The sequence below is a fragment of the Ixodes scapularis genome, unplaced genomic scaffold (genome assembly GCF_016920785.2).
Source record: "Ixodes scapularis isolate PalLabHiFi unplaced genomic scaffold, ASM1692078v2 PGA_scaffold1__304_contigs__length_218370807, whole genome shotgun sequence".
Taxonomy (NCBI): Eukaryota; Metazoa; Arthropoda; class Arachnida; order Ixodida; family Ixodidae; genus Ixodes; species Ixodes scapularis.
This window is the reverse complement of record NW_024609846.1, coordinates 39,814,837-39,886,925: the sequence shown is the minus strand read 5'-3', so window position 1 is coordinate 39,886,925 and position 72,089 is coordinate 39,814,837. Positions and strand designations below refer to the sequence as shown.

At 43.7% G+C, this 72,089-nt stretch overlaps 1 protein-coding gene across 1 annotated transcript; it reads left to right on the top strand.

The window, feature by feature from the left end:
* The first annotated feature begins 35,601 nt into the window (after window positions 1-35,601).
* On the top strand, window positions 35,602-53,764 carry LOC120843189. Its single transcript, XM_040214445.1, has 7 exons — window positions 35,602-35,644; window positions 35,718-35,782; window positions 42,503-42,601; window positions 45,012-45,090; window positions 50,408-50,481; window positions 51,427-51,516; window positions 53,669-53,764. The coding sequence occupies exons 1-7, from the start codon at window positions 35,602-35,604 to the stop codon at window positions 53,762-53,764; spliced, it is 546 nt and encodes a 181-aa protein (XP_040070379.1).
* Window positions 53,765-72,089: the final 18,325 nt, after the last annotated feature.

Genomic DNA, 72,089 nt, shown 5'->3' with positions numbered 1-72,089 from the left:
CACCCCGTGCTGCCGCCGCTGCCAAGAAACACAGCCGTCTTCCGGACGTCCTTTTCTTCGATGCTTGTGGTGACGTCGTAGGCGTGTACCCAATCAGGATGCAGAGGGTCTTGAACTTGATAGTAGTACCAAACAGTCGGCTACTGGGATGACCCAGCAACGATGTTAGCAGCGAGACCCTTGGGGCCGGCCCGTTGAAAATCTGTGTAGTACGAAGAACGGTTAGATGCGGTGTACACCCCGTGCTGCCGCCGCTGCCAGGAAACACAGCCGTCTTCCGGACGTCCTTTTCTTCGATGCTTGTGGTGACGTCGTAGGCGTGTACCCAATCAGGATGCAGAGGGTCTTGAACTTGATAGTAGTACCAAACAGTCGGCTACTGGGATGACCCAGCAACGATGTTAGCAGCGAGACCCTTGAGGCCGGCCCGTTGAAAATCTGTGTAGTACGAAGAACGGTTAGATGCGGTGTACACCCCGTGCTGCCGCCGCTGCCAGGAAACACAGCCGTCTTCCGGACGTCCTTTTCTTCGATGCTTGTGGTGACGTCGTAGGCGTGTACCCAATCAGGATGCAGAGGGTCTTGAACTTGATAGTAGTACCAAACAGTCGGCTACTGGGATGACCCAGCAACGATGTTAGCAGCGAGACCCTTGGGGCCGGCCCGTTGAAAATCTGTGTAGTACGAAGAACGGTTAGATGCGGTGTACACCCCGTGCTGCCGCCGCTGCCAAGAAACACAGCCGTCTTCCGGACGTCCTTTTCTTCGATGCTTGTGGTGACGTCGTAGGCGTGTACCCAATCAGGATGCAGAGGGTCTTGAACTTGATAGTAGTACCAAACAGTCGGCTACTGGGATGACCCAGCAACGATGTTAGCAGCGAGACCCTTGGGGCCGGCCCGTTGAAAATCTGTGTAGTACGAAGAACGGTTAGATGCGGTGTACACCCCGTGCTGCCGCCGCTGCCAGGAAACACAGCCGTCTTCCGGACGTCCTTTTCTTCGATGCTTGTGGTGACGTCGTAGGCGTGTACCCAATCAGGATGCAGAGGGTCTTGAACTTGATAGTAGTACCAAACAGTCGGCTACTGGGATGACCCAGCAACGATGTTAGCAGCGAGACCCTTGAGGCCGGCCCGTTGAAAATCTGTGTAGTACGAAGAACGGTTAGATGCGGTGTACACCCCGTGCTGCCGCCGCTGCCAGGAAACACAGCCGTCTTCCGGACGTCCTTTTCTTCGATGCTTGTGGTGACGTCGTAGGCGTGTACCCAATCAGGATGCAGAGGGTCTTGAACTTGATAGTAGTACCAAACAGTCGGCTACTGGGATGACCCAGCAACGATGTTAGCAGCGAGACCCTTGGGGCCGGCCCGTTGAAAATCTGTGTAGTACGAAGAACGGTTAGATGCGGTGTACACCCGGTGCTGCCGCCGCTGCCAAGAAACACAGCCGTCTTCCGGACGTCCTTTTCTTCGATGCTTGTGGTGACGTCGTAGGCGTGTACCCAATCAGGATGCAGAGGGTCTTGAACTTGATAGTAGTACCAAACAGTCGGCTACTGGGATGACCCAGCAACGATGTTAGCAGCGAGACCCTTGGGGCCGGCCCGTTGAAAATCTGTGTAGTACGAAGAACGGTTAGATGCGGTGTACACCCCGTGCTGCCGCCGCTGCCAGGAAACACAGCCGTCTTCCGGACGTCCTTTTCTTCGATGCTTGTGGTGACGTCGTAGGCGTGTACCCAATCAGGATGCAGAGGGTCTTGAACTTGATAGTAGTACCAAACAGTCGGCTACTGGGATGACCCAGCAACGATGTTAGCAGCGAGACCCTTGGGGCCGGCCCGTTGAAAATCTGTGTAGTACGAAGAACGGTTAGATGCGGTGTACACCCCGTGCTGCCGCCGCTGCCAAGAAACACAGCCGTCTTCCGGACGTCCTTTTCTTCGATGCTTGTGGTGACGTCGTAGGCGTGTACCCAATCAGGATGCGGAGGGTCTTGAACTTGATAGTAGTACCAAACAGTCGGCTACTGGGATGACCCAGCAACGATGTTAGCAGCGAGACCCTTGGGGCCGGCCCGTTGAAAATCTGTGTAGTACGAAGAACAGTTAGATGCGGTGTACACCCCGTGCTGCCGCCGCTGCCAAGAAACACAGCCGTCTTCCGGACGTCCTTTTCTTCGATGCTTGTGGTGACGTCGTAGGCGTGTACCCAATCAGGATGCAGAGGGTCTTGAACTTGATAGTAGTACCAAACAGTCGGCTACTGGGATGACCCAGCAACGATGTTAGCAGCGAGACCCTTGGGGCCGGCCCGTTGAAAATCTGTGTAGTACGAAGAACGGTTAGATGCGGTGTACACCCCGTGCTGCCGCCGCTGCCAGGAAACACAGCCGTCTTCCGGACGTCCTTTTCTTCGATGCTTGTGGTGACGTCGTAGGCGTGTACCCAATCAGGATGCAGAGGGTCTTGAACTTGATAGTAGTACCAAACAGTCGGCTACTGGGATGACCCAGCAACGATGTTAGCAGCGAGACCCTTGGGGCCGGCCCGTTGAAAATCTGTGTAGTACGAAGAACGGTTAGATGCGGTGTACACCCCGTGCTGCCGCCGCTGCCAGGAAACACAGCCGTCTTCCGGACGTCCTTTTCTTCGATGCTTGTGGTGACGTCGTAGGCGTGTACCCAATCAGGATGCAGAGGGTCTTGAACTTGATAGTAGTACCAAACAGTCGGCTACTGGGATGACCCAGCAACGATGTTAGCAGCGAGACCCTTGGGGCCGGCCCGTTGAAAATCTGTGTAGTACGAAGAACGGTTAGATGCGGTGTACACCCCGTGCTGCCGCCGCTGCCAGGAAACACAGCCGTCTTCCGGACGTCCTTTTCTTCGATGCTTGTGGTGACGTCGTAGGCGTGTACCCAATCAGGATGCAGAGGGTCTTGAACTTGATAGTAGTACCAAACAGTCGGCTACTGGGATGACCCAGCAACGATGTTAGCAGCGAGACCCTTGGGGCCGGCCCGTTGAAAATCTGTGTAGTACGAAGAACGGTTAGATGCGGTGTTTCTTGGCAGCGGCTGCCGCCGCTGCCAAGAAACACAGCCGTCTTCCGGACGTCCTTTTCTTCGATGCTTGTGGTGACGTCGTAGGCGTGTACCCAATCAGGATGCAGAGGGTCTTGAACTTGATAGTAGTACCAAACAGTCGGCTACTGGGATGACCCAGCAACGATGTTAGCAGCGAGACCCTTGGGGCCGGCCCGTTGAAAATCTGTGTAGTACGAAGAACGGTTAGATGCGGTGTACACCCCGTGCTGCCGCCGCTGCCAAGAAACACAGCCGTCTTCCGGACGTCCTTTTCTTCGATGCTTGTGGTGACGTCGTAGGCGTGTACCCAATCAGGATGCAGAGGGTCTTGAACTTGATAGTAGTACCAAACAGTCGGCTACTGGGATGACCCAGCAACGATGTTAGCAGCGAGACCCTTGGGGCCGGCCCGTTGAAAATCTGTGTAGTACGAAGAACGGTTAGATGCGGTGTACACCCCGTGCTGCCGCCGCTGCCAAGAAAAAATCAGATCAAAATAAACGGTTGCAACTTTAGAAATATCTAATTTTAAAATTTCAGTCACGGCATGATTCCCACAGGTTCTGAAAATTTGGTTAAATAGCCAACCAGTTATTGTGACTTCTTCAATATTAACCGGTCCCTGCTAGTTTTTAGCCTCCAGTGAATACGATCTCCATCCCCTAGTAAAGTTATCATTCATTCTATCAACTATATCTTCGGGGGAACATCGCGTAAAAACTCGTGGCTCTTTTTAATGGAGCTGATTCTTTTTATTTCGATGAATATCCGGTAATTGGGTATGGAATCAAGAAGGGAGATCCTCGAAGAAGCTACTATGGGGAAGGGGGGGGGGGGGGGTTGTAACACCCGGATTTGCCTCTGCCCTGGCCACGGGGCTTTTATCTGTTTTCCAGGGGCGAGGTCCACGAGCCAAGAGAGAGAATTGACACTTTAATCCACTTGTCGGCTTTGTGATAAAGAAGATATCCGAGACAAGATTTTTCACTTATTTCTAGTATTTCCTGCTGCAAGATTTATAGAAGAAGAATAGCTGAATGCATTCTTTTATTTAGCCACACTTTCCACAGCTGCGATTAGCGGCTCAGTTTATAGTAGATTAACCGGTGACAAACTTCACATAAATACAACGTCCACTTCTGCAATAACCTATAATCCTGGTCATGGAGAGCGGAAGAAAAAACACTGGTTAAGGAAAAGCATATCTCGTCTAAACGTGAGCATTACAACTGAATAATATATTGCCATTTATATTTAAGACTTTATTCAATACAGAGTAGGAAATAACTTAGGTATACCTTCTGAATTAATCATTTTTAAGCTCTGAATAGCGATAGAAAAAGTGAAGGAAAATCTACTAAGCCATTTAAAAAATAGATCGAATCGAACTACTTAGCTTTTTTTTTCGTTATATCTCCAATGGTTTGTGTGTGTGCGTGTTTTTTTTTTGAATCCACCATAAAATAATATTACATAAATAAAATTCATATTTAATAAATTGTAGGTTTATTGCATTTGAATTATTTTTAAAAATTGATGCATAGGACAATATAGGAGGATTAAAAATGTATCTCTGTTACTTGCTACACCTAGAAGTTCTCAGCTGCTTGGTATCATGCAGCCTTCGCGCCCTTGAAAATTACATATATTGCATAGAAAGAATAAAAACATTTATACCTCGTTTCATGCAAGTAAGCCCAGAAAAGTGTTAATGTCGGAAAGTTTTGTTTTGATATATTTATATGCTCTGAATTGTGTTGAGACGAAGTGTAATTCAGAATCACATTACATTTTAAGATAATAAAATACATTACCGTCATAATAACAGCGGACACTCGTAGGGAGCAGAAACGTACTGTTCCCGAGTGCGGGAACGCATAACCTTGCCGGTGAAAAAAAAAAAAACTACTTGTTTTAAACTAATTCATAAAAACATTAAGTGTATATACGGGGTCTTTCTTAAAACATGGGCCGAATCGTTCTTGCGAAGAGTACCTATGCACACAAAAAAATTTTCATCCCTTATTTTTCTCTGCCCAAACGATCCATTCGGAAAAATTGATAGCGTTCGATATAAAAGGTTCATAGATAACTTTAGAATTATTAACTTTTAAATTAGACAATATATAAATATAATTTTAACTAGAAATGAAGCTTCATAAAGTGGATGCTTGGGCTAGTTGATATTTCATGCTTGGATGGAAGAGCGCGGATATGCAGTCACACTCACAGGCACACAAAAAGAACAGACTTGCAACCCTGCTTTACAACAAACCAATCACCAAAAGCTAAAGCAAAAGGATCACCGAAAATTAATGAATCAGCTTATTACAAACACAGTTAGCAAATCCACCAAATCGGGTCTAGTATTTTAGAGCGCAGCTCTTAGGCGCCAGTTTCCGGGTTGAGCAGCGTCGGCGTCGACGTCGGCGTGACCGCGCGAGTTGCATTATGGGGCGTTTCCCCGCTAAAGCTAGCGGGAAAATTTTCCCGCTAAATTTAGCGGGGAAAGTGACGTCATGTGACCTCAACACCAATGCAGTCTCGCCGGTAAATTTAGCGGGGAAAACGACGTCACAACCTTATAACACATGAACCGATTGAGCGGCAGGAACAGAGGTGGAGGAGGACGGGAGGAGGGGGAAAGATGAGGAGAGGAGAAGGGAAGGATGAGAGGAGGAGGGGAGGAGGAGGGAAGGAGGGGACGGCGCGGAGTAGGAGGAAAGGCAGACCCTCCCCTCCGTACCCTCCCCTCCTCCTCCACAAGAGCTGCGCTCTAGTGTCGCATTCAGAGATTTGTAAACGTGTTTCATTTTTGTCTCTTAAAGTTTTTGTGCTTACAACGGTTAGCGAGCAACCTCATTGCCCCTTAACTACCGTATATAAATGTTTTCGATGGTACTGCGTGACGCTCTGTTATTATTTTTTTTTTTTACGTTTACATCGGACCGGAACTTTAGACGTGAGTTCTAGTGTGCTGTTGTTTCCTGGCGTTGCCACTGGACATTAGTTTTCTCTAAAGAGAAGTGAAAACAGTCACTTCATTATGTGAGAAGCGAAAGTATACACCAGAGCTGGTTCGGAAACATCATAATCTAAGCCCTGAGACAAGAAAGGGTGTAGAATATGATTATGATGTTATTATGTGAATTATGTTTGAAACTGCTAACATACTTGAGAGTGTCTTGTAGGTTGAACTGATAACAAATCCCTGATGTTAAATTTGCTTGAAACTCGGGTGCAGCTATATTTTAATAAAGAAGAGGCTCTTAAAAGGCTGTACAACAATGTCGGCTAGGAATGTTTTCCACTTTCCTCGGGTTTACTGATAATAGGGAGACCCAAGTTCGCTCTTATGCAACGCCACTGACGAAGAAGTGTTTTGTCGAGATAAGATTGACTGAGCTGCGTAGGTTTATTCTGGCATAGCACTACAGGTAGGTGTGAGTCGTGCTGTGTCTGGTCGCGATCTGGTGGAGAGAGGTTCCGCGCGCGGAAGCGGCGGGCAGTGTTCAGGGTCACCCGGCGGCGGTGGCGATGATGGTGATTTTCTGACACCTCCCCCACTTTGGAAGAACAACACTCACACTTCCCCAAAGCGGTCAGAAGAACGACTCACACGTCCACTCTTTGTGACGGTAGGTGCCACGGCCGGTTGCAGGTGTCCTCTTGCTCGCCGTGCAGTGCCGGACGTCGTCTGCACCACGTAGGAACGGGGTTGAGGCGCTGTCCCCAGAATGTGGCCGTAAGACGCTGCTCCCGTCAGAATTCAGACCGCAGTTCCAGGTGGAAGGGTGTCGAGCTCACATGTTCTGCGGAGCTCGTCATAGTGTTGGCGCACCTTCCCCTTGAATAAGGCATGTCTGGAGTGAAAGTCAGTGGTGTCCCAGCGAGGTTGGAGAGATTCTGGCTTTACTGGCACGTTTGTGCGCAGTCTTCGTAACATGAATAGCTCCGCTGGCGCGTAAACTTTGATTCCCGGGGTCGCACGCTGGGCCAGCAAAGCACCATGGATGTCTGTCGATTTCCAAAGGAGTTGCTCAGCTGTTTTGACTGTCATGTTGCGAGTCAAAGAAAAAAATATGAAAGTTTAAATGCGTAATGATGTGACAGTATCAAACATCTTCCAGTAATTTACTACATATAGATGTCAGTGAAATCGGTCTGTACTTCGCAATTTCTTTGTTGGCCCCTTTTTCGTGCACAGGCCACTTTCCAGTCGTCTGGCAATGAACCATCATTTAACGATTTGTCATATATTACAAAAAGGTATGGAGCGATCGCATCTGCACAACGTTCTAAAATTGTTGGAGAGATCCCATCTGGGGCTACTGCGTTAGCTTCATTCATATGTTTTAGAAGTTCCAACACACCTCCTATAGCAAGTTCAACTGGTGGCATTCCACTGAACGTGCTCTGGCATCTATCGTAGTCGTTGCTCTCAGGAGGCAAAAAAACTGACTGAAAATATTCATTGAAGGCTTTGGCTTTTTGCCAATCATCAGTAATTATTTCGTTATTGATCCTCAAGTCCCCTATCCCAATCTGATCATTACCACATCGCCTCATGTACTTCCAGAACTGTTTGTTGTTTGCTTTCATCCCGTCTCCCAGCCGTTGTAGATAATTTTCGTTGGCTTTCTTCATCTTTATTTTTTACAATGACATAAGTTATTGTAGCTTAATAAGATTTCGTACCAATCTCTTCTTTTTTTTTTACCGTGCATACACACGCTTGCGCCTCTTTATCAGTCGCAGTAGGCTACCGGTAATCCATGGTTTTTCTCTCTTTTTTAACTTCGACGAGTCTATGTTTGGAACGTATTTTCCGTTAAACTGATAGTTCTCCGTTTAAAGATTACCCATATGTCATGAACACTCATCTCCTCAGCAAGGTATTCGAAGGAAAGGAAATTGTTCGAAAGTTCAGAACTGATCCCTTCATATTCACCTTTTTCATATGACAGCACCTTTTTACCCGCACTCACGTTTCTGCGCGAAACCCGAAAGTCAAGATTTGAGACAACAGCACTGTGGTCACTGATACCGGGTATGACATAAGTTTGTTTAACAGCGGTAGCGTAGTTGCAGAGAAACAAGTCAAGTGTGTTTTGATTCCGTGGAGGTACAAGAACATGCTGTTTAAGTGCTAAGCTGTCTAAAATGCATTTGAGATCAAGATTCGACTGACTCATGGTTCCACATGCACAAAGTTTCTCGCCCTTTATCATATCTGGTAGATTAAAATCACCTCCAAGCACTACGCAGTCATTCGAAAGACGTCCGTGAATAAAGATGAACTTTCGGTTTTAACTTGGTGACTCCAACAGTCCTGCTATCAAGAAAGGGCGTTATCATATTCTCAATGTCTGACACAGATGCGTTAGGATCTAACCTAGATACAAAAAGCGCCTTCATCCGGGGTTGGTGGGGCACAGGCTGTAGCTTCTCAGACTTTGCAGTCCCCACTGATGTGGGAGAACGTCGTTCCCGCACTTGTATGAATCCTTCGGCATTGGGCTCTGCAGGTGCCCGACGAGCATCTCGATGAAGAGAGGGAACTTGAAAAGTAACGGCGGGCACAACACCATCCGTCGAGCTGATGCTATGCCGGTTATGCTCCAGACCCGCACCCCTGCCCAGGGTTGACCGCATAACCGCTACCGTACTCGAAGTAGGTCTTGCAGCCGAAGATGCTGATGAACGCAAGGCCGCCGCGAAGGGCGCTTCAGGTCTTGCAGCCAGAGGCAGTCGCTCACAAACCCGTTTGTGCAACAAGGTTATTTCTGTGCGGAAAATCTTGTTTTCGTCCTTGAGACTCCTTGCCTCGGCAGTAAGGACGTCCAATTTCGCAGACATGTTGTGCAGCAGGCGAAAACGAAGTCGACGGAGCCGACCCCGAAACAGCGCTCTCTTCAGTGTCACACAGATTCGAAACCTTCGCCTGGTTATTCCTGTCATCATCGGTGTCCTGCTTGTCATCCGACGAAGTTCGGGGACGCCTTGTACACTCGGTGCATTGGTAAGCACTCTTACCGCTTTTCATCAGGAGATCGTATTCTTTTTGGCCTACGCAATACATATGCAATGATATCGTCGATTGCGTGAACCTGATAAGCAGAGAACTGCTGCTTTCCAAAAAATGCAAACGGAGCACTCACCGCACACGTCCCGAACTAGGAGTTTAGTACTACACATCCTATTTCTGGGAGTGGGCCTGTATGACAAGGAATGTCGCAAACTCGTCGTGGCGTATACGCTTCTTTGCAGTGGCGTGACAATGCTGCAGTCACACCACTATCGATGCGGTACGCTGCGTGAAATACACGAGTGATGCCATCTCCGTGCTGCCTCATCGGACCCCGTCTGCTTCCCTGCTCGCTTTAATAAATTTAGAATTGAAAAGCAGTCGGTTACAAGTAACATATTACTTCTAATTAGTTACTTTTTAGAGTATGATCAGCCTTGCCACCATTGTGAAAAGGCACTATGACAAAATTTTTCCAAAGCTCAGGAAAAATAAAGTTTGAGAAAGACAAGTTAAAAACTTTTTTAATGACGGCGTACAAATGGAGGAGCAACCTTTAAAATAAAATTTAGAATGGCATCAAATGCATTAATAGCTTGGGCTTTAATCTCCTGATTGCAGTTTCAAATACAGCGCTTTGAAAAGATGTTATCGAAAGGGTCTTATAAAAACAGGTACTGTCATAAGCTGCAAGCGTTATAACTAATTCATAGTGCCTGCTTTGAATGCCTTTCAATTGATCGTTAAATAATTGGAAATGTAGATCCCTTGGAATGTCCACATATTACAGTAAAGAACGAATCAGACATGTCTGTCACGAACTTATATTCAGAAGTACGATGACGCATTTTCCTGCGTAAAGATTATAGCTTACGGGACGCAATAACTATAATGTTTTCAATATGAACGAACAAGCTTAAATTGGACGTAATTCTAACCCAAATATAATAATACGAAGTGTTTATTTGGTTACAAAGTTGGTAGATTAAAAAAGAAGTCATAGTTTCAGCGTTACTGTTGTTTCCACATATTTCTTGACATTTACATTAATTTGCTACTCTTGACACGAGGCAACTACAGTATGAAGGCTATCACCTAAACATTTATCATCAGTACAGCATCAGTCAAACATGATACATTTAAAAACAAACATGATGGTCAGCGAATGTTCACGATTGTACTGAGCGCTTCTCAATCTGTAGATCAATAATGGACACAAAAAATGCAAAGGAACGAGTACTGAGTTCTGGGGTACTCCTGAAAGAACCGGCAATAATATATAGTTCGGCGTACCAACACTAGCATACTGCTTTGACGATTTGTAAGGTAAGAATCAATTCATGGTGAAAAATAATCATGTTTCAGTAAATTTATTATAATATATAATATAATTATAATTATAATGTTATTATAAATTATAATACTATTATAATACATGTGTATATCAGATACCTCAGACATCTAAATGTATTATGTAGTAGATAGAACAAATGTGTTAATATGTGAGAAACAAAAACTGATAACTAATTTTGTATTTTTTTTAAATAAACCTTTAAATATTGTAGAGGTGTTTGCTCGAACGCAGCTGCAATTTTGAGCATTGACCTTTGCAGTGCCTTGGTTGCAAAAGCAAATGCTACGTGTTTGCTAGGCTAAAAATGATTGCTACGCAAAAGGAGCAAACTTTAAGAAAAGAAAAAGGTCGAAGGATTCTAAGGCGAGGTTAGCCCCCCCAAGAAACACAAAGTTGGTTGTTTTTATGCTGCATGAGTTCATATCAAGCATAAGACGTCACGAAAATATGAATTTTCCTTATGACAATGAGCGAACAGGTGGGTTCCACACAGATGATTTGGCACGGCAAAACTGCTTAAACTGCAACAAAGATTAGTTCAAAATTTTCAAAAATCTCCCGAGCTCTATGCTATGTAAAACTGCAAAGCACAAAACTTCAAAAGCATTCCGGAAGCTGACGATTGATATATTTTTGTAATTCTGATGTCGTTTTATGATATTTTTAGCTATCAAAACTTATATGACAGTATCTTGCAGATCTCGTAATTTTTATTGCATTTTTATTTGTTCTTTAACCTGAGTTCAATAAAAAGTATTACCTTGTGGATGTGTAAATCTTGTGTGTAAAAGTAGTTTCAACGGTATATGTAATCTGCAACATCTGTGGGTCGGCCTCCTGCCGAACCATGTATAAGAACCTTTGAAGCTTTAGTCCTCAATACTGTACCTTGTATGAACATCTATTTAACAAATAAAATTACTTTCTTAAAAAAGCGAATGTGGGCATGCAAGCTGGTTAGGAAACATAATCTAAACCCCGAAACACGGAGGAAATAAATATATGTTTGGGTGATTAGATATCTGTTTCGATTGACGAAACGAACGAGCCGGTTCCGGAAAGAATAAGAAGACGTTTGTCTATTCAGTTATCTTATTTGTAGGGTGTTATGGAAAGAAGGTAAGGAAGAGGGAAAGGATGAAGTTGCTACAGAGCGTGCGTCACGATAACAGAGTGTGATGCTGATACCAAGTTCGGCGCGTGTCTCGTGACACAGCAAACACGATACATATTCCTTTTTTTAAAGGAATGAAAAAACAAAAGAAAGCACAGCATGTCGACGGCGTAGCAGCTTGACACTCGGTGCGGGAACACTTGTTATGAGCCTTGAACAAAGTTCTCGCCCTAGCCTAGCCGCTCTGGTGGTCTTCTATAGCGCGTGGACCTTCTCAGCACTGGTGCTGTCGTGGCCACGCTGCCTGCGGGTCGTTGACGCTGTTCTGGTGTCTCGTCGTTTGAGTTTTCTTCATCCGACGAGTATTCTTCGGAACGGTTGAGCTGTTTTTTCGTTGCTAGCAGCTGTTGTCGATTACGTCGTAAAACGTGGCCCTTTTCTGTGGCGACCTGATAAGACCTGGGCCGCGTCCTGTTGATTACCTTCGCCTTCGTTGCCCAGGTGTCGCGCCTGATGCGGACCATTTGTCCTTCTTGCAATGCTGAAAGATGGCTCCTCTTCAGCTGCGTCTGATGATGCTTTTCTACCACTGTGCGTGGTGTTTCGTGGAAGTCTGGTATTGGCGTCCGCAGTTGCCGACCTTGAAGCAGCTCTCCTGGGGACTTGCCGTCTTCCGAAGGACTGGACCTGTAACTGAGCAGTCCAAGCCAGAAATCGTTTTTTCCTTCGGTCGTTTTCTTAAGAATTCTTTTAACCACCTGCACCCCCTTCTCCGCTAGGCCGGTTGAGCGAGGAAACCTAGGGCTGGAAATGGTGTGTTTGAAATCGTAGTTCTTTGCAAAGCTGGCAAATTCTCGGCTCGTAAACTGCGACCCGCCATCGGTACACACTTCTATTGAGATTCCATACTTTGCGAACATCGCACTTAGCTTATCGATGGCTGTAGCGGATGATGTGTCGCGCAGCAATTCTACTTCTGGGAAGTTTGATAATGCGTCGTACGCGCACAGGTAAGACCTCCTGGCATACTCAAAAATGTCAACACCAATTCTGTACCACGCGTACTCAGGAACAGGGCGTATCATGAGCGGTTCACTAGGTTGCTTGTAAGCGTACTTTCTGCAAACTTCGCACTTGCTCACAAGGTCGTCAATGTCTGCATTAAGACCAGGCCAAAAGACGACACGGCGTGCTCGTGATTTGCACTTGTTAAGTCCCATGTGCCCATCATGTATTCTGCGCAGTATCTCAAGACGCATGCTGGTTGGTATCACCGCTTTGCAACCTTTAAACAACACATTGTTCACCACTGATAGTTCCTGTGACAAGGGCCTAAGCTGTCCCTCTACCCGACGGTTGGCTTTAGGCATTCCATGGCGCTCTTCAAATAACTGTCGTTATTCGTTTCTTGCGATAACCGTACCCAAGTCGCTTCACTCACGAGTGAGGACGCCACACTCATGGCATGTACTTCCACGTCCTCGTTGGTTTCGTCCTTCTGTGGCCTGCTGACTGGAGCTCGTGAGAGCATGTCCGCCAACACCAGCTGTTTTCCTGGAATAAACTGGAGGTGGAAATCGTATTTCAGCAAACGAAGGAAAAACCGCTGCAGTCGCGGCGGCATGTCACCAATTGCCTTTTGCGAGATTGCTATCAGCGGGCGGCGATCGGTTTCGAGAATCACCTTTTGCCCGTACACGAAGTGGTGGAATTTTTCGCATCCATATACAACCGCCATTGCTTCTTTTTCAATCTGCAAGTATCTTCTTTGTGTCTCTGCGAGTACGCGTGAGGCATAAGCAACTGGTTTCTATGCTTCCCCGTGGCGCTGCATAAGTGCTGACCCTAAGCCATTTTGCCGGCGTTCATGATATTCAAATGCCTCCCCAGTATAGAATTAGGCCTGATATTTTCGAGTAGTAGTTTATAATTAATGGTAATCCTGCTCCGTTAGAGCTTAGGTGTTACGAAGACTGAAGGAGTGTGCCACGTTCTAGGGTGGACGCTTTTCTCATGGCGTCATTAAGAACAGATATGGGGTATTATCTTTTGAGTAGTGTGTTTTTCAGTGATGTTACATTCTCTTTGAAGTTAGAATCTTCACAGCGAATCTTACGTGACCGAAGGAATTGACTGTAAGGTATTATTTTTTTTTTTATAATTTGAGTGGTAGTCTGAATCTGACGTTTTTCTTTAGGCTTCCTGTATAGCTCTGTTTTTAAATTATTTCCAAGGTATTCAACGTTAACATCAAGAAAGTTCATGGTTTTCACGGAGTGATTGCAAGTAAATTTTATTGTGCGGTGACATCTATTAAAATATCCCAGAAAGGAAAGAAGTGTATTTGCTGTGTCGTTCGAGATTATAAAATATTGTCAACATAACAAACATATATGGCCGGCCTCTTAATATACCACGAAATACTTTTCTTGAATTTACTCATAAAATATTAGCATATTCCGGGGACATCCCTGATTCTATTGAAGCGCCTTGAATTTGCAAGTATTAAATTTCGTTAATCTGAAGTTATTACAGTCTAAGATTAATTCTAAAAAGCGCAAGATACAATCGATGTCTGCAAGAGACGAATAGAAGAGAGAGAGCACCTCCTTCACGCCAGGCATTCGATCATTACGAGGGATGTTAGTGTAAAGAGAGTTGACATCGACAGTCACCAGAATGCTTTCCTTGGATACTAAATCGGATCTGTTTATCTGGTCGATAAGATTAGGAAGTGCGTGATGTCCTTCAAGTAAAACTCAAGCAGGGGAGGTATATGTTTAATTGCGTGGTCTATGAATTCTGAAATCCGTTCGGTTGAAGCACTTATGCGTGATATAATGGTTCTCTAGTATTGATTGGCTTGTGAATCTTTATAAGCAAGTAGAAGATACCGGGATGAGTGTTTTGGTTTTCAGTTAATATATAATGATCCCCGTGAATTTTATTGGTATTACGGAGGAATTGTTATTTGTATTATCACTTGAGAGATTACGGAGCGATCGAGTCATGTTAGAACTCTGGTATGGCTAATGTGACTGTCGTCTGCGATGTCCTGTTGTCTCTTCCCCGAGAGCGATTGCGCTCTGGGGAAAAAACTTAAGAGTACGGAAATATCACGAAAAATATCTATATTTTAAGTTTCAAATTTTAGCATTGAGGGAGGATTGTAGGTAAAATCGAAAAAAAAGAAGATTGCTATCTTTTTTTTACTGGTTAAACATACTACGATTCCTGGAGAAACCTCCCTCCAAGTGGCGCGCTGGGATGAGCGTAAGACGTTTCTAGCTCACCCGGGCGTAGCTGCGTACTCGTAACAGCTGCCGCAAAGCTTTGACTGCATTCAAGTTGACCAAACTATTTCTTTGTCCGTGAAGCTTCGCTTCCACCTGAGTGAATACCACCTCTACAGAAATGAATTCAAGACGACAATTGCAGTCGCACGCGAACAGCACCAATGGAAAAACAAATTGTAGAATAGAAGTAATGGCTATGACCTGCCGTGCGTGGAAGCAAACACATGGCTTGGAAGCGCGGTGGCGCGGCTTGATTTTTCGGCTTTCAAATATTTACGCCATGAGCGTTTACTTTTTACTAAGATATTCATCCCCTGAGCCGTTCAAAATACTCTCAGACTCATGACAATGCTTAAAGCAATATCATGCTGGGAATAATTTTTACTGGTTAAATGGTCGCTAAGAAAATCCGTACCTTCAAAACGACCACCATTAGCGGCGAGATGTTTTGGTGGCGTCCTCCCATGGCTTCCTTTAGTGACGTCATTGCCTTGCGAACAACAACTTAAATGGTGTTTGTAATGAGCATGGTGGAAGCTTGAAATCATTACCCTCTGAAAGCGACACTCCCAATACCATCAAAATTCAGGCTCTTACATTCCTCTTATTTTCGTCGATGAGAAATTCTTTCCTGACGTGATAGCCAGCCTTCCGCCAATCATGGCCGGCCGACCACAGCGACGCTTTCGATCGCGCACGCCGCTAATAGAAAAGGGGAGCGCAGAGCTCGGGAGTGGTTATCGGGTTAGTGGGCTGTTGTATTTATATTTGTATGCGCCATGTATGTGCGTGCGTGCAATGTATATATTCAGCTCATGCTAGTGGTATGCGCAATGTATCTACCAATATGTACAATAATGGTGTCCGAAGCATAATGGTGACATGAGGAAATAAAAATATTTTTGTAGCACTTAAATTGGGCGGTACCTAGCGCCACCTAGCCTAGCGATTTGTAATCGCTCTACTTGACCCTGCCACCTGGTGGCAAGAGATTTAACAATCTTTCACGCTTCGAGATCATTTCGGGTTACAGCCAAGTAGGCTGCATTGATTTTGCTCTTTTTGAGAGCGGCTTATGGTTTCGCGAATTGCTTATCACTCCTTCGTGATCTGCGGTTGACGAGGAAATTGTGGATCGAGGAATAACAAAGGTAACACGTAAAGTGTGCGAAGTAACTAGGTATCGGTTGTCTGCGTTTAACATCGCAGTTCTGACATTAAAGCGCTTATGCAGAGGTACACACATCTGTGCGCGCGTTGCACTCGCAACGCGACCAAGGCCCGTCCCCAAGTACGCCGAAGGAACGTGCACCCAAGGAACGTGACCAAGGATCGACGCCATGCGGCGTCCATCAGTGGTCAGCATCCAAGCGTGCGAAAGCACAGAGACGCAGCACTTCGGCGTGCCAATGAAGCTTTGATCACAACGCGAGACCGGCGATATTGATGTTCGACAAATTGTGTCTTTTCCTTCGGCACTGCGCTTTAGTTAAAATGTCCGCAGGTTCTCGAAGGTAACTACGAATGTTTACACAAGGTTTTAATAAAAAGTTCTTCGGCGAATTGCGGCGAACAAGCAGAAAACGTGTCTTCAGCATGCTGTCGCACGTCCTCTGCAACGTACAAAAGGGTTGACTTGAAAACGGTGAATGTAGATGTTAGTCATTCTAAGGCTTGACCGACTACTCTGCTAACCAAATATTCTTTATTTCAAGATTAATATTGTATTTGTGTATTTTATACTCCTTTCACTGCACCTTCTGAATGGCTTGGTGTTTGCGGAGTTCTTTTTTTTTAATTTTAGAACAGTCTTCATTAATAGTATCCTGCCATCTGGCCTACACGTTTGCAGTTCATTTCATTCTATGCATCTCAATGCTTACGAGAATCACAACCCACATCTGTTAGGGCACAGCCCAGAACGCAAATGCTCGTCGCTTTGGAAGGCGAGAAACGTACGCGCCACACGCACGAACGCTGAGACTAGCACCGAGCAGAAGCGCTTTTCTGAAATGGTCTACATATACTTTACTCAATACCTTGATCACAAAGGAACAAATGCATACTACAAGGGTAGGTACACGTGCTATCGTCTCCAACAGTTAACTTTTCTAAATGAATTTTAGAACAATCGGCACCTTCTTTCCGGTAAGACGAGCGTGTGGGGCAGCTGTCACCACAGTCCGAACATTCTCTTTGTTGATTAGTTAATTTGCAAAAAATTTATGACGCGACTCTTCGACTCTTCTTTGCCAGCGTTTCTGCCAGCTTCTGATAGAATGATAACAGATTTTCTAGTGATTTCAAAGCATTAACGAGCCGCGGCTTGAGCGTGCCGAATTGCAAAAGCGGTTTTCTTAAAATCCCATTTGCTTCCGTTTTTTGTTTTTCTTTTTTTTTTACTTTTTTATAGTTTCGCACGTAGGCCATGGTCGCACGTTGTGCAGAAAAGGATTATTATGAACTTCAAATAGTACGAACGCCCCTGTTTTCTCGCTGTTAGACGCGAGAAAGGCATGCGCGAGCGTATACTCGATTGACGGCTGCGCGGATCGCTGCCCGGCGGGGACGACACGTTTTGGGTGGCGTAAAAAACTGGGGATAAACTAGGGAGAACGATGTTTCGGTTACGGCAGCGAACAAAATATCACTCTTTTATTTAACTAGAGTGACTCTGAAAGAACGAGATAGCATTTTGAAATCAAGAAGCCATGCGTATTAAGATGATACTTTTGGATTAGGTAGCTCAAAAAGCCTGCGGAGTTACCCTTTAATCCGGAGAAACCAGTCAAAGCACGTTTCACGTTAAAAGCACGCGAAAACGTGTGTAGGTTGCTAGGTAGGCATGGTATACAGAATGTCATGAACCAAACGGCACTTGTTTAGGAACGCAGAAGTAACAGCTTCGCGTAAACAATATATTCGGCACAAACAAGAGTCGGGCCATGAAGAATGGCCATTGTGTATGACTTACGATCGTGTAACTTTCGTTTAAAAAAAAAAAAAAAGAAGCTTATTGTCACGTCAAAACTTGGCCTTCGCGTGTGCTCGGATTCGGTACTCACGAAAGCACATGATTGTTTCGCTTGGTGCAAACATATTCTATAAAAAGTAAGTTTTGCTTGCTCAGATTAAAAAAAGAAAATAGCTACGAAATATCTTGCGACGAAGGGGACCTTCCATTTATGTTTGTTTTTCTTGATGATTTAAGTTTAGTTGCACTACCTAATATCGCAAATTGCCGAATAAAAACATCCCACCCTTCCAACACCACGCGCTTATTTATTTATTTATTAATTACTTTATTTATTTAAATACCCTCAAAGTATATGGGCATTAAATAAGGGAGTGAGAGTAACAAAATAACACACGAAAAGAAACAAAATGGAGGAGTACATATAGGTGTCATTGCCGTTCAGGACAGCAAAGAGTGTTTCTAACATTTTTAAGCATTTGGGGATCAGTAATATAAATTACGGAAGGCGGAAGGTGATTCCATTCCAAAGAAGTTTTAGGGACGAAAGATAGTAGAAATGCGTTGGTATTATTTAAAAAGTTCCACTACGAGGTGATGATCGATGCGAGGTGAAATGTACAACGGCGGGATGAACAGACGTTGCTTTAAGTACGGGTTAGCACGATAGATCTCGTGAAAAAGACACAAACGTGCAACTTTACTTCGGAGAGAGAGGTTAGGCAGGGACAAGGTGACTTTTATGGAGCTTACACTGGCATGCAGGCAAAGTTTCACTTCAGCATTCTGAAGAACAAAACTTAAAAAAAAGTACCATTTATCACTCTTGATAACGGGACAAGTAGCGTTTAAATTAATCGTGCCATGACTGGGCTAAAGATACAATTGTTAAAGGACAGTGTTGGTGCAAGTGCAACAGCTAGTTTTACTAAATTGCTCATCTGCATCTAAGATACTCGTTGTCAAATGAGGTGACTAACTTAAGGCTGCATGAACACACAAACACACAAACACACACACACAGGCACACACACCAATTACTGATTTGCATGTTCAATTGATAATATTTAAGTGGATAAGAAACTTGGCCTTGTGCGTCGGCACTCAAACAACTGAGTGTGAAAATTCGAGACAAATTGCGCCGCGTCATTCTTATCTTTAACACAGTTAAGAAGACCTGTTGTCGTGGCAGTCTTTTCCACTATTGTTATTTGATAAAAACCGTGCTATTTGATTCAATCCGGGACTCTTACACCATTAGAGAATTGGAAAAACGAAAGAGTGTACCCGTTTGGGCCCATTTTCTTACATGTTTCACATTTCATAAACATTGCTTTATTTTTCTGAACTCACGCTTTGTCCAATACCGCTTAAACGAAATTCTCGGCTGGTCGTCTTCCTTTATGAGTATTTTTTTCATTAGAAAGAATATAGAAGATAATTGATACTGGGAATTGCTCTAAACCTAGTTTCCAGCCTTTATATACCCTTTCTGTCGGAACAGAACGTCAGTTCAGCGATCGAAGAGACGCGAACGAGAACGGAATGTCCGCACGTCGTTGGACTATAATACCGGGTTTCAGTTCGATTGTTTCTGGGTTGTCCCTCAACGGCTGAACTATTTAGAGGAAGTAGTGTATCTTCCCAACACGACTGAGTGGCGCGCAATAGAATGGCATTTGATTTAATAAAAAAAATGGGAATATATGAGACAAGGACAGAAGGCGATAAAAGTAGTCCATCGCCCTACAGAGTATTGGCCATAGCTTTTCCATGAACAGAAAATAAAGAAAACTCGATAATTGTACAAAAATATGCGTGTGTGTGTTTGAAAAAACGTGCATCATGTAATTAGATATATATTTTTTTAAATAAAACTATAGAAAGCATAGTATGTTAGGATTTACTTGGCCTCTAAAAGTAACTCCTGAGTAGAGTCCGGACTCAAGCTTTGTAACTATATTCATATCAATCAAACCGGGGATTCACGGCCCTGTCACTCTACTATTCACACCGTCGATATCGTTGCAGCTCGTGCCCCTTCCCGAGGATGACAGCGCCGGTACCAGCTTGACAAATCACGACGACAAACCTCGTGACCCAACCAAGCCCCACCCACGCCAGCACCGACCGAATTCCAGGATCTACAAATACAAGCGACGCAAGGGAAACCGCGGGATTCACGGCCCTGTCACTCTACTATTCACACCGTCGATATCGTTGCAGCTCGTGCCCCTTCCCGAGGATGACAGCGCCGGTACCAGCTTGACAAATCACGACGACAAACCTCGTGACCCAACCAAGCCCCACCCACGCCAGCACCGACCAAATTCCAGGATCTACAAATACAAGCGACGCAAGGGAAACCGCGGGATTCACGGCCCTGTCACTCTACTATTCACACCGTCGATATCGTTGCAGGTGAGCGCAAAGCTTCCCGTACGCGGTGTTCTTCTCTTGAAGTGGCTGTGAATCCCCAAATAGTGTTTCTGTACTACATTTTTGTTTTTTTCGTTTGTCTCCTGTGATGGGTGTCGACATCGCTACTTTCAGAGCACGTATAGGTTCTTTTGTACCTAAGAAGAAAGCGACCTCACCTGAACATGTTAAGTTGCTACGCCTGCCTGTCAGAACCATGTTTGTGTTTGCGAGACTGCTAATGATAGCTACAGTAATGTTCATACTTTTGGCCTCTGCCGGAGATGTTGAGACAAATCCCGGACCTACAAATGCAGAAAAGATTGATAACCTACAGCACGCGATCGAAGCATTGATTGCAGCAACCAACAAAAATCAGCAAGAAACCTCCATAAAATCGGATCAAATCAACAGCGGCATTGCTGCTCTCGGAACCCGGGTCTCAAAAGTAGAAGGCCAAGTCAAAGAAATCCCGAAAATTCAGGAAAACTTAAGCGCGATTGAAACAACAGTAAACAGCATTAAGTGCGACTCGATATCTTTTCGTGATCACCTGACTGAAATGAATACTTAGAAAACCGAATGAGGCGAAATAATTTAATATTCAAAGGCTTACCTGAACTGGAAAACGAGATGTGGAATGATGCCAAAGTCATCATTACTGGCTTTGCACAAGAAATGCTCGGAATCAGTTTGGGAGAAATTGAAAGGGCCCATCGGTTGGGACAAAAACGATCCGGAACAAAGCGACCGATCATTGTAAAATTTCTTAGCTTTCGAGATCGAGAAGAAGTTCTCCGCAATGCGTTCCAGCTTAAAAATGTAACGCCCCCAATACGAATCTCTGAAGATTTTTCTGATAAGGTGCGCTCTGCGAGGCAGAAGTTGTGGGAAATTGCAGAACAGTTCAGAGAAAGCGGAACGAAATACAAAATTATTTATAACAAACTAAACGTTGGTACGCAGTCATTCATTTATGACTCGGCGAGTGATTCTGTTGTTTCCCTTCGCACGCGCCGGGATGTCACTGCGCGGAATGACTGACAAAGGGTAAATCGCAAGTCCACAAATCGCACTGTTCCTGCTAATCTTTCTTTTATTGTTGCTAACTTTCGAAGTATCTTATCCAAACAAGACGAACTTGAAAACATCACGTCCAGTAGCGAGCCTGGCGTCATTCTTGGCACGGAAACCTGGTTAACACCTAATATAACAAATGACGAACTCATCTTAAATCGATCATATGCTATTTTCCGGAAAGACCGAACCCTCGCCAGGGGCGGTGGTGTTATCATTGCGGTCAAAAGAGCTGTATCATGCTTCCAAATAGAATGTTTATCTGACCTTGAAGTGCTTTGGATTCGCGTCAAGTTGGATTACCGCAGTGTCTTAATCGGCGTCTGTTACCGACGGCCTCATGTCAATCGAACTGAATTCAATATATCATTATATCATGTCATTGGGACTGTAACCAAAAATTTTCCCAGTGATCACTGTTTCTGGCGATTTTAACTATCCCGAAATAAACTGGTCTACATTGCTGCCCTTTCCCAACTATGCTAATTCTCGTCAGTGTACAGAGTTCCTTTCGATAATCAGTGTGTTTGGACTTCACCAGATGATAACCACAGCAACCCGTAATAATGCTATATTAGATTTATTTTTCAGCACTAATCCAGAATGTGTAACGTCTATCAGTACTATGGAAAGTATAAGTGACCACGCTCTGATTCATATTCAAACTTCACAGAAGGTTAACCGCTCCGCGAATATTCCAAAGCAAATATTCGTGTTTTCGCGTGCTAATAACGATGGGATGACGGCAGCCATACTAAACTTCGAAAGATATTACATGTCATCTCATGACGAGAGAAGCGCAAGTGAAAACTGGCTCCTTATTAAAAACATGTTCATAGAATTACTTCACACTTTTGTGCCAAAAACTGCTATTCCATCTGACCTTGCATCTCCTTGGTTTACCAACAGTCTAAAACGTATGTTAAACAAAAAGAAAAGACTATTCTTAAAAGCAAAAAGACTGGACGACTTCGCTGCTTGGTCATCATATCGCTTTCATTCAAAGTTGTGTAAATCCGAAGTAAAAAAAGCAAAATTAACATTTTTTTCCGTCACCCTACCTAACATTCTTTCCACGGACCCCAAAAAGTTTTGGAAAATAGTTAATCCAAAAGACACTAAGAATTGCCCTTCGTTTGTAAACAACCAGGGGGAGGCACTTAGTGATGACCAGACGGCCAATTCGTTAAATTTCTTCTTTTCCAGTGTATTTACACGTGAAATATTTCCACTGCCATCTTACTCTCTATCTCATCAGGAAATATGCATGCCTCCAATCTTATTCATCCCGGAAGGAATCCACAAGGCAATTCAAAACCTGTCTTCTAATAGCGCCCCTGGAAATGATGGTATCTCGGCCAAACTACTAAAAATGACACAGCACTCAGCATCAAAAATACTCAGCGCTCTTTTTCAACAAAGTTTAAATTTTGCTGATGTACCAGCTGACTGGCGATTCGCCCGAGTTCAACCCATTTTCAAATCAGGCAACAAATCAAATCCATCAAATTACAGACCTATCTCACTCACCAGTGTGCCGTGTAAGCTTATGGAACACGTTATTTATTCTGATATTATCTCATACCTGGATCAACGCAACTTTTTTTCCCCCAACCAGCACGGTTTTAGAAAGCGCCACTCATGTACTAGTCAACTGTTTGAGTTTGTCACGGATCTTCATTTTAATAATCATTCCTCACTTCAAACAGACGTTATATTTATAGACTTTGCCAAAGCATTCGATACGGTCCCCCACCAACGACTACTCCTAAAACTTTCTTTCCTCCAGATTAACCCTGTAGTAATAAAATGGATAGCTTCGTTCCTAACAAATAGACAACAGTCAGTTTCGGTGAATGGTTCGTCATCTAACTCAGTCCCAGTATCTTCAGGCGTCCCCCAAGGTAGCGTTCTCGGCCCCCTTCTTTTTCTCATTTATATCAACGATCTTCCCTCTTCGATTACCTCAACTATCCGCCTATTCGCAGATGATTGTGTTATTTATAGGAAAATCTTAGACCCGACAGACCATAACGTCCTCCAAAATGACCTTGATGCTATATCCTCCTGGTGCTCAAAATGGCAGATGACGGTCAACCCCAACAAATGTAAACAAATGACCGTTACTACGAATTCAAACAAATCATACAGCCAATATATATTACTCATGCAGCAACTTGAATGTGTTCCACTATACAAATACTTAGGAGTAAACATCTCTGAAACTCTCTCATGGAAACAACACATCGATAACTTAGTCACCAACTCATTTAAATCTCTAGGTTTCTTAAGGCGCACCCTACACTTGGCCCCCACTTCAACAAAACTGCTAGCATATAAAACAATCATTCTTCCTAAACTAGAATATGCAAGTATCATATGGCATCCGCATCAAAATTATCTTTCTTCGAAATTAGAATCTGTCCAAAGCAAAGCAGCCCGGTTCATATCAAACGACTTTTCGCCTCAAACTAGTGTCTCAGCTTTAAAAACAAATTTGGGTCTCACTCCATTGTCTACCCGGCGCAATATTTACCGCATATGTTACTTTCATGACTTACACTACAGGAACTCGTGCTTTAAAACCACCTATTGTCATTCCGCACATTATATTTCTCCTCGAACCGATAATTCCTGTAAGGTGCAGCAATACCAGTCCCACACTAATTCCTTCCTGTTTTCACCCTTAATATTATCGATTACTGAATGGAATAACTTGCCAGACGAGATGGTTACTAACACAAATCCCGTTGAATTTAAAACAATGTGCGAGCGCCTCTGGCATGAATAGTACACGTACGTGCTTGTTTGTTGTTTTCATAGTCGCTTTCCGCTTCTCCATATTGAAATTGTTGTTTTATACATAGTTACGTCCAGTTCAAAATTGCAGTTGTGTACGTACAATGTGATTTCCTTTTTGTAAACTGTGCTGGGCTGATTGCGATGATTTTGTTATACCAATGATTGTGTTTGGAAAATTGTGTTACTATGTTGTTACAAATGCATGTACCACCTACCCCCCTCATGTAATGCGTCCTCAAAGACGCCCTTGAGGTAAATAAATGAAAAATGAAATGAAATGAAAAACAAGATTGTTTTTCACAATTCGCGGGCCATTAGGTCGTGTTTGACGAAATTATCTGTATTCAAACAAAACGCATTTTATTTCAAAGAAAAAAGCTTCGGGCTATAAAGTTATTTCGATGAATTTTGTTTGGCGATATTAATCACAAACGCGTGAAATTAAAAAAAAGAAGAAAGGGATAGTATAGGAACTAAGTAGTTTAAGACGCAGAATAGAAAAAAAACTGAAGTTAAATTAGTAGGTGTTTTTTATTTATTTATTTATTTGAAATACTATCGGTCCTACACAGGACCAAGATAGGAGTGGATTTTTCACAACACAAAAAAATACACACGCTCAAAATGCACAGATTAATAACACGAATTTAACACAATGATGAAATGACAACTCTAGGTACTGCTGTCAGAAATCTCTGAAATAAGGGAACTAAACTCTTCTCGAGTTTCAGCGGTAACAACATGTGCGGGTAGCTTGTTCCAGTCTCGCGCTGTTTGTAAGAAGAACGAATACCTAAAACAGTCCTTAGAAAACTTCCGCTCTTCCACATACCGAGCATGCTTGTTGCGGGTTATACGCGACATGCTCTCCTTAATATACTGTTGCTTATTTACTAGAACCAAGTTATTCATTATGTTATAAAAAAGGTTAAGCCGCTTCTGCTTCCTCCGCACCTGAAGGAGGGGTAGATTTGCCCTTTTATAAAGAGGTGACACAGAGTCCAGCCGTCTATAGCTAGAAAAAACAAAACGTAACGCACGCCGTTGAACTTGCTCCAGATTTGATATAAGATATTTAACATGCGGGTCCCAGACTTCACAGGCGTATTCTAATAAAGGCCTTATTAGCATCTTGTATGCTGTGAGTTTTGTTTCTAGGGAAGCGAGTTTAAGAGTGCGCCTGATGTACCCTAATCTTTTGTTAGCTTTTCCGATTATATTGCTAACGTGCGGAGTCCAACTTAGGTTTGAGGCCATTGTAAGACCAAGGTATCTAAACTCTGACACTCGGCTTAAGGCTTTTCCTTGCAGCATATACATATACTCTAACGGCTGTCGTTTATGAGTGATCGTCATACATACTGCCTTGTCTAAGTTTATCGACATTTGCCACTTAACACACCATTCATTGATCTGAGACAAATATTCGTTTAGCATAATTTGATCATTAACGGACGTCACTTCAGTATAAATAATGCAATCGTCGGCAAATAATCTGGCTTTTACAGGTGAATCTTGGATAAGGTCATTAACAAAAACCAAAAACAGCAGGGGACCCAGGACAGAACCCTGTGGAACACCCGAGTTCACATCACATTCGTCCGAGCTAACCCCATCAATACTTACAAACTGTCGACGATCATTTAGAAAGGCCTCAATCTACCGAACAATCTTATTATCTCCCAAGATGGAAATCAATTTAATTAAGAGCTTTCTATGATTAACTTTGTCGAACGCCTTCTTAAAGTCTAAAAATATGATGTCTGTTTGTCCCTTACGATCCGATACCTCACAAAAATAATGCATGGTTTCTACTAGTTGCGTGACCGTTGACAGCCCCTTGCGGAAACCGTGCTGGTACTGGCTGAGAACGTTATTCGATAAAAGAAATTGCCGGATATGTTTAGAAACAATATGCTCAAGAACTTTGCACGATGTAGACGTTAGCGCGATAGGTCTATAATTGCATACTGACATAGCATCTCCACTTTTCAGTATTGGAATTATCTTACTGAGTTTCCAGTCATAGGGTACAGTGCTAGTCATAATCGACTTATTAAAAATTAAGTGCAGATACATTGCCGTCCACTCTGCATATCGCTTTAGAAAAGAATTTGGAATTTGGTCCGGCCCCATGGATTTGGAAGTTTTTAAGTCAAGCAACAGAGCCAAAATACCCTCAACTGACAGTTGCAGGTCATCATCAGCCCGTGGAATTTGAGCTGGTGATCTAAAATCTACAGACTGCTTATCGTCTTTTGTGAAGACGCTTGCAAAGAACTCGTTGAATTGAACTGCAATCTCTCGCTTGTCATTTATAATTCCTTGCTCCGTTTTGATCTCGGAAACTGACTTCCTAGCTGGTGCCAAATGCCTCCAAAACTTTTGCGGTGACTCACGGATAAACTTTTGCATTGTCACGTTATAAAACTTGCATTTAGATTCTTTTAGCACAGATCTCAGCGCCATGCTTAAAGCCGAGATATCATCCGATAACGCCGAACTAGGTGTACGACGACACCGCAATCTGCGCCGCCCTATTTTTCTTTTTAAGTGAATGGCTTCTCTCGTCACCCAAGGATTATGCATTCGTTTACGTTTTCTTTTCAATGGTACGTACATGTGAATACATTTATGAACGAGTGTTTTAAATTTCAACCACAGGTCATTAACACTTACTGACTCCTCACGACTAAGTTCCTCAAACGGTCCATAGTGGTAATCTAGTTCGTCTAAAATAGCCGTGTCATCAGCCATGCCGAAGTCTCTGTAGGACGAAACGGGTCTGAGCGTTTTTCTGAACGGCGTCAAGGTCATGATCACGCTAACTATCAGGTGATCTGAAAAACCCGGGAAAAGTTCAACCTCGTACGGTCAAGATGCAACCCCTTCGCTTAAAAATACGAGATCGAGAACTGACTTACTATTGCCTTGAATGCGTGTATACTCTCGAACAACCTGTTTTAGCCCATGGGAAAAACATTAATCTAGGATCCCAGTGGCGGTTTCACGTTCCCGCGTTCCAGGCAACATTTCATCCCACAGTACACCCGCTATATTGAAATCTCCCGCAATTACAACATTTTTGTGCTGTACGCGCAAGTGGAGCAGGAAGTCATCTAATTTATTAACAGCATCCACGCCTACTCCTGGAGAACGGTAAACAGCACCAATAACCAATTCTTGGGATCCTAGATACACCTTACACCACGCTGTTTCTATGTCAGGTGGACTCTGTAGCACCGAGTACTTTATTCTTTTATCAATGAAGATGGCTACGCCTCCCCCTCGACTGGTGCGGTCATTTCTTATCACGTTATATCCAGGCGGACAAATTTCGGAGTCGAGGATAGCGGGATGCAGCCACGTTTCGGTCATCACCACGACATCGGGTTGATGCTCAATCAGAATGTGTTCGAAATCACTACTCTTGTTGACAATACTGCGGGCATTAACATTTAATAACCGAAACTTATCAATGCGCTCCTGTCATTCCTGTACAGCAGCATGAGCCTCTGTCACACGGCCAGACGCCCTATCATTCACTCTGAAACGCTGACTCGTAACTTCGTCCCAGGCATAGATAACACTGTCTACCTTCAACTTATCAAAAACCAATGCGACTTTTTTCCGTTCTTCCTGTCTTCAGAGGCGCTGTGCCAAAGTTTCTGCCTTTTCAGTCTGACAGTGCTGGAATAGTCTTCGTTAATGAAAACGTTTGTACCTTTCAACTTTTTAGCATTGCGTAATATTTCCTTCTTTTCGTTGAAATTTCCAAGGTTCAGAATGACCGGCCTAGGCCTGTCCTCTGTAGACTTTCCCATTCTATGTATGCGTTGGACACTCGTTACTGAAACACCCAGTTTATCTCGAAATATCCGTTCGATCACTTCGCCCCTCAGTTTTAGCTCGTTTTCGTTTGGAGCCTCTTCTAGCCCCCAAATTACCAGATTATTACGCCGACTACGATTTTCGAGGTCGTCAATCTTCCTTAACATGCTGTCCATAGTAGCACGCATTACAGATACTTCCTTTTCGGACTCATCAAGCCTCTTTGTGATCTCAGCCATCCCCGATACAGCTTTCTCTACGTTAGCCAATTTCTCCTTCATTTCCACTATATCCTTCCTGATTTCATTTTGACCGTCAAGGATGGCCTGCAGCTTGGCTGCGGTGTCGGGGCCAGGGTTTGTTTCTATGTCACCGCAACACAAAAGTAACAGTGCGATGGTATCACAACACTCAGAAACAATTAAACACAAGGCATGTGGGCTCGGTAGCACTAGCAAACAGCGACAATCATCACGAATACTGCTGTAAAATCGATTATCACCAACCTGAGTGAAGAACAAAAGTGGACTTGTCATTCCGTTCATGCCGGTGCCGCCGAGCCCACTGCCGGTACGTCCGAGTTCCAGCCACGAAGAAACCGCCCCCTCTGATAATGCCGATGTTCCTGGCGCTTGTCTTGTCATACACGGGTTTGCGACTCGTGGCCACTTAACAGAAAAAAACGGTCGCTGGTCAATCGAAGCATTTTTGCCAGTCAAATCAAGGTCCTGTGGCACGGTGAAAAGAAGTCCCTCCTCGGATCGTGCTGTCCCCGAACAGAGCAGCAGCACCTGAGTGAAGAACAAAAGTGGACTTGTCATTCCGTTCATGCCGGTGCCGCCGAGCCCACTCGGCGGCACCGGGTGTACCCTTGCATTTAAAACATTGGCAAGAATAAAGCTAACAACTTAGGCTGCTGTGGATATTCCTTTCATGAAAAAGTATCAGCAACGTTTTCGAAACAGGGTAAATATTTCGGGAAAACGTCGCCCACACCACAGGCATCAAAGCGCATGTGCTCCTCCACTCGGAAGCATCCACTTTTTTTTGTATCCCGCGTTTTGTATATCATCTTTGTGAGAAGCTGCTCGTACCGTTGTGCAGCTTGAATTCCCCCCCCCCCCCCCCATGCGGTCAACGAACATATCCGGTATTCCGAGGATAGAATTCGCCTCTACACCAGTGTCAGATGAATTGCAGTTTCTTGTACAAAAAGTGTCGTGACTAGTAGAGCTGCACACTACGAAGTGTGCAGGCATCTTTTGAACGGAAAGTAAAAGCACCACTCGCTTCCGACCCTGGCAGAGCATGCAAGCAGTGCCAAGAACGCATTTGGACAGGCGCACTGTTTTACCATTGTGATCAGTCTGTTCTCTGTCTCTCTGCTAGAAGACGCCACAGGTTCTTCAAAAGTATAACCACTTCTAAACCAAGACTATGGCGATGCCGAACACGCATGCTACGATGTGGGGTCTGCCTTTTAGCGTTTAAGTGGGCGATGCCCTGTAGAATTCTCACTCGATGTTTTTGTGGGGTACCTCCTTCTGAGGTACTCGTATGCAGGGCCGTTTAGCAGCATACATGGTGGGGACAGCACCCTTGGAAAAGCGCGGACGATTTCTTGAGTTTTCTATAACCTCTCCTTTGCTCACCTGGGCGAGACCTTACGCTTGATGTGTTTTCCTCTGTGGATTTCACAAACCACCATTTGGTGACCGGCGTTTGGCAGCAGCCTCAAAACACTATGGGTATTCTCACTTCCGGTTCGCAGCGAGCAGCCGGCACAGCACCATGGCGACTATGGAAGCGTGTGCGGTTGTTGTACCCGATCAATTCAAGCCACCTTCCTCTGCTGCTGGGCGAGTCACGAATGTCTGAGCGTCCGAAGTTACTTTTACGGATATGTTAAGTAGGAATAGGTACGCAGAAGCATCGAGAACGGCCATGAAAGCCCGGAACACGGTCGGCCGCAAGCTGCATTCGCGTCACGCTCTCCGTATCGTCGTATGAAAATTCAGACTAGGTTAGTTATTTTGTTTTCCTTTTAAGCCAGCGCTCTTCATTCGGCTTTGCTTATTTTTAATGGTTACGTTAGATGGCGCCACTAGCTGAAATAGGCGCGACTGCGAATCTAGGGATGGGACTTGGCTAGCTGAAATGCCCGATCGCAGCGTTAGCGTACATTTCTCCCGGCGATCGAAAGGCCCCTTTCGTATAAAAGTTAGCTTGGACGACATTGGAATACGCGAGAGCCCTTGGTTCTAAACAATGACTTTATTATACTTAAAGTAGGTTGTACCCCGTGTACCCTGACCCTCTTCCCGCACGTATTTTTTTTTCCAAGAATGTCGGGTAAGAAATAATGCATAAACGTGCACACATTTTAATAAGGCTACACAGGTTCGTGCAGTGCATGTATATTAAACATTTTCCGTGAAGAGTAGCCTTTACGTAGACCCCTATTGTTTCCTCGAGACGCGTTTTGTCGACACTGACGTTCCATGGACGCTGGTTACGGAAACCGCACGCTGTGATCGGTTCGGCGACTCTGATCCGGCCCACCCATTCACCCCGTTTCGGGGCAAATGTCTTCGGCGGCTTCTTACGGAAAAAACTCACCTGAGCTTCTCGATGTAACTAGCGACAAAACGGTCAGTAGACGAAACGTCGCGCGATGAACTTATGGCCTCCGAGATCGCAGGGAATTTGACGTCTACTCATTTATGATTTTTATCGAACATGATCCTTTCAACTACCAGCGACCCTCTTTCTTGATTTAATTAAACTTATCTCGACACAAGAAATAGAACATACTGATTTCTCTTAATCAGTGACTAATTAGGTTTTGTCCACCAGCATTTTGGCACCTCTTTGTAGGAAAGGAATGAATAGAAAATTGTTAGGCCACTGCGCGGTGTTACGTCAGACGTATCGGTCGCGCGCAGCCTGTGTCGTGCATGCGCGGTCTGTCCGTGTGGCGGACGTGGACGAGTTCGATTCTTTCCGGGTCGCGCATATGCCATCTGTGTCGCGCACGTGGACCAGCTGCATTCTCTCAGTGTGACGCATGCGAAGTTTGTGTAGCGCAGTAGCTGTGTCCCGCTCCTGGAACTTTTATATTCTATGCTTCCAAGGTCAACTAAAATGTTTCCCAGCCAAAAGAAAAAACAAAAACAAAAAAAAAAACACTTTCTTAAGAGGACACTACGCAGAAGATGCATAACAAAGGTGACCGAACGGTAAGAAAGTTAGTACGCGGAGAACAAGATTTTGAGACCTTATCACCGGTTTTTCGACGAGTTGTTCTAGTGACGAATAGCTCTGCTACAGTTTGCCCTATTACGAAATGCCTTTCAAAAAACAGCCCTCATTCCCTTTCGGATGGCGTACGAGCAGCGTGACCCCAGCTTAACAGGCACGAAGGTTGAGAGACCAGTTGTGTATGGAAGCGCAAATTTGCTTAAGTGATAGGGGCGCAATAAAAAGAGCAAGGTATATTTTGATCACGTATTTATGATGATATAGAAGGCAAATATAGTCAACGCAAGGTGTCACCATGTGTGTTTCTTAAAAACATTATGTTGTGCCTTCATAACAAATGCAAATCAGTTGATTTTGATTATATTTGAAATAATGTTGTGATATAAACATTCGCTTTAAGTGTTTATTTATGAATTTAAAATAACTATACATTGTGCTTGGTCTCATGTCTGCTGTCATTCAATGTTCTTAAGATATGCAATTTTATGATTTATTTAGACACAAAGGGTTGGGCCTTCCGGGTAACAAACGTGTCAAATACAGCTTGTGAGGGCCTGGCAAAGAGGGTGAGGGACGCCATATGTGACGCCGGAGAGAAGCCGTCCGCATCGAAGTAACTAGAGCACTGGTTCTCAAATGGGGATCCGCGACGGCTTTTAAGGGGTCCGCGAAGCGCTGTCTCATTAGTCAAAACCGGCAACAAAAGTTGACTTTTTTCACATTGAGAAGAGTCGTATCAATTTTCAGCAGTGTTTTATCAAGTGTATGCCAATGAGAGAAGTGTACTTCGCACTAGCACTGTTAAAATTAAGTTTTTAAATCGTTATCATAATAAATCTATATATTTCTGTTCCTCCTCCCCCTTCCACAAACGGGGCCTCCATCATTTCCGCCGATCTACAAGGGGTCCGTGAAACATCAATAGTTGAGAGCCACTGCACTAGAGTGCAGCGTCCTCAATGGCGGATATACTCTCGAGGCTGGTGAAAGTAAAACGTGCAAATGTTTAAGCAAATAAAGGTTTGTCTACTCAAATTCATCAAGTGATGCGTTGCATTTGACTTGAGCCACACTTGCTGGAGGTCAATTCTCTTGCTACATCTAATTTTATTTTGAAATTCGTATGGAAGGCAGACCTCAGATTTCATTTGACGGCTTTGTCCCTTATCTCACATTCTGAATACGCATAAAGGAAATGTTTGTACAACAAATAGTTTTTGGGGTGAACTTTGTAAAATACTGATAATAAATACTTCAACCTTGCTGATAGTTGGAAAAAATTTCCTACGCGGCCTAGGATGGACCATTAAACCATCTCTCGAGTGCTTAACTTCGATGAAGGGGTCATGAAACGATATTAAGTTGCAATATTACTTACTTTGCTGAGGCAGCTAGCGTTTGTCCTGTGTGCTTCTTCGTCTTTTTGTCCCGTCTCTTTTGCGCTATTTTTAATATGAATGTCCACTACCAACTTGCCCAGCAGACCAAGCTTTTACAATACATTTGCTGAGGCGTGCTGGTCCTACTCTGGCCCAGGTATACTCGCACAGACCGCCACTGATTCAGAAGCTTCTTTGTTGCGGTGAAATTGCGAGGAAAAAAGGGGACTATTTCTCTCCGGCTTGCCTTCGCAAAGCTTAATGACGTAACTGTGGGACCGAAACCACCCGTCTGACGACAGTCGAGCATGGCTCATGGTTTGGGCACGAGAACGGCATGAGCACTCGACTTCGGCTCGAACACTCGATTTCGGCTCGTAGCAATGAATGCCTCGGTGGACACTCGGGTAGTGAGTAGCTCGTGTTTCACTAACGCGGTGATGAGAATAGCCGAACTCTAACAATACCTCGAGCCCCTCACGCGTTTTTTACTCTGCCAACGCCAGCGCGTGAGAATGATACACCCCTTTCGAAAGTGGGCCTTTTATTTGATGCTGTGTAATCCCTGCACAATGGCAGACAACAGGGAGAGCTTCTTGGGTTCGAATGCGCCCCGGATTACGAATCCTCGTGCAGTGGCAACCCAAGTCGACGCTACCCGCTCGAACGGCTTGCACGTTTTGCGGTGTCGGTTATTTCACCATTGTGCAGTAGATCTGATTTATTTCTATAAATTGGCACGTGACACCAGGCCACGTGGCCGCTAGCTCTGGCTCCGTGTTGAGTGGACGAACGATGCTCATATTGCTCGAATTTTTTTGGCGACTGACATTGCCTAGAAAGAAAAACTAAGGGAAGTTAATCCAGTTAGTAAGGTTAGAGAGTGATTCTAAGTAGTATTTAGTGAAAATAGAAAAATCGTTTCGTGTCAGCTTTAAAGAAACGAAATGAAACAATATTGAAACGAATGACGATCGATGAGGCGACGAATCACTGAATAAAACTGACACCCGTATTCCCCAAGCACGAGTAGCGCCTCTTTAAACACTGACTAGCGACGTCATCGACTAAAATGATCACGTGGCGGGCGATAGTCGCCGCCACGTGATCCTTTTTGTCCACGTGATTACAAACCTTTGATCCACGTGATTACAAAGCTTTGATCCACGTGATTACAAAGCTTTGATCCACGTGATTACAAAGCTTTGATCCACGTGATTACAAAGCTAAACGAAGACGACATAATACACCACCACCGCCATGAGCCCGTTGAAATCGAAACCTACCAAATTGAAGCCACGTTATATGTCAACGCCCTCATTCCACTGGTCAGGTAACTACAGAGATGAAAAAGTCTATAGACATGGTTCAATTAAAAACTTGCTAAGCGCCATCGAAAACCACTAAATCAATCAATTTTAAAAATAGTTTGACCGCGTGGGAAGGATAGCAGTGCACTAAAGGTACCACTTCTGCAACAGGTACCAAGGCTTCTTACTTCTGCAACAGGTACCAAGGCGGGGTCTATGATAACAAACGGAAAACATCGCGGAGGCACGTCATCGCTGCGGCAGCTGTGATCCTGCTGCGCGAACGATTAATTTAGCGCACAACTGCGCTTCTCACCCGCTCAAATTCTGTCTCAAAATTATTGACATAGCGGATTTTCATGCCGCTCAGCTAGTTTATTTTATTGGAATCATGTGTCTATTTTCACTAATTACAAGTTAACTAACGAATTTCACCTTATTAGCCGACAGATTGCTACGATTAGGTTTCATATTATGTCCCCCTGGCCGCATGACTCGCCTGCACAAACCGCATAAGTGTAACTTTTAAGCACCTTTTTTTAAAACAAATATGTTAGTCTTACAAAGACAGCCTGTGCAAAGGAGACGCGCCAAAATGAAATTTGCAGCCGAGTTTTAGACGGTATTGGGTTGCCCCCTTTTTTATCTTAAATGCACGTTTTCTGTGTTTGTTTTCTTCACTATGTTCGTTAGACAAGTAAATCTTTCAATATTTCTTACATTTCAGATACAAAACAACGTAGCTTTTGGACTAACTTCTGCCATTTGTTAGCTCGCATTAGCCGTGTTTGGCGCTATTTTAATAGCCATCTCCGTACGCGGTTACAATCTAAAACATTGGTCACTGTTCCAAACAGGATAGCAAGAGCTGCTTCTTCGCCGACAGGTCAATTCCCGACTTGCAGATAATTGCTCAATAGTGTAGGGGGTCCGTTAAAGCATTACGTTTGACGGAGACTGTACACCACGTGGTTCGTACTTGCATTGCAATATTTTACAAAGAAGTCCGTAGGCTTCGGTATTGCCAAAGTTAGGCTGTGAATTCTGCAAATGTAAGAATTGATTATATTCATAAGAATGCCACAATAAATGCTCATCGTACATTCTTTCACAAGTGATAGCATGGCTAAAGTAATATACCAAACAATCAATGCTTTACACCGCATTTGTAGGAAAAAATGTTCTTCCATACGGTATTTCTAGAACGCTATTTCCACAGGTACTATTTCAAAGTGTATATTCTACATGTTTTTTTTTCATTACGTTGTAGTGTAAACTTCCTCACAAAAGGCATTTCGCTCGGCACAAGCACGCTTTTTAGGCACACTTTCTTTAGTTTCACAAACAACCATTGTTGTCGTGCCTTCCAACAGGTCGAAGTGTCCGAGCTCGGTTGTTCAGATTAAGATAACACATAGCAATTGTTGGAACGTCAACGTATTACATATCTCTTCACTTTCGCAAGTCATATTATAAGGCGAACACCCTGCTCTCTTCGTCCATTATTGTTATGGGCACACGTGTCTTAACTCACAAAACCTCATATATAAAAAGGGGGATTACGCTTACAGAGAGAGACAGCACTAGCCTTTTCCTCAGCACGTGCCTCAGGCTGATATCGCACTAGTTTACCGTTCTTTATATTTCAATCCCTTGCGAGAACTGATAATGCCGGCCGCGAGTCTTTTCATTGTAATCGTCGCTTGTTTAGGTAAGCCCTCAAATATTATGTATCATTGCTTCACGTGAGTTATATCTCGGCCTATTTGTTCTCCTCTCATCAGGTCAAATAACGTGCGCTGAACTCTATCCTGTCTTGAAGAGATGTCCAGACAAAGATTTCAACAATGTAAGTGATTTCTCACTGCTTATGAGTAATCGCAGTGTAGTCAATTTCTTGTTTTAATGGGCCGTGTTTGTATATGGTTTAGTGCAGTTTTTGCGTAAGCTACAGCTTTGTGTTTAATTGTTGTAGATCTTGTACATTGAGCGGCAAAGTTATCATAAAGAACAGTATGGCCACGGTGTATTTTTTTTTTCATATAAAAAAAAAACAAAAAAACGTCCATGGGACTTCATCACTCTCGATAGAGCAAAAGGAATGAGCAGATGCAACTTCACTGCTTGTTTATGGCAGATTTGTGGATCTAGGAGAAACTTCAAAACCATAGCAGTATTCTCTGAATAACTCAATCTGGTTCAAGATATCATAGGTAAAGTACAGTGTCAAAGCTCATCGCACTTCTGTTTGAACCGTCTGGAATAATCCGAAACTAGAAACAAACTGGCTTAAGAGTCCGAGTTTATTACTGAAAACTGCCTCTTATCTCAAACGTAACACAGAGCGATTGGAGTCCATAGGCATTTAAAAATTTCTAAAACTTATTTATGTGTTCTGTATGGTATGTTGTGTGAATTAAAGTGCCGAAAAAGAACCGGCATACAGTCCATTAAAGCGCCGAAAAAGAACCGACATGCAGTCCTTTATGGCGTCATTTCTTTTGGCGGTTTAATCTTCACAGCTTGCAGTTCCAAATAGCCTGAGCATACTCTTCGAGAGTGTTCTCGCTTTTTATTTATGAAACTATAATTAATGTGAAGCTACACTTCATTCTTTTTTTTTTTCTGGATTCTTTCAAACATTGCTACATTTCCTTTACATTGCTTTGCATACTTCGTTTCCCTTTTTTGTACGTGACAATCATCAAATAATGTTTAACGCAGATTTTATGTTGCCCAAAGACGTTTTGTTTTCAAAAGCACAGTCCAATAACGACTGGACGTCTGATACCAATGCCTTGATGTTTTTATTTTATAACTTTTTTTATTCTGTTGGCAGCAGGTAGAAATTAAACATTAATTTTATTTATGTGACTCACATTAATTGAACACTCAAATACTTCTTTCTCTTAACGTTTTCTCTACTAAATTGCAATTTTATTTGAGAATCAGCGCAAATATATTTATTTTCATACAACAGCGTCCACCCACCCTGGAAAAAATACGTCTGCTGCTTGAATGTAACCCGTCCAGCTAGAGTGACCTCGCTCTCAACGTTTTCTTTAATTATTTATTGTTCTGTAAAATATGTCTGGCGTTTTGCGTTTTAAAATGTTTAATCCTCTATATTCTGGTGTACACAAAGAGGATCAAAGGGTGAATGGTAATCTAGGCACTCATTGACTTGGAAGAACGGTTCTAGAATAAGCATCAATTAAGTTCACAACCGCCCTACATTTTTCTACGAATACGAACTAAAGTAGAATAAAAAGATGCCTTTCGAAAACATTGGCATAGACAAAAAACAAACAAAAATCAAGAGCAAAGTATATTGTTTGTGGGGACCAAGCGGTGGCCATTTTGTACTTGAGTACAAATTAATATGAGATAATACACATTACCTCCAAAATCCAAAATAACTTTTCGCATTTAGGATTATGGAACGAGAAATCTAACTCGCAATGTTTTTGGAAACATGAAGTCCAGATAGAATCCAATAAGATGTCTTGCTCTACATTCAAAATAGCGAAAGTTCGTATTGGGCTTTGCCAGATTATTACCTTTTTTTTCTTGCAAGAGGGGGAACTAAGTTATTAAAAGTTACAGGAAAAAGCGATACGGCGTACGCTAAAGGACCTAAACTGTTGTGGAGATAAAAGATAGGGACCTTTATTTATTTATTTGTTTATAATGCCAGCATCTTTATCTAAACGCCAAGGCAGAAATAACCCAAAACAAAAATAACCATAACAAAACATACCAATTCAATACAGGGAAACTAAATAACTAAGAAATATTTGAGTAGCGCGTCGTTATAGATGGCCAGTAATTCTGATTTGGAAATACTTTTAGGAAGATTATTCCATTCGCCTAGGGGAGAAGGACGGTTTAAAGAAAGTTCCTATTGTGATAAAAAAAGTTCGTATACTGATAAAAAAAAAGGTTCATCATCATTAACGTCCTACTTTAGTCAATTTTTTTTGTAAATATAGCACTATCAGAGTGGCTATCGTTGACAAAGCTGCATCTCTCAATCTTTTATCGCATGAAACATCGAACGCTTTCAAAACTAAAATTATGACGCTGCTATTTTGTAGTTTAGCTGGTACAGCAGGTTGGAGGTGGGGTCCGGGCCTTCTTATTATCGTTTAGCTGTGGGCTCAGATCCATTACGTAGTCTTTTACCGGACCGTCGACGTAACGCTTGTTCTTGATGAGGAGCTTATCTCAGCAGGTTTTGAAGGGTGTGTAAAATTGAAATAACATGCCACACGTAAGGCCAAGACGACTTGGTATATTCCTTTATTATCACGAATCTGCTGTGTTTCAGTCTGTGACCTGACGCCAAAATTGGTTCCTTAATTTTAAATCAAAACACATTTGCGACAATTCGCCCTTTTTTCTTAGCAACCTAAACTATATGATATTTTGAGATTCGAGGGGTTAAAATCAACTCAAAATTGTGCAAGAAAAATCTAATTATATTCCTTTCGTATCTCACCCACGTTTCTGACTGAGATTAGATGGATCTTTTAGGTCGCGCACTTAGTTGCGTTTGGAGATTGGTGTCTGTCCTTTGTCCACCTTGTTTCGGGTCTCCAGATATCTGTATCCAGGCCGATAGAAGAACGGCGGTCTGGCAGGTAGGGCCACCGCATGGATAGCTACTGGAGCACCGGAAGTAGAGAGGTTGATCGCTTGACAGTTCCGACATGCTGTCCCTAAACTGGAAGACGGATCGTGCGGGCTTCTGTAGATCCTGAGGCGAGTCATCCCATACCTAGTTGCCAGACGCCAATGAAGTTGCGTACTAGGTGTTACTGCTCGCAATATGTGCCGGCTTGTTGAAGCCTTCTACCCAGTGGATCCAGCAACGGAACAATCCAGGCAGGTCGGTATACAGGGAAATCTATATCCAGACTGATAGAAGAACAGAGGGCTGTTAGATGGGGCCGCCGCGAGCATTGCAGCCAGTAGTACCTGAAGTGGATATGTGTATGGCTTGACAGTTGCTATGGTAATGCCGTGCCCCAATTGGAAGATGGATTGGGTCGGCTTTAGAAGATCCTGATGTGTCACATGACGTCCCTAGCTGCCGTCTGGCAACTAGATGAAGTTGTGTACTGAGCTGAGCTGGTCGCAAAGTGTGGTCGCTTATAGATGCCATATATCCAGTGCATCCCGTAACGGAACAATCTAGGCAGGTCTGTATTTAACAGCTCAGAAGACAAAAATGGCAGCGCACAGAAGGCAATTTTTGCTAAGGTGTATACAGGCAGATCTGCATCCAGACTGGTAGAAGAACGGTGGGCTGGCAGGTAAAGCCACCACGAGAGTACTAGACAGTAGTACTTCAAGTAGCAGGGTGAATGGCGTGTGACAGTTCCCACGTTAATGCCATGCCCCTTCCAGTGTAACTGCTGCCTTTACCACTGGCTTTACAGTGGCAGTAGTTACGGAGAACGTGATGCGTTATTGAGAAGAAACTGTGTACACATGGGCAGAATGGTTGGCGTGAGAGGTAGCGTCAGCAATTTATCAGTTTAAAATAAAATGTAGGGGCTAAAGCGGTGTGCACCAGAAGTAACAGTGCAACTGAAACACTGCACCGTGGACAGAACCCAGATGCCAGCTCGTGGCAAAAGAGAACCAAACAGCGCCCGCTTTCCGTTTTCTGATTTTCTGTCGTCTCTTGCGATATTTTTCTGTGAGGCCCGGAGCGTGCTTGTTGCACGGAAAAGAGCACCGCCGTCTGCTTGAACACATAATATTGGATCCCCGCCTGGATTAACACGAATTTACACGTGGAAGGCGTTCGGCTTACATCTATGTCCAATCAGTGAGACAAACGCGTCTCAACGTTTGGCAGCCAGTCGGCTTATCGACTTCCGTCTCTGGTTTCCGAACGCAAATGGTTACGTACCTGTCATATACCACACTCTGTATTGAATATATACCAGTCTTAGAGTACCTGGAGAATCCTATTTTATCTCCGTTTACATAGTCATCAAAGTCCTAAACGAATTCATAAGCATCTCTACACATAGTTGAAACACACAAAACAACAGACGTCTTAAAACGCCCTACCAATTGTGTTTTTTTTTTTTTTTGCGGTAGTCTCCTGCGTTAAATATGTGAGTATATATGCCCTTCCTGGATCCCCCGGCCGGATCCCGCGTCACGTTTGTTCATCAGCGCGTCACCGCACGATAATCGCAGTACTCTGCTGCGTATTAAAGTTGCGCATTCGCACGCACCCTTCTTTATGTATGATATGACTACATATCTTACGTCATCTGTGAATATCACCTATAATAAAATTAGCCAAGGAGCGAAAGACCTACATTTTGCCTCTGCGCTACAAACGGATATGGCCCATTCGACTAATATCTATATTTCCGGGCGAAATGCAAAAGTGTCACTTGCGCTAACTACAAAATGACGTATGATAGTATGCAATCACACGGCATCTTGTCATGACTATTCAAAACCTCAAATGACTAAATTTGGCTTGTAATTTTGAGCAGCCGGCGTCGGAGCGCCCTGGCAGTCGGCGAGCACCCTGGCGTCCGGCATGTAGAGATGGACTAATTTCGAAACCCCAGAAGAGAAGCCCGGCGCTATCATTATTAAAGAACACCTCTAACCAGGTTTTTCGCTCTTCTGAACTGGCTATGCCTAGGTCTCTATAACTTTATTATTCAACCTATTCTCACCTTTTGTAGTGATCGGGCTTTACAATACGCATAGTCTTGTTCCTTTTAGAATTGTCACCGAATGGCTTCTTCGTTTAGTTAAACCGGAAACAACACCACCAAGATTCTCGCTAAAGCGTATTTAAAAAAATGTATATATATATATAAGTTAAACGAATAGGAGAGTCATAAGATTGACTTATTTTTCCCTGAGAAATTGCATAAATATACCAGATATATCCCAAACGTTGTTGTCTTCCACAACTTTACAGGAAATATAGTGTCCCCGTTTAAATTACAGCTTGTCTGCTCGTATTGACCCCATTTTGAACGCCAATGTATAATTTTCATGTTTTAATTTTTCAAAGAAACACCTCTATAAAAGCCATCCTAAGTAAAGCACTTTTAGCTAACAGAACAGCCTCAGTCACACCACTAAAGGCACACAGATTCACGTTAAATACCCTGTTGCAAGCTTAACACTGTGCAGACGTACTATATTCGTCTACGCCTAAAATTACTATAAATACTTTTCAATATTTTATTGAGGCTGATCCTTTCTTGTATACAATATTTGTCCCAACTTTCGTTTTACTGTGTATGTTTGTATACGCCAAGTCAGTTCTTCCGCTCCTTGGATCGCCGGTGCAGTGGTGTCACAGCGCAAGCTCTGATTTTAAGATACAGTTGGTGGCGTATGTTCTTATACGAGGCAAAAGACTGTCGGCTTTTTGCACAAACGATGCAGCTGCGTCGGGGCTCTAAGCTCCCACATTCTCTGTTACCGTATTCATGGCTGCCTTGTTTTTTTGTAGCGTGAGCAACACTGGCCGAGGTTGAGCAGTTTTGCGTTGCTCGCATAATGAGCCGTGCTCAGTGCTCCGCATGCGCGAGGAGCAGTGACGTCACTTTGGCGCACAGCTGGCGCGCCGGAGCCACCATCGCCGCGCGCTCCGCCGTCGCCTCGCCCGCCTCGCCGGTCTGCGCATTCCAGAGGAGTGACGTCATAGCCGCGCACAAACGCACTGGCGCCGCCGCGTGCCCAGCTGTGCGCCTCCGTTGCGCACTGGCCAAGTCTGACGCTGCACCGGAGCCGCTTTATGGCGCCTCTCATTTTGTGGGCATAAGCTCATGCTACGCATATCCTCGCATAGCCGAGCTAAGCTCCGCAATTTTTACGGCTGTCGCAAATTCGCCGATTCTTTGAGAACCAGAATTCTGCCCTCGAGAAGAGAAACAGAAACGAGTTCAAAGAGAATGTTGCTCTTTGCCAACATGCAACCACCAGGAACGACGTGAAAAAATCAAAGTCGAGGTGGTTGCTAAGCAGCCACAAATAATGGCGTCGGGGGGCGGCGTTTCGTTGCACACGTGATCAGTCTTGTTTATTTTGCTAGCCCCATAGTTTTATGGTATTTTGTGCTCATTTGCCTTATACTCAACAACGGATACGCAAACCTTTAATGGAGAACAAATAACTTTAGTAAACAGAGGTGAATAGATGAATGCCTTAATTATTCGAATTTCTGACCTTATATCGGCAACAAATTTACCTTTATGACAACAGCGCGCTAAGAGTCAATCGAGATCTTGTTAGCTTAAAGTTAAAATTGTTAAAAGGACGGAGCTTCTAAAACAAAACCCGTTTATTTAAACCCTATACCTATTTTCAGCATTTTTGTTCATTGCACTTTTTTGCGTGGATTAATTAAGGACTGCTCTCTTTCTTATTCCGCTAGGAATTGAAGTATTAAAGACAAATACGCATCGAGATTGTTTTATATGAATTAAAACGTTCTCCCTGTGTGTTTGATTTTTGTATAATTTTAATTTGTTATATATGTATTGAATAATTTCTTTTTCATGTGAACTAGCTGGGATATTCGCCGGGCTGCACTTACACCTGCAGGAATGGGCCACCGGAAGATATAACAGAATATTGGGGCAATTATAGAGATGCTACACCGTGCGTTGTAAGTATAGCTTCACAATTACTAAGATCTTGTTTACCCCTATTCCCTTCATTTGTAACCTTTAAATGTATATACAAGGCATAACCGTGCCATACATATTTACGTTCAAGATGACTGCATAACGTTATGGCATTTATTATCGAATTTATTTATTCAATATTTAAATTGCGAGTCACTTGTTCAAATGAGATTAAAAAATTCATTTATACAAACAAATAAAAATATTATTAAATCAAACGTGTTGGTCACCTTGTAGAGGCAGTGCGACAACTCATTTAACCTTCTTTGTAGTAAGAATGTGACAGGAACACTTGAACCTATAAAATTGACATTTATTGTACAATCCTCAAGCAATGAGCGCAGCTCATTTAAACGGACGATTTCGTAATGTGGAGTGTACTATTATATTCTGCCAAAAAAATGTACATATTTATGAGTATTATTTCTAACAGGAGGAATTATCATAAGGGCTGTCTTTGTTTGAGAATGTTACCTTGAAGATCGTAACAAAAATGACCGATTCATACGTTTTATATAACTGCTGACTAAAATTAATTCCTCAATCTCGATAATACTTCAGCGCAGACATTTCTTAACTGAGTTAGTTGTTACATAAGACCAATGACGTTCGATGTATTTATTTGTTTAGAAGAACATAACTTGTCTCAAGGAAAGTTGTTCAGTTCTTCTTCCGCGCTCATCACTGTTGTTGGAAAACACATAAAATAATGTCGAGTCCAACAGAAAACTCCCAATGCAGTCTAAATCAAAAATCCAGAGAATTCCCCACAAGCTCTCACTCAACATCAAGAAGTTAGCTGTAAATATTATCTGAACGCTGTATTTTTCTAATCTTGCAAGCTGTCAAAAATATGCCTTTTGATGGCAAAATAAAAACACGGTCATTGTTTCAACAAGCACGTTACTCAGTTTAGAACGTGCCCTACGATTATTGTTTCAAAAATTCCGCTAAGTTGTTGGCAGTCGTACTAGTACAAAGCTGCGATATTTCAATTAAAACAGTTTTGTGACTTATAATTGTGGTTCGCACCTGCAACGCATGCAGGATTGTCACAGAGTTGTTACAAACAGCTCGTCGGCGATCACACACATTTTAAAACTGTAAAAAAATATCTTTAAGCGTTTTATTTGTTTATATCCTGACAAGTGCCTTGGCAAGCCATAAAGTTCCTTAAATTACAAGTTTGTTTTATTCCTTTTTACTTTCTTTTTAAAACCGAGCGTTCCAAAATATATTCTTAATAGGCGTAAATATGTTAGATTTTTACTGTTGTCAGTAGCAGGGTAAGCGGGTGCACTGCTTGAACAAGATTTCGATTAAACCAGCTGAATGCTAGCGTCCCTCCGTGTTGTGTGTGTCTGCTTCTCACCGGTCTTTTTAGCTGTTCCAAAATAATTAAATGAAGCACCTTAACGTAGTTGCGAGCTACTTTTGTGCACTTTCTGTTTTTGTTTTCACGCCTACGGCTTCTTTATATGCTCGATAATAAATTTAGTTGCAGAAGACCGAAAAAAAAAAAAAAAAAACGTTTCTGAAGCTCTACAGTGTTAATAAGATATTTGGTCAAGAAGTAAACTTTCCCTCGCACTACGGTTGTGATATTCCGTAACATTGAATGGTATTTTTTCACAAAATATAATTACGCATGCTACTATCAATAGCCCATTTACGAAAAAAAAAATATGCTACAGCTCAACGCTAAATATCGCTGACAGTATTTTTTTCGCCGCTGCGTATATGTTGATTCATTGGCTCTATATTCTTTCCGTAAAGCGTGACTTAGTTAGAACTAATGTGGTATTAACTAACGAATCAATAACTAGGTTCCTGGGCACAAATATGTATATAATAAAAATTGAAACCCATGTTTCAACGTCAAATTGACATCGCTTGCCAAGTAGGGGTGCGTGCATACTGTTAAAAAAATATTATGCTCCATTCTATTTCCCGTGCCTATTACAAGAAAAGTTACATGTTGTACAAATCAAGGTTGTTCAAGACAGGCAAAGTTTTGTTTAAGTATTTTCTAGAAAAACCTACCTGTTGATTAGATTTCCGGAAATGTTTAACATAACCATCGCGATTCTTATGTTAATAAAGGTGCTCTATAAGCGTCAACCCTAATACATCGCCGCTCAGTACTATATAACTTAATCACGGTAGCCTAGACTATTCAGCGGCCGTGTTTCCTACCCGTAAGACGCTAGTCATTTATACAAAGGGACCGCGGTATATTACAATGTATTCGAATTACCCTGGTTTTCCGATACATGTGCGTTGCCGTACTAATTCAACCCCGGAAGCTTTACATCCTAGAATGTATATTATTACTATGTGAATCAATTTTGTTGTGGTATGTGAATTTAAGAGGCAACGTTTTCATTGCAGGCTCCTGCAGATGATGAACTTACAGTGTTCACACACATTGGGACTTGCGAAAACGGAACATGCGTTCAATATGATGGACGTAAGAAGACGTTGCATTTAATTTTTATATTTAAAATGTCGAGAATAACACAATTAGCGATTTTCATGATAATTTGTTCTGCGCTTAGCTCTTTGCCAAGTATTGTTACCAATCTAACATGCTGCATCGCCAATACCCCAAGCAGGCACTCGTTAACAGTTTTCGATTTGAGTTTTTGCGTAAACCTCCTTCATGCAGTCATCTTTGCACATTTTATGTAGCCGAAAAGATCTAAAACATGCCCTACCATTGGAGGCTTGATGAGATTGAAGACCTTGTCGAGGTGTAGCACAATCAGCCGTAAAACGTGGCACAATAGAAATGAACGGCACAAAATACACCGCCCTAAGGCACGAAGTTGAGTACTTTATATATTCTTACAACTTCTGCTATACTATTAGTTGGAATGCTCTGCTGTGTGTTCGATTCGGAGGAAGGAGAGGAAGCGATGATTTTAGCTTAGAAACAAAAACATTATTTATATGACGAGACGAGGTGCGAAGCATTGTTTTACGATCGATGTTTGGGCCAGTTAGTGAATCGCACTCTACGGTGAGGGCGCAGAGAAACAATCACTCACCAGTAACTCAGAAAGACAAGCACACGCGCTGAACTTACAACATTCGTGTATTCAACTACTTCGTTTTTCTCTTAAACGTCTGGATTGACTTTCCAGAACGTGATAAGCAGACGAAATAGCGCCAAATACAAAAAGGCAGAAGACAAGACAAAGGAAAGGAAAAGAAAAAACGAGAAATAAACGTTAAAATAAACATACTAAAAAAAAAGGATTTCCTTTTCGCGTTTTGCTTTTTTTTTTTTTTTTTCCTTTTCTCTTTTCTTTTTTTTATCGTCCTGTCCCTATTGAAAATTCCATCAAGGTACGTAATTTGGGACACTGACTGCCAGTCAGCAGCCTTGGTGGAACGTGATGGACCATCAGACGTCATCTGATGGTCCATCAGATGACGTCTGACTGCCACTGCCAAGGGATTTTCATCAACAAGGGCAGCATTTATATAAGAGTAAAGCTATACGCACTCATAAATATCGTCAAATGCCTCGATAAAACAAAATGTTCGAGAAAAAAAAAAGAAAAAAAAAGCAGGACAACCGCGGATTCGAACCCGCGACCACTTGCGTACAAATCGCACACCGTAACCGCTATGCCATGGGACCGTTTTTGAAACTCGATTTCACTAATCGTTTTATACAAGATGCTTCGGCTGCAAATGCAGTTAAGCCGTCAGCATGTTATGCAAAGCACTCGTACATCACTCGCCGTACTTCAGTTCTACTCACCTGCCATGTAGAGTACTTTCGCGTCGTAGAACGATCCTTTTGTTCGCGCGTCACCGGCCCAGTAGACCTGGTACACCTTGTCGTCTTCAACTACACCGCTAAAGTCCCTTACATCGTCGGAACTCACAACAGGCTGGGTCTTGTCGGGTAGAAATTCTACTCAAACATAAGACATTGTAGAACCCTGGCAGGATCGACAGGTTGGAGCAAGCGGGCAAACAAAACGAGTCGAGAGCGATCGTTCATGAAAGCTCGGCGAAGCGGCGAAGCCTCTATGGGCGAAGCGAAGTGTCGCCAGCCGAGTGCAGCTGTAGCCTCCACCATGGTAAGGAAAAACTAGCGCCACGAGGCGCTAGTGGCAGAAAGGCGAACATACGTCTGGTCGGAGATTAAAATTGGTCTCGAAAGGCTGCCAGATGGCGCCACCACTGCCGTTGGCGTGCGCCCTCCGTCCTCCTCCTCCTTTCCCCCTTCTCCCCCCCCCCCCCCCCCCCCCCCCCCCGGGGTTCTTTTTTTTTTTTTTTTTTTCTGGTTTGTTTGCTAAGCTGGTGCCGCGCCGGCCACTGTGAGCGGCCAGCACGGCACCGGTCTAGCAGACGAGCTGCGCGCGATATACTTCACAACAACTGCGCTTCACGTGATATTACCAGTGCAATCAAACAGAAACAGCACGTTCATTGAAATGTATTTTTTTATTGAACCCCATTCAAATGAGTTGCGGTACTTCAAACACGCATCTACAAACTCCGTTGGCAGTCCACCGCCCTCAAAGGGGAACCAAGAACTGTAGTAGGCAGTAAACACAGTAAAGTTGTCAAACATGTAAAACGAAATTAATTACATTAATGTACAAACTAAGAGAAAAGCACTTATCATCGAATTATCTAAATGCTCTATAAACAACTCCCACAAACTAAACTTATGAATACCCAAACAAACAAATCAACGCCGAAATAAAGGAAAAGGCTTGCAGGTGAGCTGCATAAGAATAAACAATAAATAAACCATAAACAAACTCGCCAATAGGCAATGCAATTAAGAAAGAAAGAAACTACTGTTTTGGAGTGTCTACATCTCTGACTGTAGGTGCTTTATCGGTACTCTATCCTAACATATAAACACGAAGCTGTCAAATTAACTGAAGATTGCTCTGACAGCAACTCACCCAAAGGAGCAAGTCCTTGCAGCAACGGATTCGTAACTAGAACGGTGGGGCACGCGTTTTTCCACAAACGAATCTTCCCACAACTTGCAAACACGGTAGCAACGGTAGCACCGAAGTGCTCGCTGCACAAACGACGCTGGCGCAGCTTGCTCGTCGGCAAGCCGGGCAGCCCGGGCAGGCTTCCAAAGTCCTGGCGATTTGCATACGCAATCCATTTCGATGCTCTGATGGAAAAGTCGAGTTTCGAACGCTGACAAAAAAAAAAAAAATGATATAGAAGTTCACCTGTCGTCTGTTGGAAAGCGGAAGAATGAGCACTCCGAGGTTACTTCGCCGCGCTGTAGACTCCGTAATACGCCGTATGAGGCACGCAAAACACTCGGCAGAATCTCTGTCAAATTAGAGACGTACATCTCTAATTATTATAAGCGCGCAGCAGCGTCGCACCGTACTGCATACTGCCGTAAAATCCGCACTTTCGATTTTAGCACGCGCGGAACGGTTTGAAAGCTTGGAGTGACGAGCGAGCGCATACAAAACAAAAAAGACAAAAACGGTCGTTTCCCTTCGCTCTTACTGATTGGTCGGAAGAGCCCAGAGTGCTTCGCTTTCGGTAGCGAAGATCATATACACGTCGCCTGCGCTGAAAATCATAGCGGCGAATATGAGCATAACAGTTTGGTCGGAGTCGGCTGGGTAGACCTACGAATCTGCTCTTTGGATGGACGTACAAGAGAGAAGCCAGCGACGCGGCGCCCCTATCGGCCCAACCGGGAACTCCGGAGCTGCATTCGGATGGTGTCGCTTTCGGCGCTTCGGCGGGCTTCTGATCAAGGTTGTCGGTCGGTTGCGTGTCAAATATCTAACGTCAGCGGTTTTATGGGCTCACGTCCCGAAATCGTTTTCTCGTGCATAGATTACTTTTCGTATTCATAGATTTGACGAAATAGTGGTGTCCGAACGAACTTTACGTCCTTTGACCGTACGTCTGTCTGCACGTCAAAGCTTTTTGACGTACAGTCAGAGACAATCGATGTACAGTCAGAATCGCCACCAAGACATCCTGATGGAATTTCGCGGCGGCCGACTGCCACCAGGAAACCATCAGAGAGCCGACAAGCAGAGTCTGACTGGAGTTTGACTGTCGGTCAGAGTAACTTGTTGGCCAATCAGACATGCTTGACGTACAGTCAGGCACAGTCAGCGGTCCACTAGAAAACATTGACTGCCAAACAGGGTTACATTGATGGATTTTTCCTTCGGGGTCTTTCGCCTTTTTTTCTTGTATTTCGTACTATTTCCTCTACTTCTCAAGTTCTGGAAAGTCAATCGAGACATTAAAGAGAAGAACGAAGTAGTCGAATACATGAGAGTTGTAAGTTCAGCGCGTGTGCTTGTCTTTCTGAGTATGTGGTGTGGGATTGTTTTTCTCCGCTGTCACCATAGAGTTTGCGAAGCATCAACATACACGGAACCTTTGAGCGCAAACGAAGCGCAAATACGCTCGTGGGGTGCTGTCACAGGCCAGCAGGCAAGTACACTCTTGAACGAGATGAAGGTGAACAGCCACCTTCTCGTTTTTGACGCTCCTGCAACTTTTGGAGCGAGTTCTGTTCCAGAAGAGGGCTAGAACGCAAAATTAAGACCCCCAAGCCACGTGCCATTTTAGACGTTGAGAGTTAATATAGCTTTAGGGAGCTGTAAAACAGGCCAGAAACCAGGTAACGTATTCATTTTCCTATTTCCGACGGGTGTACATAGGGTTATCTGGTTCCACATGTATAGGGCAACATTGGGGCTTGCAAGACGCATTTACTTGGAGTAGAAAATGTGCTCTGCAACTGAAGCAACAAAAAAAAAAAAAATTACGTTTGTAACTCTCCTGAACTAAGGCCTTCGTGCAGTGCGTGATAACTTCTGAATGAAGAATAAAGATATAAAGAAAGGACAAGACCGACAAGCAACACTGGTGGCTCCAGTGTTATCTCCCCCTCAGCTCTCGTTGTCGTTCCTTCGGACGGGACTTTGACCTGTTAGTGTGGAGCATTCCAAATAAAAGTTCCTCCTCGAGAAGTATTTGATATCTGAGAAGGGTAAAATGTATAGGCACCTCCCCGAAGGTCACTTGGACGTTCACAACTGTGTTCCACAACAATACAAAGTTAAGCTGTAGCGCGTAAAATTCACGCAACATTGGTTCCAGATGAATATTAGTTCACATATGCTCATCACATGCACCTTCGGGAAAGTGAGAAAAATCATGTCAAAGGCTTTTTTCATTGCGTCAACCGCACTCCAGTTAAGCATGATGTAGCACAATCACGGTTATAAAGCATCATAGAGTTTCACCGCATCATCAAGATGATTGTGGTTGATAAGTCGCAGCGGTGCATAATACCGGTATTGGTCAAGTGGAACAGTACAAAGAAATATAAAAACTAATTCCTAATTAAGCTGGTTATTGCTATATGAGAAACCTTATAAGTACCTGCTCTTATCCGCGAAGGGCCGCAAATTAAATATTATGAGAAGATTGTGTGATACTGCCTTATTAACTCACCAAAAACGTTTTTCTTAAGCGGAATTAATGGAACCCCAAATTTTAGTTCATTTATCAGGCGATGGGCACAGCATCGAATATGGTAGTTTTGTAGGAATCAAGTAACTTACGGTGTTCCATAATCAAGAAGGCGTGGCGTAGAAAGATGCAGTGGGGTGCCAGTGGAGCAGATGGCGTTTTATTTCGTAAAACCGCAATCCGGCAGCCGTTCGAAAGATACATTGGCAGCGGATTTCTTTTTTCACGTAGCTGCCTAATACCGCACATTTCATACATTTCCATTACGACAGCGAACATTCAACAAGTATGGAGCCAACTTCCTGAGTTGCAAGCCAAGTTTCATAATTGCGAACCCATGTCAAGCGTGAGTTACGAAACAAATAAATATAATTATGAAACGTAATACAAGCCAGACGTAAAGTAGAAACGATGTTATTGTTTAACTTTTTTCCAAAATTTTCATATTTGTTTTTTAGGCACAACAGTTCATTGGCAAGCAAATGCAATATTCTACAGTGAACAGGCAACTCAATATTGAGCTATAAAACAAAGTGTATGGTTTTGTTAAATCCTTTTTTATAGAAACCATAAGTAGTGTTTGAGTTAATTTGTGGCAACGTATCAAAATATAGGATGCACGCTACGCGTGTCGAACCAATGCAGAATTGTTCACGGTCTTGTTAGGCAAGCCCAGATATTTTGGCTATGTGCCCAAGTGCCTACTTAAAATAAACGAATTACCTAACTTTTAAAACAAGAATTTCTGCGCAGATTGTCCAATGCAAAGTATGTGGAGCGCATTTAGAAACATATCGTGTCATTTTCAACAAGGTGGCCTACGCGTGTTTATTTAGTTTCGAGGTGTTCTTAAACCTAATAATTATCGCGCGATGCTTAAAAAAAGTGCCACGTGCACATGTATTTTTTTTAGATCTCGCCATTTTATTTTGTTTAAAACCATTAGAAAGAGTACTACCTTCAGTAAAAACGACACTATTTGGTTATTTCCACGCGCTTTGCAATTTTTGTATTAGATGGTGTGTGTACAAAAGTAATGTTTAAAAAGTTAGCTATTTATTGCTTGCTAATTAGCCACTTGTGTTTATCATTAAAGCTTCATGAGTCCCTCAATATTTCAGTACAAAATACTGCGTTGTTTCGACATATGTAGCGTGCAGAAGCTATTTTTATTTATTTGCGTTATTTACCTGCAATTCCCCGTATATCTATCCCATTGATGTTAAAAAGGAAATGATATTGCTGTTTTATGGAGAGTGAGTCATGGCGCTTTGTAACATGCATCCTTCAGGACTATTCTGTCGAAAACTGCCTGTATATTTGCAAGACAGATTCCTACGGATATTCCTACGGAATTCACAAGGATCGTACCGAATGCACAGTGAGTACTATTAAACACGTCCCAGTGAGGGCCCAGTCGCATTATTTCAAATATAATATAGATTAGGTTAAGGCTAAGCTAGGTAAACGCTGCTCTACATATTTGCGCTTAATTGTGGCCGACTGCGTTCCGAATTAATTGGACCGTTTACAACGAGAGATCACGCCTGCATGGTGACGTGCAGGCGTGTAACTAGACTGAAGGTTTGACCGTATTTACGACACCAAATCTGTCCACTCTTCATGAGCAATGGTTGCTTAATACATTGTCAGGAATATTTGGGTAGTAAAGTAATGGTGACTGAACATAAACAAATATACGCAGAAACACGTGACATTATCCCCAACAAAAGTTCATTGCGAAAACAAAATTGTTAAATTTATAGCGTGAGGAAGAGCTCGCAAAGAATCCACGTCCTCCCTCCCGAATCCGACTCTTCCTTGCTTCATTTATTTATTGGCGTGATAACGTAGAAGGTGAAGGCATTTTTTAGACATTTAGAGATGTCGCAAGTTGCACATCTGTGTAACAATTGTTAGTGACGTTACACCGCTGAATTTGAAATGTAAAAACTTGTAGCCCGAAAGTAGTGCTGAAGAGTCATTGGCGTTCCTTGGCTGATAATAATAACATGTGTAGAAAGTGAAATGGAACACCACAGAAACCGCTACGAAATGCATAACTCGTACTTAAGATGGCAATCTGTATGAAACAAATCATAACTGAGAAGAAGTGGTAATAATTGGATAAGAAAGAGCAAAATCCTTAACGTCCCACGACAGGGATCGAACCGACGACCCTACGATTTTGCAACCGAAACTCTGCGACTGCGCCGAGAGAGTTTTTCGTTTTTCCTTTTTTCGCGTTAAATGAGTTTTCTTTTTTCCATACGCTAAAGGGGTAGGGCAGACTATTGGTACCAAAGGAATTGTTGCGGACGTGAACGCGCAGTGTCCCACGCCGGCCTTCAGCGTTTTCACGCGTTAGAACAACAAAGGCGAAGAAAGCTAGCTTTACGTCCTTTCATATTTATCGCCACAATGCTTTCTGTGCAGAAAAAAGCCACGCTGGCTAACATTTTGCTAACACACAAGCCGAGTTACGGCCAACACTGTGTGACTAGAAGGATCTTAAAGCAACCAGCCCGTCGAGGACAGGAAACCAATCTGGGACATCTCCCAGAGCCTGATACACCTCTCGAATATGTATGATACTACAAGAAAAAAACTTGCTTGCAGGTTGTACATTACGCTGGCATGCCGCGCTACCCTACGGCTCTTCCAAATACAGTGTAACCCAACCAACATAATAATATTATATGGTAGAGTGTCTGCTGAGTCAACAGGCAGAAAGCGTACCTCATGCGCCTTTAAGGAAAGTCCTTCAGATAACACTGTAGTACATCCCAGTCCCAACAATCTAAGAACTAGCTTTGCGTGTATTCAATAATCTTTCCGATTAGAGTTTTGTGCTTCTAAAATCCTCGTATGCTCTTATATCCTCCTCTTCCTTCCGGTGGCCGCGTTCGAGCTGCTGCGACAAAGCGGGGATGCACGATTCAAGAAATTATTATAGAGATCAGTGATTATCACTTAGACAATTATATACTTTTGAAACATGGATACCTTATTGTGAAAAGCTCCAGAACCACCAATGACCTGTTTGTTTATTATGATAATGCGTAGTTGATTTTTGTTTTTTTCTTGAATAATGTAAACATGTGAAATGTTGTTCCTCGGCTACGATTTGCCGTTTTATTGCTAAAGGTCTACGAAATAGGAGTAAATAATTTATTAATGAAAACTTTATACAATTTAAGACAAAATTTGGGTGATAACATTATTTTTTTCTGTAAAATATAATCTTGAATTTAAATATTCGCTAGTGCTTCAAACATATTTTATGTATTGTAGTAAAAACTACAAATTAATATGATGATTTTTGGTTGTGGATGACCTATCTTTTAAGATATATTTTTTTATGTCGCACATTTAATTATTTATTTAGCGAAAACGCAAAGACGCGTATGTTCAGTTATGGCTTGTGCCGCAGAAAAGTGTCGTGTTAAACGTCATTTAGCTCTATGTCAACCCATTTGTTACATTTGATTATGAAAATAAATGTTCACCGAAACACGTCTCTTCTCTTTTAGCTAAAAAATGGCGGGGTCGGCATCTGCTTGAGTGGATTTTGCCACGGAAATGAATACTTTCCGACAACTGATAAGGATACCCTGACACTATTGTAAATAAAAAAAACCTTGGGCACTGAATTGTGTTTACTGCTGCTAAGCACGAGATTTTGGGAATTGTATCTCCCGGTACTGCTTTTATTTGATATATGAAATACTCATTTGTTCTTGTCCTGCAAATATTTCAAGATAAAAATATTAACGGTGTAGTTCTATTTACTTAGTCACTATAAGTGACAACCACATAACTTCCTATCCTGCAGGGCCAACTATTTTCGAGGTTATAGGAGGAAGGTGGTATATACAGGTATGTTTGGTACTTCGAGAAAAAAGGAGATCTACAATACGAAAAACTGCCAGAATGTCTTGGTGAAATTGGTTTTAATTTAAAACAACACCATGACTTAGGACACACCTGTGTTTTTATAAATTTTCTGATATGCCTTTTTTAAAATTTATCTTTCTGAAAGATCCCATTGTAAATTCTCAAGATCGTAAACTGAATCACACGATAAGTTCATATTAGACATTTGAGAGTGTATGACCATCGTTGTTTCCCTTTTAAAAATACTTGAATACATAACTAAGTCATTACATCAATCAATATATTAATCAATTATATATATTGTGCCCCCAAACAGCTGCAGGCTTTAGGAGGGGTGGAAGTACATGATCAGTACAGATGGCGCGCAAGGCAATCGTGGCTTAAAGCGCTGGATATCCTGAGTTATCTAAGTAACGCCATCGTTTTATCGTGCCGAGGGCAATCCTACTAGGTGCAGCCGAGGCGCCGCATTTCGGCTTATGAGGTATCCTGCATACGGACGCGATTGCTCCTCCCATTCGTCTGCTGTGGCAGTCGCAGACTCGCAGCCCTTTTGAAAGCACGCTCCGATTGGTCTAAACTAGATTACGTAACCGCGCCGCAGCGACAAACTGCATTGGCGTAGACGCAATTTTCGTCTCAAGTACGTCCCAGCATGTAACAGATTTGCGGTGCTTTGAATCCTATTAAAATCTACCCAGTTCTTTACTGCGGCTAACTAAGTGACTTCTTGATTGCTCGCGCATGAATGCGTGAGCAAGTCCACGTCCTCCACCACGTTTCTTGTGAAAAATTTATATATGCTTGATTACGCTGGGGGGGGGGGGGGGGGGGGGGCAAAGACTTCATAGCGGGATATGTGTGATAGGACTTACATCTATCGGCGTTCGTCTGCGGGGCGTACGGTAAAGGCTTTTCCTGTTGCTTTCGACATTCTATAGGAGTATAAATAAATAGTAATTTCTTGCGTTCCCGATGAGCTCGCATGCGTCCTGCGGCCGTGTGCTTTGCAAGATCATGCCCAAGATGGAAGAAGATAAGAGAGATGCGTCTCAACGGCATCGCGTCGCCACGAAGCAAGTGTGCCGAAGATTCCCGCCCATTTCCGAAAAACACCCTGAAATGGTGCAGCATTAGAGGAATACGAGAAACCGTACTTATTGTCCACCAAGGCACTGGTTTTTATGGCAGCCGGGCGTGCGACCGCGCCCACGAGAAGGTTTCCGTCCTAAAGTACGTGAGAGCCCGTGCTCTACCAATCTTTTGTTCTTTTACGAAATTAAGGCAAATACTTTATAGTCCGCATGCACCTATGCAAAGTTGGGGAAGCCGTGGTGACCTGAGGTGGCTCGACGATTGCTTGTAAACCCGAGCATTCTTTGTAGTCTACACAAATGTTGACCTAAGTGGGGAGGAAGTGCTGTTCAATGAATGTTTTTGGAACACCACAGTGAGCATTGCTGAAGAGTTCTACTTTAGCTATGTTTTCCCGGAAATCCACGGCAGAGAATTGTTGAAGAAAATTAAGGACGCCAATGACATGTGCATTTGTAAAACGAAGAAATCTGGATCAGTCTTGCGATGCGCTGCATGTGACCGAGCCGTTCACATGAAATGTGTGAAGCTAAGACGTATGGCTAAAAGATGGGTGTGCCCTGCTTGCCAGCTTTGAGAATAGGTCACCGTTTTCATGATTCACTGGCAAACCTGATTCCTTCCGTAGTTACGACTGCCTAGAGCTGAACCGATTGGCTTGACATATTTTGTGAGGATTCCAGCTGAATGCAGAGTAAAGAAAAGGGAAGAGGAAGGAAGGGTAGAAGAAACATAGATGCACACTGCTGGACTAGCAACCTTTTACTGAAATCTTTTCTCCTCAACAGTCATTCATTAAAAGGTTGGTAGGCCAGCAGTGTGCATCTATCTTTCTTCTACCCTTCCTTTGTCTTACCTTTTCTTTACTCTGCATTCAGCTGGAACCCTCACAGTCCTTCTGTAATATCACAGTGTACATAAACACTTTCAGACTGCTGGATTAAGTTTATTGTTGCAGCTACCTGCTTTACCAAAATGGTTCACGCATGATCACTGCACTCTGGACCTAGATACAATGATGTCCTTCTCTCAAAGGGGTCATAAAGTGATTTTGCTTCCACAAATACTGCTCAGAACAATTCCTTGACATATATGTACACTAGCAGTTGCAAAAAGATATAAAAAAACAACAAATACTATTACATTTTTCAACTCGCAGGAAATAGAAGCAGCCACGTAATTGCTAATCATAGCCGCATGCTGGGGTTCGCAAAAGCACAGGGCATGTGCTGTGCACAGATTTAAGAGTTTGGCTATTTCCATGCACAATTAAAATAAATAATGAAAGATGTCTGGACAGCATGAGGTCAGTCTGCCAATGTATGGTGATGCTTGCAAGTTAAATGTCCACCAAGGCACTGGTGTAATCAAATAGAGCAGTCACACAGAGCTTGTGTGCAATCCACGAGTAGCAAAACACTACTGTCACCCCGGAGCAGCATACATTTAAGCCCCATCTAATTCCATGGCCCTTTAAATAAACTAGTTGCAAGGTCAGCATGACAAAGAAAAGTATTGCACACATTGCATACACAAAAACAATCAAACATAAGAACATACCTAGCTTAGTATAAAAAAAAAAGTAATGCTCTTTGTTAGGGGGGACACCTAAGCCCCTTAAAGGAATACTGAACCGAAATTTTGAGCTCACAAAATAAGGCCGGACTGATAAGCAGGACGCTGCAAAACTCAAACATCACCCATACAGCCATATCTCTAACGGATCGCCATATTTTTGGAAAGGAAGTGCGCGGTTGAACACAGCCGACAAAACACGTCAAGTCACGAGGACGAGAGAAGCGAGGCCACTTCCCCTCATTCTCAAATTCTCTCGGGGAAACAATGACGTCAAAGACCTCGCTTGATCGCGCCCTTTTTTTCCAAAAGTATGGCCATCCATTTGAAATATCAATGTATGAGTGATGTTTTGGAGTGCGTAGCTTCCCTTTGAACGCTTCTGCAACCTTTTTTTTTTGCGAAATTTAAGTTTTGGTTTAGTATCCCTTTAACAAGTTTGCGTGCACAAAAACCATTCCTTGTAACACTAAAGTCAATCATGTGCCATCTGAGCAAGGTTGTGCCACTAATAAGCCTCAAATGCACTGTAAAAAAAGCCCGTGGGTCTACTTTCTCGCACAACGCTCGGAGAGCCAATCATCGCAATCATCGCAATTTACGGAGGAAGCTCAGTGAAAGATGATGCCGAAACATACGTTTAGACCAAAAAACACAGTCCGAGTTGTGACATTTACTAAGGCAAAACTTCACGATTGCATTGCTTAATGTCACAACTCAAACTGCGGTTTTTGGTTTAAACATATTTCTCGGCATCGTCATTCGCTCAGCTGCTGCTTCAAGTTGCAGTCCTTGGCTCCCAAAGTGTTGTGCGGGAAAGTAGACCCACGAGTTTTTTTTTTTTTTTTAGAGTGTGCATCAGCAAAGATCTACTTGTTGAGCAGAGGCAGCTGCAGGTTAGTTAGGGCAGCACAGACAATCAAGGCCTTGTCAATTGTGCACATCGCAACGTCATCAGACTTCTTTACAAAAGAGATTGGCAAAACCGTCTGAAAAATCCTGAATACTTTCAGCCGCCTAATTGCACGCTCTACATGGATGCGTGCACGAGACAGCTTGCGAAAAAGGGTAACTTTTGCACCTGAAAGCTGTTTTTTTCCTTTAGTGAAGGCTGGGATCAGCAAGGTGGCACCCTTTGCGGCAAACATCTCTTCACACCGGAAGCCTCTGTCCACAAGGTAGACGTCCGCTTCCCTCACAATGTTCAAAGGGCCCGACTTTAAAGTTAGCTTCTTATCTGACACCCGTCCCCCCCACGCCCTTGAAATAAAAGTAACAGCTCCACTGGGTGACACAGTAATAAGGACTTCTACAGTGTGGTTTTGCTTGTACCTTGAGTATGTCTGGCTCCTGGCAAGCATGTAGAATGGTTTCTGTATGAAAATTTCAGTACAGTCAAGGACACCAATGACATTCCGGAAAACAGGATCACGGAAAGCACAAGTACGGTTACGGCGGAGCAGCTCTTTGTGAGGGCCATACAATTAACTTTGCAAGGTTGCATGAAAGTATGTCCAGCCAGGCAGGAAACACTGCACCTACAGTTTTGGCGGACACCCTGAACCGGCATGCAAGGTCATCATTCAGCAAGCCTAGCCTGGGCTTTATCAGCACAAGCACGAGGTGTTCCTGTGGCTGGAGAGACGTTAGATCAGGCTGCCAGAAGCTCAAAATAAAGGACAGCAGTGTGTGAAACATCTGCACACTGACAATGGCTGTGTAAAACTTGACTCTGGTTTCCGAGTGCAGTGCTGCTTGTGTGACGGAATGCCCGTTAAAACCAGCGATCAAGTTCTGATTTGTGGCCTTGTACTCTGTGAGGAGCTTGTCCGTCTCTTCCAGCTGATTCTGCGTTTCAGCAAGGGCACTTCGTAGCTTGCCATTCTCAGCCTCAAGACGCTCAGTGTCCTTGATTGTAAGCATAGTACCAACAGACATGTCACACTTGGAGCTGGACTCGCAGCGTTCCACACCTTCGCTGTCTTCCGACTCAGTCGGAGCATGGTTAACAGAAGCGTCTTTTGCTTCAGCCCCCGCTCGTTTTGAGCATCTTGCCTGTTGACGATTGTAGCGTTGCAACTGCTGGCTTGTGCGCGGCTCGCAAAATGGTAAGAGTGAGGGGCAATAATCAGGATGGCCTGGATCGTCTGATGGGCCTCCTGGGAAAAGGAATAGAAAAAAAATCAAAATAGGTAAAGGGCAGGAAACACTGGCAAAAATCAATTTAATTTGCTCTACTTGAGTGAATACATAAATTAACATTGCGCCCATCTCTGTCAGGCTTCATCTTACGCGGCGAGCAGCCAGCTTTGGAACGCCTTACGACTGTACGAACGAGATTTCGTCAGAAATTGTTGCGTGCCCATGAGTGGGTTCATACTACTAACATCAAATGAAAACGCACACTTGGGGAGGTGAAGTAATTACTGGTATCAGATGGTTCCTATCTTCAAAATAGGTATGGCACGGTTAATCTGCACGGATGAACTGAAGAGAAATAAATCTTAACATTTTGTGGTACTATGTTGTTCTTGTATCGGTATTGCGCGGGCGCTCGAGCAGCAGCTCGGAGCCTGGCGCGGGCTCATGACATAAAGCACGAGAAGCAGTTCTCTTCTGGTACCGAGCTGTGTGGACTTACAATCAATACATGGTGCCGAAACCCGACCGATATTTGACCAGTCGAACCTTGAAGTCCAATATGGAGATTCTGAAACCACCGGAAGGTTTATCGTTCTCAGGGAACATCGCAGACAACTGGAAACGATTCCTTCAAAGAGTGGAGCTCTTCCTTGAAGCGACCGGGTCTGATCCAGAGGTTCGAACAGACAGGCAGAAGATAGCTATCTTGCTGCACGTCGCGGGACCTGAAGCTGTCGACGTCTTGAACACATTCACTCTCACGGAAGAACAAAAAAAAAAGCTTCGAGCCGGTAGTTCACAAGTTCCAAGATTATTGTGCACCGAAAGCTAACGAAACATTCGAACGCCACGTTCTCCGCAAGACGATCCAGATGGAAGGTCAGTAATTTGAAAACTTTTTGAGAGACATTAAACTCAAAGTGCGCTCGTGTAATTTCGGCGACCTGACAGATTCTCTTGTGAGAGATCAGATTGTCGATGGCGTCAGAATTCACAAACTGCGGGAACGTCTGCTGAGGGAGGATGACCTGACCCTTGAGAAAGCAACGAGAATCTGCAAAGCTGCAGAGAATTCGTCGCAACAAGCGAGGATGTGGACGGATCAGCACCCGACACCAGTTGAACAAGTAGACGCCATGCAAAAGAGTGAAAACAGTGCGTCACGTCTGCAATGTCGAAAGTGCAACCGATTTCACGCACCACGCCGATGCCCAGCTTTCGGCAAGAAATGCAATTTGTGCGGAAAGAAACACCATTTCGCGATATGTTGTGACGCAAAGCCTCAAGATGAGCAAAGCAGTCGGCGAGTGGAGGAAGTAGAAATACCGTCAGAAGATAACTTTGAGATACTCCAAGTCGGCGAGTCCGGGAAAATCGCCGAGAAAGACTGGTTGATCAAGGTAATGATTGAAAAGGTGCCTGTACAGCTCAAGGTAGACACCGGCTCCCAAGTAAATCTTCTCCCGCTGTCACTCTTCCAAAGCGCCAACTCCAGGCAGCACCTGATTCCAAGTCCGGCAGTTTTACAAAGCTACAACGGCAACGCTATCGGCCACCTTGGAAAAGCCAGACTCATGCTCAAGTTCTAAGGAAAAGTTGTTTCCGCTGAGTTTTTTGTCGTCAAGAAGAACAGGCGTGCACTTCTAGGATTGCCTACTTGTGAAGAGTTAGGCTTGGTGAACCGTGTGCACGAGACCACCACCACCACGAACACTCAATCCCAAGTTCAGCGAGAATTTCCAGCACTGTTTGAAGGCATCGGGGAAATCCAACGTTCATACAGCATCTCTTTTAAGGAAGGCACAGTGCCTGTCGTTTAACCCACCCGTAGGGTACCTCAAGCCCTCATGGAGCCGCTGAAGCAAGAACTGAACCGCATGGAGCAGGCAGGAATTATCACAAGAATGAAGGAGCCCTCAGACTGGGTAAGCCCCCTAGTCTTGGTGAAAAAGAAGAACGGCAGTTTAAGGGTATGCATGGACCCACGAAGAATCAATGAGTGTCTGAGACGTGAGCATTTCGAAATGCCGAGAAGGGAAGATATACAAGCTGAGCTTGCTAGCGCCACAGTGTTTTCAAAGCCGTGGCTTCACCAAATCCCGTTGACTGACGAAACATCGCGAGTTTGCACATTCGGCACCCCTTTTGGACGATACCGATTTTTGAGGTTGCCATTTGGATTGGCTTCTGCGCCAGAGGTATTTTAGCGTGCGATGTCTGAAATTTTTGAAGGACTGAAGGGGGTACGCGTTTACATTGATGACGTGCTGGTCTGGGGAGCTACGCAACAGGAGCACGATGATCGGCTGCGATCAGCTCTGCAAACTGCACACAGCGCAGGCCTGACGCTAAACTCAGAGAAATGCCAGTTTGGAATTACAGGAGTAATTTTCCTTGGGGATGTAGTGAGCAAAGAAGGTATCAGGCCTGATCCGAGTCTTTTAGAAAATATCGTGAAGATGGATGCACCCACAAACAAGAAAGCTCTCCAGCGCATGCTTCGCGTTATAAACTACTTTGGCAAATACTTAAAGAGATTATCCGAACGTACAGCAAATCTTAGACAACTTCTTCGCGAAGATGTGCTTTTTGAGTGGACAGCGGCTCATGACAGTGAGTGGAAGCAATTAAAACTTATGCTGACCAGTGCTCCAGTCCTCGCACGTTTTGACCCTAGTAGACCCACAAGACTGTCGGCTGACGCGTCTACAGATGGACTCGGAGCGGCCTTATTGCAGCTGTACGACAAATTGTGGCGCCCTGTACCGTATGCCTCCCGATCACTCTCGGACAGCGAATCACGATACTGTCAGATTGAGAAGGAGGCGCTTGGGCTGGTATTTGGATGTGAGAGGTTTCACCACCTCACATATGGTAGACATATCCTTCTCGAGACTGATCACAGCCCGTTGGTCGCTTTATAAAAAAAAAGACTGGGTGATGTTCCCCCTCGCCTACAACGTTTCTTTTTGAGACTGATGAGGTACGACTTAACGCTACAGTTTCAACCTGGCAGAAAGCTTGTGCTAGCTGACGCTTTGTCAAGAGCTGGGCAGCCTAGTCCTCAACACAAGCAAGGCTTGGAGGATGTTGCAGTACACGCTGTGGGAATGCTTGCCGCACTTGTGAGCGAGACAACACAGGACAGACTCAGAACTGAAACACAGAGGGACCCTGAGTTACAACACGTCCTTCACTGTCTAGAAAACGGGTACCCACTGCAAGGCAACTTCAGCTCACTAGACCCTAAACTGTCGGTGGTCAATGGAATCATTCTGAAAGGAACGAGGGTGGTGACCCCTTCGTCACTTCGGCGAGTTATGTTAGCTCGGGTCCACCAAGGGCACTTAGGTGTAAACAAATGTAAAGAAAGGGGACGCCAACTCATGTTTTGGTCCAAAATGGCGCAGGACATTTACACCTTTGTTGCGGAATGCGCGACATGTAAGAAGTTTGCATATCAGCAACCCCGTGAACCACTAATGATGCGCGAGCCCCCTCCTTACGCATGGTATCGTGTTGGCATTGACTTGTTTGCCTATGGAGGTTACTCTTATTTAGTTGCGTTTGATGCGTATTCAAACTACCCAGAGGTTGAAAAACTCCAGGACACCTGTTCGCAAACCATCATCCAGACATTCTCAGGCCGGTTCGCAAGGCACGGCATTCCAATAGAAGTTTCCTCAGACAACGGGCCACAATTTTCATCTTCCGAGTTTAAACGGTTTTCCAGGGTTTATGACTTCCATCACGTGACATCAAGCCCCCACTTTCCGCAATCCAATGGTCTTGCTGAAAAAGGGGTACAAATTGCAAAGAGAATTTTAAAGAAATGTGATGATGCAGGGGAGGATTTTTTTCTCGGTCTCTTGAACTATCGGTGTTCCCCTCTGATAGGAGGACAGTCTCCAGGAGAGTTGCTGTGTGGAAGAAAACTGCGAGCACAACTTCCTGATTTCTCATCGCACCCGAGGAAACCTGTGTGCAAGAGGCAACAAAACAAGCCTGGAACGTCGCTGAAGGACCTGAAGAGCGGTGACGTTGTCCGCATGCGAGGAAAAGGCGGTTGGTTCGAGAAAGCTAGGGTAACACATTGTTCAGGGCCACGCTCCTACACTGTCCAAACCGAGCGGAACAGGATCTACAGGAGAAACCGCCGTCATTTGTTGAAAACGTCGGCGGCACTCAATGATTGCCTGGATGAAGATGCCGCTTCACCACAGCGGCACTCCGACGCCCACGACAATCCGCAGCCTACACAGACTTCGCTGCCTCCGCACCCTTCGCAGTCTGCACAGCTTCCACAACCGCACTGTAACCCAGAGACAGACCATCGTTCCACACATCCATCCCCAGCATCCGGTGAAACTTTGACAGATGAGGCTCCAGCACTGAGAAGATCATCACGAAGCAGACACGCACCACGTTTGACAAACATTTGAACAGTTTCCATAGTTTCTTTTGTGTGTTTATTTTTTATTTAATGCTATCCACAATCTTTGTATGTTATGTTATTTTCGTACTTATTTTGTTTGTATTTCTTTACTTTAAAGAGCGGAAGATGAATCGGGGTTGCGCGGGCGCGCGAGCAGCAGCTCGGAGCCTGGCGCGGGCTCATGACATAAAGCACGAGAAGCAGTTCTCTTCTGGTACCGAGCTGTGTGGACTCACAATCAATACAGTTCGAAACTCGTATTAAATGTCTCCGTACAGTAACGCGTTCGGAACTCCCACAAACTAGGCACGATGCGTTGGAAATAACATTCTAGAAAATAGAAAAAGAAAAACCTTATGGCTCACCTTGAATGAAATGCGGGGAACATATGCGGCTGTGTTGTTCGGACGCCAGTTGTCCCTTTTCATAGCCTGCAGCCACGAAGCTCTACGCTCGGGGTCTGCCGGAAAGCGGTGCGCTCTCACCGCAGACAGCAGGTTGGTGCCCGAACGCAAGCTGCAGCCGGGGACGCTGCAGCACGTTCCTTTCTTCGGCAACGGAGGAACGTCTTGCGAAAACATCTCGGCTCATGCGATAGCGGGCGCGGCGAGAAACGCGACACACTCGAAATAGCGAAACAAATTTCCACCCAACTACGTCGCGGGACGCCGGCGGAGTCGGGGAGGCCGGAAGTCGAGAGGGGCACCTTCCGGTTTGAGTGACTGGTGGCGCCCTAGCGATGAGCTTTACCCGAAACAAGGTGAATAGAGAAACATGATGCCTTCTGAAGTCAGACACTGAACCTTTGGCGATGGAAAGTGAAAGGGATTGTATTTTTTTACACTGTACATAGTCAAATTTGCTTCGCTTCAGACCACTACATTGATTAAATTGGCAGTTATTGGCTGCACTGCGATTGCATAGTTAGTAACAATACGAGTCTGTGGGGATGTAAGTTCTTCCTCAACACTGCGGTGCACTAAATAATGTTGTGGTTTAAGAAAACGAGGATGATAAAGACAAGCAAAAATGTTATAGACGTTTACATTTCACTGTAATGCCGAATTAGAGCGCAGCTCTTCAGGAGGAGAAGGGGAGGATACGGAGAGGAGGGTATGCCCCTCCCCCTCCCCCTCCTCTATCCTTCTCCTCTTTCCCTCCTCCCTTCCTCCTCCTCCTCCCTCCCTTCCTCCCTCTCTCCCTTCTCCCTTGTGACATCACTCATGAAACTAGTGACCCTCATGACGTCTCTCGTAAAGGCCTCGTGAAGGTCACTGTGAAGGTCATGACCTTCGTCGTGACCATCACGAGTGACCTTGCGACGTCACTCGTGAACTTTGTGGCGTTACTCGTGGCCTTCGTGACGGCCCTTGTGACTCTAGTGACCCTCGTGACGTCACACTTGACGTCACGTATGACGTCAGTATGGGAAACGTCCCATAATGCAACGCTCGGTTACGCCGACGGCGACGGCGACGGCGACGCTGGTGCCGCTCGTGCTGGAAACGGGCGCGTAAGAGCTGCGCTCTAAAACGGCTGAATGTGCCAGGCTTTAGAAGCCCAAACCACATGGCTGTGAGCAGAAGTTGGTTATGCCTCTTATCATAACAGCATCCTTAAATAAAATGCCACTGGACATTAGTTTTCTCTAAAGAAAAGTGAAAACAGTCACTTCATTATCTGAGAAGCGAAAGTATACACCAGAGCTGGTTCGGAAACATCATAATCTAAATCCTGAGACAAGAAAGCGTTTAGAATATGATTATGGTGTTATTACGTGAATTATGTTTGAAACTGCTAACATACTTGAGAGTGTCTAGAGGTTGACCTGATAAGAAATCCCTCATGTTAAATTTGCTTGATACTCGGGCGCAGCTATATTTTAATAAAGAGGCTGTACAACAATGTCGGCTAGGAATGTTTTCCACTTCCCTCGGGTTTACAGATAATAGGGAGACCCAAGTTCGCTCTTATGCAACGCCACTGACGAAGAGGTGTTTTTGTCGAGATAAGATTGACTGAGCTGCGTAGGTTTATTCTAGCATAGCAAGACAGGTAGGTGTGAGTCGTGCTGTGTCTGGTCGCCACCTGGTGGAGAGAGGTTCCGCGCGCGGAAGCGGCGGGCAGTGCTCAGGGTCACCCGGCGGCGGTGGCGATGATGATGATCTCCTGACACCTCCCCCGCTTTGGAAGACGAACACTCACACTTCCCCAAAGCGGTCAGAAGAACGGCTCATACGTCCACTCTTTGTGACGGTAGGTGCCACGGCCGGTTGCCGGTGTCCTCTTGTTCGCCGTGCAGTGCCTGGCGTCGTCTGCACCACGTAGGAACGGAGTTGAGGCGCTGTCCCTAGAATGTGGCCGTAAGACGCTGCTCCCGTCAGAATTCAGACCGCAGTTCCAGGTGGAAGGGTGTCGAGCTCACATGCTCTGCGGAGCTCGTCATAGTGTTGGCGCACCTTCCCCTTGTATAAGGCATTTCTGGAGTGAAAGTCGGCGGTGTCCCAGCGAGGTTGGAGAGATTCTGGTTTTACTGGAGCGTTTGTGCACAGTCTTCGTCCCATGAATAGCTCCGCTGGCGCGTAAACTTTGATTCCCGGGGTCGCACGCTGGGCCAGCAAAGCCCCGTGGATGTCTGTCGATTTCCCAAGGAGTTGCTCAGCTGTTTTGAGTGTCATGTTGCGAGTCAAAGAAAAAATATGAACGTTTAAATGCGTGATGATGTGACAATATCAAACGTATTCCAGTAATTTACTACATATAGATGTCAGTGAAATCGGTCTGTACTTCGCAATTTCTTTGTTGGCCCCTTTTTTGTGCACAGGCACCACGTGCGCCACTTTCCAGTCGTGTGGCAATGAACCATCATTTAACAATTTGTCATATATTACAAAAAGATAAGGAGCGATCGCATCTGCACAACGTTCTAAAACTCTTGGAGAGATCCCATCTGGGGCTACTGCGTTAGCTTCATTCATACGTTCTAGAAGTTCCAACACACCTCCTATAGCAAGTTCAACTGGTGGCATTCCACAGAACGTGCCCTGGCATCTATCGTAGTCGTTGCTCTCAGGAGGCAACAAAACTGACTGAAAATATTCATTGAAGGCTTTGGCTTTTTGCCAATCATCAATAATTATTTCGTTATTGATCCTCAAGTCCCCTATCCCAATCTGATCGTTACCACATCGCCTCATGTACTTCCAGAACTGTTTTTGTTGGCTTTCATCCCGTCGCCCAGCCGTTGTAGATAATTTTCGTTGGCTTTCTTCATCTTTATTTTTTACGATGACATAAGTTATTTTAGCTTAATAAGATTTCGCACCAAGCTCTTCTTTTTTCTTTTTTTTACCGTGCATACACACGCTTGCGCCTCTTTATCAGTCGCAGCAAGCTACCGGTAATCCATGGTTTTTCTCTCTTTTTTAACTTTGACGAGTCTATGCTAGGAACGTATTTTCCGTCAAGCTGATAATTCTCCGTTTAAAGATTACCCATATGTCATGAACACTGATCTCCTCAGCAAGGCATTCGAAGGAAAGGAAATTGTTCGAAAGTTCAGAACTGATCCCTTCGTATTCACCTTTTTCATATGACAGCACCCTTTTACCCGCACTCACTTTTTTGCGCGAAACCCGAAAGTCAAGATTTGATGCAACAGCACTGTGGTCACTGATACCGGGTATGACATAAGTTTGTTTAGCAGCGGTAGCGTAGTTGTAGAGAAACAAGTCAAGTGTGTTTTGATTCCGTGGAGGTACAAGAACATGCTGTTTAAGTGCTAAGCTGTCTAAAATGCATTTAGGATCAAGATTCGACTGACTGATGGTTCCACATGCAGCAAGTTTCTCGCCCCTTATCGTATCCGGTAGATTAAAATCACCCCCAAGCACTACGCAGTCATTCGAAACACGTTCGTGAATAAAAATTAACTTTCGGTTTTAACCAACAGTCCTGCTATCAGGAAAGGGCGTTATCATATTCTCCATGTCTGACACAGATGCGTTAGGATCTAACCTAGATACAAAAAGCGCCTTCATCCGCGGTTGGTGGGGCACAGCCAGTAGCTTCTCAGACTTTGCAGTCCCCACTGATGTGGGAGAACGTCGTTCCCGCACTTGTATGAATCCTTCGGCATTGGGCTCTGCAGGTGCCGGGCGAGCATCTCGATGAAGAGAGGGAACTTGAAAAGTAACGGCGGGCACAACACCATCCGTCGAGCTGACGTTATGCCGGTTATGCTCCAGACTCGCAACCGCACCCAGGGTTGACCGCATAACCGCTACCGTACTCGAGGTAGGCCTTGCAGCCGAAGATGCTGATGAACGCAAGGCCGCCGCGAAGGACGCTTAGGTCTTGCAGCCAGAGGCAGTCGCTTACAAACCCGTTTGTGCAACAAGGTTATTTCTGTGCGTAAAATCTTGTTTTCGTCTTTGAGACTCCTTGCCTCGACAGTAAGGACTTCTAAATTCGCAGACATGTTGTGCAGCAGGCGAACGAAGCCTGCTAGTGTCGACGGAGCTGACCCCTAAACAGCGCTCTCTTCAGTGTCACACAGATTCGAAACCTTCGCCTGGTTATTCCTGTCATCATCGGCGTCCTGCTTGTCATCCGACGAAGTTCGGGGACGCCTGGTGCACTCGGTGCATTGGTAAGCGCTCATACCACTTTTCATAAGCAGATCGTATTCTTCGTGGCCTATGGCAATACATTCGCGATGATATCGTCGATTGCATGAACCTGAACAAGCCAAGAACTGCTGTTTTCAAATAAAAAAAAAACAAAAAAAAACGGAGCAGTCACCACACACGTCTCGAACTAGGAGTTTAGTACTACACAGCCTATTTCTGGGAGTGGGCCCGTATGACAAGGAATGTTGCAAAATCGTCGTGCCGTATACGTTTCTTTGCAGTGGCGTGACAATGCTGCAGTCACACCACTATCGATGCGATACGCTGCGTGAAATACACGAGTGATGCCAACTCCCTGCTGCCTTATCGGACCCCGCCTGCTTCCCTGCTCGCTTTAATACATTTAGAATTGAAAATCAGTCGGTTACAAGTAACAGATTATTTGTAATTAGTTACTTTTTGAAGTATGATCAGCCTTGCCACCATTGTGAAAAGGCACTATGACAAAAGTTTTCCAAACCTCAGGAAAAATAAAGTTTGAGAAAGACAGGTTAAAAATATTTTTTAATGACGGCGTACAAATTGAGGAGCAACCTTTAAAATAAAATTTAGAATGCCATCAATTGCATTAATAGCTTGGGTTTTAATCTCCTGATTGCAGTTTCAAATACAGCGCTTTGAAAAGATGTTATCAAAAGGGTCTTATAAAAACAGGTACTGTCATAAGCTGTAAGCATTATAACTAATTCATAGTGCCAGCTTTGAACGCCTTCCAATTGATCGGTAAATAATTGGAAATGTAGATCCCTTGGGATGTCCACATATTACAGTAAAGAACGAATCAAAGACATGTCTGTCACGAACTTATATTCAGAAGTACGATGACGCATTTTTTTGCGTAAAGATAATAGCTCACGAGACGCAATAACTATAATGTTTTCAATATGAACGAACAAGCTTAAATTGGACGTAATTCTAACCCAAATATAATAATACGAAGTGTTTTTTTGGTTACAAAGTTGGTAGAATAAAAAAAGTAGTCATATTTTCAGGGTTACTGTTGTTTCCACATATTTCTTGACATTTATATTAATTTGCTACTCTTTACACGAGGCAACTACAGTATGAAGGCTATCCCCTCAACATTTCTCATCGGTACAGCATCGGTCAAACATGATACATTTAAAAACAAAACATGATTGTCAGCGAATATACATGATTGTACTGAGCGCTTCTCAATCTGTAGATCAATAATGAACACAAAAAATGCAAAGGAACGAGTACTGAGTTCTGGGGTACTCCTGAAAGAACCGGCAATAATATATAGTTCGGCTTACCAACAGTAGCATACCGCTTTGACGATTTGTAAGGTAAGAATCAAGTCACCGTAAAAATAAGCATGTTCCAGTAAAGTTATTATAATATATAATGTAATTATAAATTATAATACTATTATAATACATTTGTATATCAGATACCTCAGACATATAAATGAAATTATGCAGTAGATACAACAAACGTGTTAATATGTGAGAAACAAGAACTGATGACTAATTTTGTATTTTTTTTAAATAAACCTTTAAATATTGTAGAGGTGTTTGCTCGAACGCAGCTGCAATTTTGAGCAATGACCTTTGTAGTGCCTTGGTTGCAAAAGCAAATGCTACGTGTTTGCTAGGCTAAAAAATGATTGCTACACAAAAGGAGCAAACTTCAAGTAAAGAAAAAGGTCGAAGAATTCTAAGGCGAGGTTAGCCCCCCCCCCCCAAGAAACACAAAGTCGGTTGTTTTTATGCTGCATGAGTTCATATCAAGCATAAGACGTCACAAAAATATGAATTGTCCTTATGACAATGAGCAAACAGGTGGGTTCCACACAGATGATTCGGCACGGCAAAACTGCTTAAACTGGAACAAGGATTAGTTCAAAATTTTCAAAAACCTTCCGAGCTCAATGTTATGTAAAACTGCAAAGCACAAAACTTCAAAAGCATTTCGGAACCTGACGATTGATATATTTTTGTAATTCTGATGTCGTTTTATGATATTTTTAGCTATCAAAACTTATATGACAGTATCTTGCAGATCTCGTAATTTTTATTGCATTTTTATTTGTTCTTTAACCTGAGTTCAATAAAATGTATTGCCTTGTGGATGTGTAAATCTTGTGTGTAAAAGTAGTTTCAACGGCATATGTAATCTGCAACATCTGTGGGTCGACCTCCTGCCGAACCAGGTGTAAGAACCTTTGAAGCTTTAGTCGCCTCAATAATGTACCTTGTATAAACATCTATTTAACAAATAAAATTGCTTTCTTAAAAAAGCGAATATGGGCATGCAAGCTGGTTAGGAAACATAATCTAAACCCCGAAACACGGAGGAAATAAATATATCTTTTGGTGATTACATATCTAAACTTAAGCTGAAATGCAAGCTGAAAATAGTTTATCTTCGAGCTCTGCAAAAACATGTGATAAGAACACCAAAGTATTTATATGCGCCGAGAAACTGATGGAGAGAAAGAGACGAGAGCGCACGGGGTCGTCAGAGTGCGCAGATGGGTATGCGCAACCCTCTTTACGAGACTTTTGGTAGCCAGAGACCGGCAAATGCTATGGGACTACTGAAACAGAGCAGTTGTACAACACCGCCGTCACATGGTACCCTTTCCGGTGCATAGAACACTGCCAGAGCAAATTGCGGACCACTTTGAAAATGAACTCTGGACTATGGGCAAACAGTAGTTCCTCTGAAGGTGGCACTCCCGATTCATTATTGTGAATGACAATAGACTGTTCTTGAAGAAGAAGAAGAAGAAGAAAATAGATGTAGCTATAGAGAATTGCCTGTTCTTCGGCCCCGCAACCTTTTTTTAAATAAAATAAGTGTAAAGAGTTTGTAGGTGTGGCATGCGTGCCCCAACACCAAGGTATGAGTATGTTGATATGTAGTTAACATTTTCATTCTAACAACTGGAATTAAAAAAAAGAAGATCGTATGCATTCTGAATGTCGCCGTGAACGTTACGTGCCTGCCCTTTCAGTTACGAAGCCTGTCAAACTTCAACCATAGCGTGCCGAAATGAAACACTTGAATACATCATTACCTAGAAAATGTTATTGGGGTATATGCGTTAATCTCACTACCTACACTAGGGGAATATTTGTGGCTGGTGGTTGGTCATATATGCTATTAATCAACGCGCTCAAAGTTATTGAAAAAATTTCGGCCAATGACGTGCCCTTATGTTTGCTTTCTTCTTACCAATTAATAATCGAACTCTACATATACGGCTGTGGCATCGCGCCGCTCGCAGGAAACTTCCGTGAAAACTGCATTAGCATTGACACTGACAGTACCCTGGAGCTAGACCCCTGAACACGACCAGTCTAACTGGGTCGCCTAGCGCAATCGATTATCTTTGGCCGTCCTGAGACTGCGAACGAAGATGCACATGTGCTGTCTATGGAATCCCTCATGTCCGTTCACGACATTAGAGCCCGCTTTACCCCTCTAGACTGGCCCGTGTAATAAACGGAACACTCGGGGTTCCAGTGTTGTCTGCCGTGCGGGTATAGACGAGTGGTCGCTGCCATTAACTTAAGGTTAACCGAAGAGTTGCTCGCTCTCTGATTTGTTATTGGCTTTTATGTTATTTAAGATCGTCGGGGCAGGCTCTATTTTGTACACCTCTAACTTCCAATGACAGTGATTGTCAAACATTTGTTCGACCTTCTCGCAGACAACTTGGAGGTACAATGACTATGATGCACAGCAAGAAAGGGGGGGGGGGGGTGTAGGCATCTTTGAGATCCAGAATGGGAGAGTGCGCTGAAAGAGTAATCGTTATGTTTTGCCCGCTCGTTTTATCAGCAGCAGCTCAGGGCACATTTTTTTATACGAAACCGATTTCTGGCTTGGTCATGGTGCTGGTCTTCTTTCGGATACCGGAGTCGTTCATGCACGGTTTGGGTTATGCAGAGTTATCCTGCTTATTTCCATTAGTTTTTCTTTGCCCTTCACGCTGCTGCCGAGCGATCTGATCTGTAGATTCATAAGTATAGAAGTTCGCGCGTGTAAGCTCATTTTATTTTAATAAATGCATACAGTTGATGCAATTTACAAAAATGCTTCACTTTAATAAGATGTAATCAACTCGAAATGTGCAATTTGATATCT

Bases quoted from the DNA above. Each gene is read 5' to 3' on its own strand.
- LOC120843189 (XM_040214445.1), top strand. From the start codon at position 35,602: ATGCCGGCCGCGAGTCTTTTCATTGTAATCGTCGCTTGTTTAG. The intron at 42,602-45,011 runs GTAAGTATAGCT...TTTTCATTGCAG, and splicing joins GAGATGCTACACCGTGCGTT to GCTCCTGCAGATGATGAACT. The intron at 45,091-50,407 runs GTAAGAAGACGT...CCATTACGACAG, and splicing joins ATGCGTTCAATATGATGGAC to CGAACATTCAACAAGTATGG.